Source organism: Malania oleifera, chromosome 12 (genome assembly GCF_029873635.1).
Source record: "Malania oleifera isolate guangnan ecotype guangnan chromosome 12, ASM2987363v1, whole genome shotgun sequence".
Classification (NCBI taxonomy): Eukaryota; Viridiplantae; Streptophyta; class Magnoliopsida; order Santalales; family Ximeniaceae; genus Malania; species Malania oleifera.
The window spans coordinates 45,066,634-45,138,722 of NC_080428.1; the positions used below are offsets into that span (position 1 = coordinate 45,066,634).

Here is a 72,089-nt window from a genome sequence, read left to right on the forward strand (position 1 = left end):
AACCGTAGAGGATAGGGATCTAAGGACTTCTATCATTTTTTCATTCTTGCATTCTAATTCTTTAATTTTCAACTCGTTTTCTTTTTTAGCAAGAGTTTTAGCTTCTAATTCTTTCATTGCAGCATCATACTTATTTTCAATTTTCTTGATCCTTGAATCCTTTTCTGTTTCAGCATTCTTAAGGGATTCTAATTCTTTCATTATACCTTCATTCTTATTCTTCAATGAAGCATTTTGTTTATTTACTTTGATCAGTATTTTATGTACTTTGAATAGATCATTTTGTAGTTCTTCATAAGGTGGCTTACCCTCATCATTGGATTCATTTGAAGAATTACTATAAGAATTATCTAAAGATTTGGCTGAAGAGTTTTCCTCATCGTCCCAAGCCATAAAGCACATGTAAGCAACCTCTTGGTCACTTGATTCAATTTTAGAACTACTTGTACTCATCATGTCCCAAGTAGTGGCTTTCATGGCCTTTTTCTTTTTCTTCTTAGACTCTTTCTTAAGTAGAGGACATTCCAATTTTAAATGTCCAGCTTTGTTGCAATTATAGCATGTAGGAGTTTTACTTTTAGATTTATTTTTGCTGATTTCTTCTCCTTCTTCATCTGATTCAGAGTCTTGGTTTCTTCTTTTAAATTTGTTTCTCCTTCTTAGTATCCTTGCTAGCTTTTTAGATATGAAGGCTACTTCATCTTCATCTATTTCTTCTTCATTACTAGAGTTTGAGGCTTTGAAGGCTATATATTCTTGGGCTTTGGTTTTTTCATTCTTTTCATTCATTGTCATTTCAAATGTAAGGAGAGAACCTATAAGTTAATCTAAGGAAGTGGTTTTCAAATTTCTTCCTTCGGTTATGGCAGTGGCTTTTGGCTCCCATATGGTTGGTAGCCTTTTAAGAAATTTCCTTATCATTTCATAAGTAGTGTAGGTTTTTCCTAGTGCATTTAGGGAATTGATTATGTGAGTGAACCTAGTAAACATATTAGTTATGGATTCATCCGGGTTCATCTTAAAGGCTTCATATTCACTTGTGAGCATATCGATCCTATTATCCCTAACGTCTATAGTGCCTTCATATGTTACTTCTAGTTTGTCGCATATCTCCTCAGTTGATTTGCAAGCCATTATTCTATTGAATTCATTGGCATCTAAAACACAATATAGAGCATTCATGGCACTAAGGTTTATTTGCAACATTTTTTATAATCTCTTTCAGTCATGTCTTTCTTTTCCTTAGATATTTGTTTTCCATCTACTAATGTGGTAGGAATTAGATCACCATCCGTGACAACCTCTCAAGCTTTCGATTCCATGGTTTGAAGGTATATTTGCCTTCTCTTTTTCCAAAATGTATAGTTGTGTCCACAAATGATTGGTGGCCTAATTCAAGATTGTCCATCTTCAAAGGAAGCTATGCCTAAGTTAGTCATTTAGATCTTTTTATAGCTTCTAGTTAAGAGTTGATATAACCCCTCTCTGATACCAGAAATTAGGAATAGCTTCCCAAGAGAGAGAGGGGGGGGGAGGTGAATTGGACTTTTAAAAACTTTCTCTTTAGTTCTTTTAAAGTCCTCAACTTATTTTATTTCTTTTAACCAATTTGTGACTTGTTTGTTTAATTTGTTAAACACTTAAGAACTTAATTTCTTTATTTAATCCTTAACCATACAAACATCCAATCATTCAACCAAACCAATCAACTATAATTAGAAAGCAAACAATCAAGCCAATACACAACAGTTATGTAATATAAAAACTCAAGATGGTTGTTTGTTTATATTAGCCAAATTTGAACCAAGCCTTGTATAAATGAATTTGCTTCTTCAATATGATGTGCAATATAAAATTCAATCACTCTTTCCAAATATTTAGAATTCAAATAAACTCTTAGTTAATTTCTCTTTGGGATGTTTAACCAAGTAATGTACTCTCGTATGGTTTCCGTAAGATATGGTTTAACCAACGTAATCCCTTTCAGTTTCCGCAACCCAAATCAAAATAAAACTTTAAGTTTACTTGTTTCCCAAATATACGTAGTATATATGATTTTCAATTTAAACCATCAACGCAATTTAAATATGTACTGAAAATAAAGAGTAGGGAAAGAAAGAGTGAGATGGAGATTTTTACTAGGTTCGGCTTATACCCAGCCTACGTCCTCGCCTTTGGTAAACCACCAAAGGATTCACTAAACCTGTTCCTTTAACGAGTGGAACAAACCTTTACAACACTCCTTGGGTAAGGCTAGAGCCCGCCTTCTCCAAATGATATCCCCTCGTCCGGTCACTCCTTAATTAGGTTAGAGTCCGCCTCTCTAATCAATATCCCCTTACTTAGCCAACGATCCAAACAACCCTTGGAATCGTCAATCTACAAGATAAATATCAAATAGATGCGTACAAAGAACTTGCTCCTCAAAGAGCTGGTTAGTACACCAATTACAGCACAACTAATATATTTTAAAGTAAATCACAATATGGAATATAACTTAAAGCTCAAGGAAGTATATCACCAATTAATTCTTTCAATGATTGAAAGATTTATAATTTGTAGCACAATTCCGGTGGAAGAAGATCAACAAAATCTCAGTTGAATTCACGCACAATATGTGAGCTTGAGAGCAAGAGAGAGCCTTGAGAATTTGAGAGTAATTTGAAAGAGACTTTGAATTTTTTTAGAATTTGAATTCTTGGTGCATTGATTCAATGATCTTTGAGGCTTATTTATAGACTTTAAAAAGTGTATAACTTGATACCCAAGTGGTTTGAAGTATTCCCCAAGTTTCCATAAGTTTTGAGCCACAAACAACCACATTTAAAAATTTGACCGTTATGAGAAAATTCATAACAGCCGCGTGACAGATTATTGTCCATTTTGGGCAGTCGTCTGCCCAGTTAAAAAAAAGGGGCAGAAAGGGGGCAGTCGTCTCTCCAAACCCACGCAGATGCCTCAAAGTGCACTGCCAGTTGACTGTCCAGTTCTTGACAGTCGCCTGTCACGCTCTCAACTTCGAGCACCGTTCAGTCATTTGGTCATAACTTTTTCTGTGTAACTCCAAATTTAATGATCTTGGTGTCAAATGAAATCTGAGAGAAAATACTAAAACTTTTATGTTGAATACATTTTAAAATAAGGATTGTTTGATGGATAAAAATGCACATCAATGCAAATGTAGAAAAATTGACAGCATTTGAGAAATCCTCTTTTTAGTGTTTTTCATTCCAAAACTGATTCTAACCTTTTTAAAACAATTTTGACCTTATAAAAATATTTTCCAAGTATGTTCAAAGGTATCTAGGTCCAAGATATTAACCTAAGAGCTCCATGCATCCATATTAAAATTCTTTGAAGTACTTACATGAAATTTCGTAGACTCTTTCAAATTTTCAATCATTGAATTCCTTGAGGTCTTTATACTTGTTTTATCTATATTTGAGCTTTCCATGTTGATCACTTTGGGTTTTATTCGTGAAACTTTTTCTTTAATATCAATGCTTTCATGATCTTCAAGTTTTAATCTTTAAATCCATGCTTCAAGCTTGATATAATCATCATTATGTGAGGTACAAGTTTTCATGAACTCTTTAACCTTACATTCTTCATTGAGTCCTGAAAATACTTCACTTAACATAGCATATTAAGATCCACTTGTTTGTTAGCATCAAAATAGGATATTAAACCTTGTAAGGCCAACAAATTGAATTGAAGAAGTAAGTGCTTGTGTGGATTACCTAATCAATAAGAATATAAGAAGTCTTTAAAAGATTGTAAAAAGTCAAGAACTCATAAAAAAGACTCTAAGGAATTTTAAATAACTCAATTCACCCTCCTCTTGGGACTACACCTTAGGTTTCAAATTGAATGCTTAATAATAAAGTTAATTAAACCTCAAGATCAAACCAGTTTTTCATAAGATGATATGAGTGTAAGCATGTGGATCTTGAAGATGATCTTGACGATTGCCCAGACTTGATGTGAATATGTTGAAAGTAGGCAAAGCTTAGCAAAAGGTGTGCAAAAGTTGTTCCAATTTGGTGCTAAAGTGTTAACCTAGGGTTTCAAGTTGGTATATATAAGTATTCTTGCCCTTTAATCAATTTTCGATCGTTGCATCATTTAATTAAAAAAATTTCATCCATTTCTACGTTGAAGCACTGTTCCGCGCCACAAATTCGTCGACAAATGTTTGTACTAGTTGACGAATTTCCTTCAGTCGCTCGTCGACGAGAACAGGGGATGCGTTGACGATTGGGCTGTCTAAGATTTTTGTGGTCTTGGTATTTTCTCTTCAATGAGACTAAGAATTAGTCGACGAGTGGCCTTCATGCATTCGTCGATGAGATTAAGGGAATTGTCGACGAGCTGCCTGTTATTCGCCCTGATCCAACCTAGGTCAGTGTATATGAATATGTCATGAAAAAACATGCAACCTAAGGTCAATCTATACGTCATTTTGAGATTCGCATCATATCTTATGAGTTATGCAAATACAATCAAATTTAATGCAAATTATAGCTGAAATTTTGGATTACCTTTATCTTTTTGTTCTTCGGCTTCCATGGATTGAGTCAAGTGGTATGTACTTCGTGTTCCTCGTGGCTTCCATAGTGTAGTTTACCATCCATGCATGCTAAGTCATGATCCTGTTCAAAATCTCAATGAATAGGTAAAATATCAAGTGATTTGTCATTATCAAAACAAGATCAAACTCATAAGGTCAATAATCTCCCCCTTTTGATGATGACAAATACACGAGAAAAAATGGGTTAAGCCTAACAAGACTCCCACTAAGATAATGCATGATTTATAATATAGCAATGTATTCTAGATATGTTGTAGAGTATAATATATGAAGCAGTTTACACAATTTAATCTCTCCAAATTTTCTTACTTAAAATATGCTCAAAAACACTCGTTTCCATTTCTCTCCCTGTTGCTCTAAAAATTATTTTTGCTCTAAAAAATATATCTCCCTCTTTTGATCTCAATTTTTTTTTTTTTTTTTTTGCTCTAGTGAATATCTCTCCCCCTTTTGACATCAATCAAAAAGGTATACAAACAATATACGAGAATAAATATTTCTCCCCTTTATTAAAAAATTTATATCTCCCCCTTTCTAAAAATATAGCTATTTTGTTAAAGCAATTTTCATGTTGAACCTACAACATTTAGGCCGGCAAGCAATTCAGTTCATTAAAGTCCAAAAATCATGTGCATATCAACATGTATCATATATCCATAAAACATTTAGCATGCAATTCTCTATAAATAGCAATTACTTAATTTTGAAATTAAATTGCTCTCCCTCAATTATGTATTCTAATATATCTTCAGGCAACTTCTCTACTGTGTATCATGCCTAATTCACGTCTAATTTGGATAAACCTATCCTCCGGAAATGGTTTCGTGAATAGAAAGAGGTAAAATCTAAGTGGCCCATCATATCTTCATTTTCTAGAATTTCAATATAATAATCCAAACTTCAATCTCATCAATACAGCTTCAAGAATACAATAAATGCCAGAATTCTTACAACCAAAACAATGAGAAAGAGAAGCTATTAACAAAATTATGCACAACTTTATTGCTCAGATGCACCCTTGTTGAATGGAATGCAAATGAACAGCCAAAACTGCAGTGCACGAGGGAGCAAATTTGTACATTAGGAGGTCACAACTAAGCTTCCAAAGTCCACCATCATCACTAGGGATTTTCGTCCAGGTCGATTCCATAGAGATCATGGGTAAAGGGGGTGGAAGAATCGATCTCTGACTGGATTGCTGTTGAATTGTGTGTTTGGCTCCCACTGGAACTCTCAGTGTGCATTTGTTTATGGAAGTCTCTCATGGCCTTGAACCTTAAATCTTCGGTGGGGGTGTTGGGTTCTAGGATTACATCTGGAACAGGCATTTGTCCTTCAAGCATGGCCACCACCTCGGACATAATAGGCCGAAGGGATGGAGTTGCATTTGTGCACAGTAGAGCGACTCTAACCACCCTTTCAACCTCTTCTTTGTCAAATTCAGACTCCAACTTCTTATCAACAAGTTCAATTAAGTTTCCACTTTGTTGCACATGACAGGCCTGCAATTCAATGAACATTAGCATTCTGATTAATTTAAATTAACAGGAAAAAAAAAAAAGGAATTGCCTGAATCTTCGATTCCGACAATGCACATGGCCACAGTGTTTGTTCAACTGTTGCATCATAATTGAAGTGCACCAACACATCAACCAGAAAAGGGAGGCATAAAATATATACAATAATTCAAATTTTATTAGAAAATTCCCACGTACCCAGTCTAATAGACAAATGCTATTATGGCTTGGCATGTAACTGTTGTTGTTCTTTCCAGAAATAATTTCCAAAACCACTACTCCATAACTGTAGACATCTGCCTTGTAGGTTAAGTAACCCCACAGTGCATATTCCGGTGCCATGTATCCTCTGCAGGTCAAGAATGTGACGTTCTGTAATTTTACATTCAAACATTGCTTTATTCTAATTAATGTCATGGCCATTGAACTATCTTAAAGAACATAGAACAAACATAGAGGGTCACCCATTCACAAGAGGGGACAGTGACTCACATTGTTCCAGCCACTCGAGTGCTAATATGGCTCTTCTCCCCTTCATCAAGCCTAGCCAATCCGAAATCAGAGATTTTAGGGTTCAGGTCTTGATCAAGCAGCACATTAGTGGCCTTAATGTCTCTGTGAACAATCTTGATTACTGATTCTTCATGGAGAAAAGCTAAGCCCTTGGCAATCCCAACGCAGACTTTAAGTCTCGTTGGCCAGTCCAGTACCAATTGATCGCTTTCTGGACCTATTCATAATCCAACTCTCAACACTGCTATCTTCATTTTTAACTTTGTAGAATCAAGTGTGTGCATGTTCTGATTAATTACATGACAATAAACTTACCAAACAGAGCATTAGCAAGGCTATTGTTTTCCATGTACTCATACACCAATAATAACTGATCCCCCTCGATGCAACACCCGTGAAGCTTCACAAGATTTGGGTGCTGCAAACAAGAAATCATGCCTATCTCATTCATAAACTCGCGATTTCCTTGCCTTGATTTTGAGGATAGCTGCTTTACTGCAATGGTGGTACCATCGGATAATAGACCCTGCACCTCAGTGTCAATTCAGAACTCTGATTAAAAATATAAACAAAATGATGCAAGACCCTGGTTCGCTAAAGTACCTTGAAAACAGGGCCAAATCCACCTTCCCCAATTTTGTTTGTGGTATCAAAATCATTTGTGGCATCTTTAATTTGTTTCATGGTAAAAGATCCCATCTGCAAATCTAGTCTCTTAGAATCTGTCAAAATAGGAAACAGAGGAATGTAGACCCTTATAAATAATGGATTTAGTATGCAATTTTAAATCCAATCACCAACCCCACCCCCCTCTCCCAAAATCTCCACAGGGAAAAAAAAAAAAAAACCCAAATCAAAAAGTGCACACAAAAAGGGAGATCTGCTTTGAAATAGTAAACTTGATTATAGATTACATTCATAAAAAGGTCCATGCATTGGATGGACATTGGAAGGAAAATAAATTAAGATGTTCGATATGTTTTAAATGGTAAAATTCAGGAAGGCTGACACACAATCACTCCACAGAGGATAGATACATCTTCATATCAAAACGGGATCCTTTGATTAGTAGCATAGTCACAAGAATAGAAGGGAAAACAAAGAGGAAGAAGGAAGCATAAAAGGGGGTGTGAGTTAGGGGCAACAAGATAGTGTAGGCTTTTTCTCCATCTGAATATCTGACAATAATAATAATAATATCATAATATTTCAAAAATATCACTCGTAACATTTATATATCTCTTTTTCTTTTTTCTTTTTTTTCTTTTTTTGGAAAAAGAGGGTGGCACCTCCTATCTTTATTAGCAAACACCTCACTTATGGTGGAGGAATACCGTGGTTCTAACCTTGAGACTTGGGGAAAACAAAATCAAACCCCAAGAATCTAAAACTGACTTAACCAACTTATTCAAAACCAATAAACCAATGACCAACAATCAAACAAATAATTAAGAACTAAACAACTATAAGTGGAAAACAAATAAAACTCCGGAAGATCTTGAGGAATAAACCAACCACTCCAATCTTCACAAACACTGGCACAAAGCATCACGAGCGCAAGGAAGGAAATCCTAACAAATCCAATCGAATCATTCCCCTGACTTGCTGTGGAAGCTCATCCTGGCAACTATATGATCGAGATATACCAGATTCACCCTGCTTGGCAAAGAAATCCGCAATTTGATTCGCCTCCCTGTAAACATGCTCCACTTTGTAATGTATGTCTCTCAATGCTAACACAAGTTCTTCCCACAATTCTCATAAGTTTCAAGCCGAATCCTTCCAAGAATTAGTCCACTGAACCAATAAAGCAGAGTCACAGGCAATCTCCACTTGATCGAATTCGAGATCTTTGCACAGATTAATCCCTATAATAATCGCTTTCAATTCAGCCATATTATTGGTTCCATAACCCAATAATGAGGAAAATTTTGATTTAAATAATCCTCTTTCATCTCTTCTCAGACCTCCGCCACCACAATTACTTGGGTTACCTCTACAGCTTCCATCCACATTCAACATAACCCAACCTATCCCAGGTTTACACCATCTGACTACACGAGGAAGACGAACCCTCATATTTTTAACTTGAATATCCAAAGCACGAAGGACTGCAATATCCATGCAAGAAGTAGGTGCACATTTAGTTAACTTATCTAAAATGGATCTCGGCCAATATTTAATATCAAGCCACATAGTTCTCACCGAATCATGAATTGATTCCATCCTCACTTTACATCGATGATTCCAAAGTCTCCAAATGATGAGACTAGGTATGAGACCTACCAAAATGCCTAATTGTGAGGCCCGTCTTGCACAACTAAACCAGAAATTAACTCTGACTTTCCATGTATTCGTTGCCATACAACTAACATCCAACGCCACTGCTGCTTGATTCCATAGCTCCTGAGCAAAAGATCCCGTGCAAAACACATGGTCTAGAGATTCAATCTTGGCATTTGAACAACACTCACACCAAGAGGTCATCTAAACACCTACTTCTTGAATACGAGTATGAACCATAAGACAAGCGAACCAAGACTTCCACATACAAATTGACACCTGTTTTGGCAACATAGGATGCCAGATCCATTTTGAAACTAAAAATTCCTCTTTACGCTTCCTTATAATTTCCCAAGCACTTGCTGTGGTAAATTTCTCATCTGTTGAAGGTTCCCAAATTGCTGTATCTGGACCCTCCTTGCAAGAAATAGCAGAGTTCATTACTTCCTCAGCCTGTTCTTCACCCAACAGATCCACTAATAAATCCACATTCCACCCATCTCTATCCCAACAATCTCATGTTCGTAGCTTATGGTTTCTAATTTCCTGAACCTTAGCACAAAGGGGACCGAAGGCTAACCATCGATCAAACTAGAAAGAGACCAACCCTTCTTTAATTTGAACACGAACATGCTCTACTACTTTAGGTATCACACGAGCAATCGATCTCCAAATTTGGCTCCTTTATCTGGCTTTATTTCTCTCAAGTGGTGTCTATTATTAAAATACTTGGCTTTAAAGAATTGAGTCCACAGATTATCCATAGTTAACAGTCTCCAAACAAACTTTATATGCAATGATTTTTTAACTTCCTCAAAATCCCTAATACCCAAACCACCCTCACAAACAAACTTACATATAGTAGGCTAGGAACACCATTTCCTTTTTCTTTTATCATTTACTCCACTCCAAAAAAAAATCGATAACATAGAATTTAACTTTGTGAAGACAATATCAGGAATGTCAATTATTGCCAATTGATGAACCACCATTGATGATAATACATGCTTAATTAAAACTAAGCGGCCCCCTTGAGATAAAAGCTTAAATTTCCAACTCGCTATCTTTTTCCTCAATTAAGCAACTAGAGGCTCTAAACTATGGACCGTAAGACGACCCGATACCAAAGGAACACCCAAGTATGTAGCAGCGAACCCTCCTTCCGCAAAGCTAGTCATCCTTAACAAGGATCGCTTCCGAGCATAAGCAATTCTCTTTGACAAAAAAATACTTGACTTGTCTTTATTTATCATTTGGCCAGACCAATCTTCATATCTCTTAAGTATCTTAATAAGCATTCGAATGGAACTTCTCTTACGATTGGCAAAAATAACAATTTCATCCGCATAGAGTAGGTGAGATACCAAAAGCGCCCCACGAGGATGATAGCAAGCCCCTATCTTATTCTCCATAAATTTTTTCTTTAGAAGCCGAGAAAGAACTTCCTGTAAAATAATAAACAGATAAGGAGATAGAGGGTCTGCTTGGCGAAGCCCTCAAGAAGGTTTAAAGAAACCTTTATAAGTGTCATTCATCATAATGGAGAACCAAGGAGAGGAAACACATTCCGCCACTAAACCACAGAATCTCTGGGAGAATCCAAAGCTTTTCAGAAGCAAGTTTAAAAAATCCTAATCGACCCTATCATATAACATTTATAAATCTCATTCAATGCATTAGGTATGAACTTGCAATGCTTTCACTCATACAAAAATAAGTTTAAGAATACCAACAAAATTTCAAATCATGCTTGATTTTAGGAGCTCCTTTCCAAGGAAAGATGCAGAACGTAAAATATTTTCCACATAATTTCTAGAAAAATTCATATTTTTGCTTCAATAACAATAAAAGGGCATCCCCAGGCCACAGGGCTCCCCACTTTGTAAGGGTAGGGAGAGGGTCATCACAGTGTATGCAGCCTTACCATTGCTTTTATGCAAAGAGGCTCTTTCTTTGGACTCAAACCCATGATCAACTGGTGACAAAGAAACAACCTTATTGTTGATCCAAGGCCTGCCCTCAGCTCCAATAATAATCTTCCACGAATATTTATGAAACCATTTTTTTAATGAGAAAAATCACTAAATAAATATCATAAGTCATAACATCAGGATTCCCATAAAGAAAATTAGGTTTTAAAAATCCATTTAAGCATTCTTTGGGGTTTCAAATTACTAGCTCACTGAAAATTACTGAAACTTCATACAGTCTACAAAAATGTAATCAAGAAAAAAGAAACAAAACATCATGTAGTGCGCAGCTGCTTCCTGGTTCACAATACACAGTTCCTATAATTAAATATGAAAGAAAATGCTGAGTTTTCAAAATCGTTTTAAAAGTTAGATCTAGTATTACTACGAAATGCATCGACCAACATTGAGATATACATAGGTTTTGCAATCATCTTTGAATTTGATATGATCCTTACCTTTTTCTGTTCTACCTCTCAAACAGCCTTTCCACCAAAGGATACTCAATATTAAGAAAATAAGGCCTAAGACCACAGATCCAATAATGATATAAGCAGTTCCCTTCTTCCCGCCTTGTGAACAAGATTTGAAATCTGCAAACATGAAAAAATTCATTAACAAGAAAATTTTCACACTGACATTTTCTTTTTTTGGTTTGATCCAGATTTTTTTGGGAGATTTCTTATTCTCCCTCCTTGTAAATTCTTTCCCTATTAATGAAATTTATTTTTCTATAAAAAAAAAAGAAAAAATAAAAATAGATGACCTCAATAAAATATTGTTATCAACAAAAAATGTTTCTATGACGCATGTAGAAGTACTAATTCTTACACAAATCAGGGACATATTGGATTTACTATATGAACTTGAGAGATATGCTCGATGGATGACCTCAGTCTAATATTGTTCTCACCAGAAAAGTTTCCTTGAAGCACATAATAGTACTAGTTTTTACACATGTAATTGATGTAAAAATACTAGTTCTCACGTACGCAAAAAGCGCAAACTCTCTCCCTCTCTTTCTCAAACATTTTGTGTGTGCACATACTCATGTATGAATGTTCGCATGTGGCATGTCCATCTTCCAATATCCTGCATGTATGTATGTGCATGCACATGTGTTGTTTATGCAAACTTCACCACGAAAAAACTCAAAATGGACCCCAGGTATTAATATATTAACTGGCATCTTTTTACACAAGCAATGCAATGGCGGAAGGAAATTTGAATATTTGGCCCTATTAGTTGATTCATAAGTTTAGTTTGCTTCGAGTGTTAAAAGGGTTTTGGTTTCTCTTCAAATTTTTGTAAGTTAGTGGCTGAATGTATTCGGGCTCCTTGGTTTTCCATTTTGATGAATGGCTTTTACAAAGGATTCTTCAAACCTACCAGAGGCTTAAGGCAGGGAGACCCATTATCGCCTTATCTTTTTTATTGTCATGGAGGAGGTTTTATCTCGAATTCTGCAAAAAAACTTCGAGGGGCGTATTGGCTGTTTTTCTCACCCTTTGGGGGCTTCTTTGATTTCACATTTACTCTATGCAGATGAAATTTTGATTTTTCTTAATGGGGAGATACAATCCATGCGGCGTCTTATTAAAAATTTGGGTATCTTTGCGAAGTGGTTTGGCCAAATGATCAGCAAAGAAAAAACAGCTATCTTCTTTTCAAAGAAAATTCCAATGTGGCGGAGGCGGAGTCTGATAACATTAACGAGATTTGTGGAGGGTGTTTTCCCGATCACTTACTTAGGTGTCCCGCTTGTTTCTGGGCGCTTTACGATTAGATCCTTGGAGCCATTGGTTCAAAAAATAAAAAGTAAGGTGGCGGGGTGGAAGCTAAAGCTGCTCTCGCAAGGTGGTCGTCTAATTCTTTTAAAGCATGTTCTCACTTGTATGGCAACTCATTTGTTGGCGGTATTAGACATTCCAAAGGCAGTCCACAAGAAGATGAATTCTATCCTCTCAACTTTCTTTTGGGGTGAGATAAATCGAAAGCCGAAAATGAAGTGGTGCTCATGGTCTAAACTATGCAAGCCCACTAGTGAGGGTGGAATAGGTGTTCGTGATTTTGGTGAAATTCGAAAATCTCTACATATGAAATTTGCATGGAGGTTCATGACTTTAGACAATCTTTGGACAAAATTCTTTCGTGCTATATATGTGAAACAAGGACATATCTCCATGGTGGTTTCTAAAGACTCAAGTTCTAGGTTTTGGAAATCACCAAAACCAATCATGCAGGTCTTACCTCAGGTGACGGAGAAAGTGAAGCTGAAGGTAAAGAATGGCAAGGGTTCATTTTGGTTTGATAATTGGTTGGCCAGTGGCCCGCTTTGTTTGCAATTTAACAATATTCCAGACCCTCTGCTGAATATTAAAGATGTGTGGGTGGATGGTGCCTTGGATAGGCAGCACTTAATGGAGTTGGTTGGTTGGTAATGACAAAGCCGAAGAAGTCATACAGAATATTGCTTGTGTGAGGCCAGGTGAGGATATTCTAATTTGGAAACTCAATGATAAAGGAAGCTTCATGTCGTCAAGTGCTTGGGATTTAATTAGAGTCAAAGGGCCACATGTAAGGGATATGGATTGGTTGTGGCACAATCTCTTGCCAAAAAAGGTCAGCATATGTGCTTGGAAAGCTCGTTTTGACAGATTGCTGGTGGATGAGAAAGTTCAATCATTGGGTATTGCTCTTGCTTCTCAATGTAACTATTGCGAGCTGGGGCAAACAGAAACCTTGAATCATGTCCTTTGCTCAAGCGAGATTGCTGTGAAGGTTTGAGATTTTGCCGCTACAGCCTTGGGGGTTCCTTGTACGAATGCAGTTTCTTGGATTTGTTGTGTTCAACAATGGTTGACTTATGCTAAGAAATCGACTCAAAGGGGTGTAATCATTGGTATCTTGACAAGTTTAATAACTTGGAGACTTTGGGTGTGTCGATGTAGAGTCCAAATAGAAGGTGCTAAGGAATCGGCCGAAGGAGTTGGGTTGGCAATCAAGGTATGGCTTAGGAGGATTTCAGAGAATATGTGATCAAGCGGATCTCTTTCCAATCAGGATAGCAAAGTTTTAAGTGCTATTGAGATTCCAATTATCACTCCAAAGGGATGGACTCCTTGTGTTGTTAGGTGGGGGAACCCTCGGGTTGGGTCCGTATAGTTGAACGTAAATGGTAGTTGTCGTGAAAACTCAGGGACATGTGGAGGGGATGGTGTGATTCGAGATTGTAGTGGGGCTTTCTTGGGTGCTTATTCTTCCTTCTTTGGCTATGGCTCTAATAATAAAGCCGAACTTAGAGCCCTGACGGAGGGAGTGTAGATGTGCAAAGAAATGGGTTATATGAATGTGGAGATTGAATGTGATTCTAAGGTAGTGGTCGATTGGGTTCGTTCTTGGAGATACATGGTATGGTATTTGTGGGATTTTTGGGAAGAGCTTCTTGAGGCTCTTTCCATGATTAATTTCACCATTGCTCACCAATTCAGAGAAGGAAATAAGGTTGCAGACTTATTGGCTCGTCAGGGAGAGGAAGGCACCACTATGAGATATCTGGAGTTTGCTTCTTTACCCCGTCTAGTTAGAGGCATGATACGCCTTCAAAAAATTGGTCTTCCTAATTTAAGAGTCTAATGTGTTGTTTTGACTTCATTTCGTTTTGTTATGTTTTGTTTTTATTTGTTTGTAGCTTGATTTACTAGAACCACGGTATTTCTTTGCCATAAGTGAAGGATTTTCTAATAAAGAAAGGAGGTGCCGCCCTCTTTTACCCAAAAAAAAAAAGTTTAGTTTGCTTTTAAAGCAAAAAACCTATTAGCCAACCAAGTAATAACATAATTCACCAAGCACAGAGCAACTTTGTTTTAGTCCATCAATGCCCAAATATTTTGAAAGGAAATGCTCAATGTTCATAGAAAACCTAAAGCCAATATGCGGTCGGGTTGCAAAAGTTGTCATCAAGTTGCACTACTGCACCAACCCATCCTGCACTATTGCACCCACACTGCTGGCAGTAGAAAAACATTGGCAACACAAGAAAATAAAATGATGGTCCCCCATAGCTGGTTGCAGGCAGTTTAGTCCCATATCAATGTTGAAAGTTGGAACCACTTGAGCTATTGGTGATTTTTAAGCACTGTGGACCATAAATCAAGTTGTGCTAGGATTGGTGGACTATAGTATCCCGACTTCAAGTGCAGACCCCAAAACAACATGCATGGAAGATACGACCGAGCCTTGGCATGATGCATATAGTACCCTTAAAAATAGTAATGAAACAAAGAAGGATAAAATGTTTTTATTACTCACTGGAATAAACCGAAATAGCTGATATGAGAGGACCATAAACTCCGCTAATAGGTATTCGTGTTGTCCCTTTGCCACCCCAATAAAACCGGATCTCCAAGATATTATTTGTCACAGTTGCATTAAATTCTTTTACTGTAGGCTTCTGAGCACCATGAGCTGCATCTTCAATATTAAAATCCTTCCACACTAATTTTTCCTGTGACGAAGAGTCCAATTAAATATTGTTTATAGATTAAATAATATATTTCCACCGACATCATTAATTACCTGGATATAAATATCAAAAAAACGCCTCCCAAGGCTTCTATATGTTTGGTCATTTGAGAATAGTATCTCCGCAAAGTGCAGATTTACAGAATAATTCCCATTTTCTAAGCAGTAACGAAAATAGGTAAGTGAAATAGGAGAAAGGCGTGCAGTAGCATATGGTTCAGATAAATTTGTTGGCAGCAGAGATTCGGTATAACGTGTATTCTGGTTATCATTATCATCCATGAAGTCTCCAGTGCTACTAAAGCCCCAGTAATTATTACTTAAAAAATATCTCGCAGTACCACCTTCAACCTCTGAATCTCCTTCATATACAACCTTTCCTCTAGTTTCTTCGACAGTTACATCATCTCCCCCACAATTAACATGTAAAGAGCACCCATCTGCAATAAAAGGAATAAAATAAAGAAAAGGTAAATTTAACAAGTTTATCTAATGCAATTGGGAAAATAGGTAAAATATCTAAACCTGCTTCAAGATAGGTTGGTCAGATTCCAGAACCAATAAAAAATTGTGCAGTACACGGCTAATGAGATGCTTATTTACAACCTTATATTCTAAAATACTATTCAGTATCTGCATAAATAAAATTTTCTAAATACACCTTAAATAACATGACAAGGTTCCACTACAATTTTTTTATTTATTCTCGGCTTGAAAAAATGTTCAGCCAGAATTTAACTATATTGAGAAACCTGACAAATTACTACTTTTTTTTAAGCGAAAACATGCCAAATCAATTTTTTAGAGAATAGTCCACATCTACATGATCCTTATATTCAAATTTAAATAGTGAAATGATATATCAAATTAGGGACATATGATGGCACCTGTTCAATCTGGAAGTTCATAATTTCCATCATTTAGGCATTAAGAAGGCCATTTTAGAGTCAAATTTTGAGGTAATATAGCACCAGATTCTGGAATTTAAAAGTTTACGAAATCCATTTTTGTTTTGGTTTAAAATCTGTACCATTTTTCCTAGTTGAGTATTTCCCAAACATGCATATTGAGTACATTAGTAGGCGTTTGATGTCTAAAAACTGACAGCCAGCCAACAGGTGACACATGGACCCCTTGCTATGTATGCAAGCCGTGCAAAGTCAAGCAGGCTCCCCTTGCAGACTCTACTTACAATGTAGCAATTAGGATGTGTTCAAGTTGGTTAACTCTCCTGCTGCATATGGCCTCCAGGCTGAAGGCATCTTTCCAGCTAATGTACTCTTTAGGCTACTACACGAACACCTGCCCGCCATAGTTTCGACCACTTACATGCCAATTTCAAAGATTCATCATTAGTCACACTAGCCTGGACTCGGCATCTTACAAGGAGTACTGCAAACAAACTTAGTGACAAACTAATACTATATATACCTAAGACCCAAACTCTAATAGGAAAGACTACCCCTTAAATGAGCCTTTTGGAGATCTTGCAAGGATAGAGCCCCCACGAGAAGGGTTTTCTTCCCTTGGGAGGGCATCTGAGGGGGTCAGCTTTCATGTACCCCGCCCCCCCGGTCCAAAACAAGAGAGATTTTTGAGAGGGAGCATGAAGGCTCAACACCTCTCTTGAAGCCCTTCCTGGAAGGGTGCCCCCAACAAAAAGCCTCTTTAGGGGTTGCCCCTTAGTCTAATCAGCAGACTTCACTCAAACCACTATTTCCCCTCATCATTTGCTTCTCTTTGTGAGTCTGTGGCATCTGAGCATGGCCCCTAGAGGGGCCTCAACAGAAAAAACCTGGGGAACAAAGGGGAAATTGAACCCAGGTCTCCCCAAAGGAGAGCCAGGAGATGAACCACCCCTCCCTCATACTGACTGATAAATATCAATGAATAGGCCCATTAAATGACTGTAGAATATGAACAGTTGAACCATTTGTAGGCTAGTTATTTGCTGCTCATTAAATAAAATAACACCAGAAGCAGTAACATTATTGATCATTCATTCTGCTATAACAGCCTCATCATGGAGGGTAATGTAACAACTACATAGTAGCAGAAGTCATGAAAATTAATCCTGTGGAGGAATTGTTACGCTTGGGAACAGCTAACTATATAGTAGCTCCATAGAACACATGAAGGGGGATCAGAAAGTCATTTTACCAGTCTCTCTCTCCTTAGAACAGAGACTGGACACAAAAAGGAATCAAGACATTCATTTTGATTCATCTGCCATTACCAGTCCAGACTCTCTCAGGACACACACAGACCCCAAGACCCAAGTTGATAGCCCCTAAGGTATAGCTTTGACTAGCACTTATGGATTCTTTATCTTCTCTCACCGCAATCCTCATATTCCCAATAGTCAGCTTGACCCATGATGGATCATCCATCTACGTTGGGTCAGCCCTCATGTCAGCACAATCAGAACCCAGCATCAACAGTAGGATCAAGATATTTGATAATAATAAATTCGAGGATTTCTAAATTAAAGAAAAAAGGAAAATCTAAAATGCAAGTGTAACTAAAAATAAATTTAAAGGCAATTCACAAATTCATACTCAAAAAAAAAGAAAAACCTTACATTGTGGACAGTTGACATTCTTCGAGCAAGGAAGAATTCCTTTCCTAGCACAAAATTAATACAACAAAAAATTAACATCAAATGACATTTGATAAGCAAGAGATCAGTATCCTCTTATGAAACTTCCTTATCATTTAATTGTTAACCATAAAAGATATTAAAAGAACTTCAGGAAGCATCTTACAGGTCATTCTCTTTTGAACTTCGAAACAAGTTTATATTTAGATTCCTAATAAAATTCAAAAAAGGTATATTTTGTCAGTATAGTCAATCCCCATATACTATTCTGAAAGATAGAAGAGAAAAAAAGAATATAAAAAGTATTCTAACATGTTTTCTTGACAAGTAGGTTGCTCAGGACCTTGCCACGTGAAGTTATTGTAGGAAAGATCACTGCATGCAAGCGTGAAAGAACAGGATGTCATTTTCTCGATGGTAGTTTTCCAAAGGAACAGTACAAACATATTTTAAAATTTTTTTATCATAGAATAGCACAACATTTGGTAAAAAAAAAATCAAGAGAAAAGAAAGAAAAAGGTTTAACCAGGGCTTTGTTAATGGAGATGTATAAATAGAGTTTAGACAGGGAAGCTTTAACTACTAAACTTCATTTGAGAAATTCAAGCATTAATTTGTGCTATAAAACTAAATAAGGAAGTTTGATAATAATAAGACAAGAAGCTACCAAGCAGAAAGCTTATTATGCTAAAAAGTAATGTTTATTTTATTCCTAGAAAACTGTGTAAAGGGGGCCAAATAAATCATTTCTCCAGTCAGGTTAACTTATCAATTGTATTTTGAGTATTTTGGAGACAAAATATCACAACATTACAGATAATGTACACACCACATTTTAAACCCTTGTCAACACTGGTTTAGGAGGCCCATTTTGGTTGCCAACATTTTGGTGACTGTTTACAAATAAAAGTATAGACAACCAAACCATTGATTTCCTAACGTATTTTAGAAAACAAAGTTGCGACATTATTTTAGTTTTGAAAAGGCAAAATAAAGAAAAGCCTTTCTGAAAAGAGATTAGGTTCAGGAGTACTTTAGTGAATAGGGGCGGTAATTCCTTAAAATTCCTTTTGTTGGAATTCAAAGAACTAATACCCTATAACACCCATTCTACAAATGGTTACTATACGTATCTTGTGTGCGTGTGCGTATCTCCCTTTTTAATTTTCTAAAACAAATGGTTGAAACATGAAAATATTTGAAAAAAACAAGTTGCAGTATTAAGCGGTCGACCGTCTACAGAGGCTGGCCAACTACCCCTTCGCAACCTTCTTCTCTTTTGCTTATTCATTTAAAAAATCTTCCAGCCCTTAACCCTTTGAAAAGGCTTTCATAGGATCCATACAGAGGACTAAACCTCATGAAAATCCTATTACTTAATGCCTATTTAAAATGAACATAAAATCATGCAAAAAAAATGAAAATACAGAAAAGAAGAAAGAAAGATTTTTTGTTTTTTTTTTGGGTATTGCTCGATCTACAAAGTAGACTATCTACATATCATCAAAAAAGGAATCAAGTCATCTATAATTCCCAAAATACATTTTTAACTTCAATTTAAAAAAAAAAAAAAAACATTTTTTGGGTTATTTTATGAAAACTCTTGAATTTGAATGATTTGGTCTCTTTGGGAGGAAAACCATAAAACCTAAACACCAGTTTTACTTTTTAGAAAAGAGACTTTTAATCCATTCAATAGCAACATCATGAATGGTTCATTAAAAAGTTAAATTTTCTAAAATGGAAGTTTTGGTTTCTGTGGAAGGAAAATCATAAAATTGAACTTGAAAAAGTGTACATTTTTGGTGGGAGAACCACATACCTGCCTTGAAATGTTGTTTAGAAAAGACTTGAAGAACATCCAAAAGTCACATCATGGATTTATGACTTCAAGTATATTTGAAAACTTTGCAAAAACATGAAAGCTTTTGTGAAAACTTCATATTGATTCATTTCTTGATGAAATTTTGGTTTTTTTACGGAGAAACCATGAAAACCTCTTGTAAACTAGCATTCAAATTTAACCAAATGTACTCTACTGAGTGTAGAGACCCCAAAAACACTTGAAATCCCAAAGAAAATTAAGCAAAAGTGCCAAAGATTGCACTCTCGGAATTTGGCAGCCATTTGCTTGCAGAGGGCGATTGACCGCTTAGTAGCCAATGACTACTTTTTCAAATAAACCAAGGGGTAGTTGACTGCCTTTAGTAGACCGGCTGACCACTTGTCGAAAAGCGTCCATAAAACATGCCATTTTTTTACCTTTGGACATTCTTTTTTCTATGCAATTAATATTAAAAATTTCCTTCCACTCTTAACATGCATTATTGACATGAATTAATGGAGAAATCATGAAACGTCAAATATAAACATTCAAAGAAATATCAACATGCCTCAACATACAAAAATTCATAAAATAAGTGCAAATGAATAAAGTAGAGGGTTAAACATTGACTTTATTGAAGAATAATCCTCTGTAGATCAAGTGGAGGATTCCCTCACTTCAATTAACTCCCCAAATACCAAAACGAAGGAAGAGATATGTTACTTTCTCTCCTTTTTCCTTGCAACAAAATTCCACTTTGACCCGACAAAAACTCTTGTAAATCCTCTCCTTGCCTCCACTTGGACGTGTCCTTTTCTCTCTCCTAAGAGGTTCTTTTATAAACCTCCAATAAAATGGAGGGAAAGACCTTAAATTTTACTTTTAAATTTTCGAATTCAAAATTAACTACCAATAACTACCAACCACCAACTGCCAATGTCGTTGTTTGAAATGTGGCATCATTAGGACACATGGCATGTCCAACTTCCCCAGCCAATCACAGCAGGATAACACAAAATTTCAAATTTTGTTGAGACCGGTTGACCACCTGAATGAGCTGGTCGACCACCTATTGGTGGCCCCAAGCAACAAAGGTTGAGGGAAAGAGGTCGGTCGATCACCTAGTGAAAAATTTTGTGATATCTTAATAAGCTATTGTTTGTTTGGTCAAAAACTGACTATCGACGACCCTACAATTTATTAATTTCTCTTTGTGAAAGTAAGCCTGAAAATTTGGGAAATTGCACATATTGTGGGTCCAATAAGCAATTTAGTCGAATTTAAAGCCCAAAATTTCAAAATTTGGCACATTAGGGGGCAGCCCGGTGCACAAAGCTCCCGCGTATGTGGGGTCCAAGGAAGATAGTTTTGGACCTAGATTGTTGAAAAGGATACAAAATTTGACCAAACCCTGACTTGGCCAAATAAGGGTTCTCTGCATTTCAAATCGGAAAGAGATTTTATAAGGGAAAATGCAAGGGCCAAGACCGAGCAATGCCCCCTCACACCATTTGCTGCTCTGTTAATGGGTTGAACTCTCCTAATAGCTTTTAGGGGATTTTGGGAGCTGTTGGATCCTCCTTGATTTCCATTGAGAGGTTCTATTCCTTCTCGTCCCCATTGCCTATAAATAGAGCCCTTGAGGCACTTGGTGTAGCAATTCAGGTGAACTGAATAAGAGAAAATGATATATATATCGTAAGGTTGCTAGAAGGAACTAATCTTGGACAATTGGTCTCCAAACTCTTTGAAATACTGATTTTTGTGTTGGGTTTTCTTGAATGTTTAATCTCATTCTTTCTAGAATAATATTTTCTAAACAATGCACTCATTATGTCAGCTTACTGTCCTTATGAACATGATTACGATTAACCTTGATTTATGTGAATAGGAGCATGCTAAGGTTTTGTTTGATTATGTACTTTTTTTCATTATTTATATTTATTCATGCCATGTGGATTACAACTATGTTAAGATTCATTTTTTTTTTATCTTCTCAGAAACAAGTAGAAGAAAATAAAAGAGAGAGAACTATCCAAGAGGAAGTGAATATCACTTGGTGTACTTAGCTTACAACTTTGAGATGTATATATAGCTATACAAGAGAGTGAGGTTATCCTAACATTTCGATGTGAGACTAAAAAACTATACACTATGTTCAATACTCCCCCTCAAGCTGAAACGAAGATGTTGACAAGTCGAAGCTTGGAGATAGCAGTCTGTAATAAACCTAGACCAACAAACTTGGTGAAGACATCAGCAACCTGGCCTTTGGAAGAGATAAAGTGGGGAGAGATAATCCTGGAACAAACTTTTTTCTTGATGAAGTGAATATCCACCTCAATATGCTTGGTCCTCTCATGGAGAACTGAATCAGAAGAGAGAGATATAGCAGACTTGTTGTCACAAAACAACAAAGAAGAGTCTATCACAGGAAAGCCAATCTTAAATAGGAGAGAGCATAGCCACAGGATCTCACAGGTACCTTGTGCCGTAGCACGGTACTCAGCCTCAGCAGAAGAACATGAAACCACCGCCTGCCTTTTACTCTTCCAAGAAAGAAGATGATCACCCTTGAAAGTACAAATACCTAAGGTAGATCGTCTGTCAATCTTGGACCCAACATAGTCGGCATCACTAAACGCAGAAAGACCTGGTTGTATTCTAGATGAATAGAATATCTCAGCCTCAGGTTTTCTGTCGATGGTTTTTCAGGGGTCCCAATAAAACAGACGATGGTTTTGTGTCTATGTTGGGTGTTTGGGGTTTATATCGAGAATTGAGATATTAAATGGGTCTTTTAGTGTTATAAATGCACCAGACATGTTAAGATATAAAAATTCTAAATTCATTTCGATTATATCTTCAGGATGGATCCCAAGGATAATAATACGAACGCCAGAGGAAGCAGTAACGAGGGGATGTCAAATGAGGACAACAATGGTTCTACCTTAGAGATTCGGGACTTTGCCCAGCAGTTCATGACTGAGGTCACGTGGAACTCCAAGGGGCAAGACTGTCCCACCACTAAGCTGGGATGTACCATTGATCAGTTCGCCCGCATTAATCCTCCCACATTCGCAGGAAGCGTCGACCTAATCATTACGGAGAATTGGGTGCGGGAAATTGAAAAGATCTTGGCAGTACTGTGATGCACATAGGAGTAGAAAGTACTCTATGCCACGTTTAAGCTGATTAGAGAGGCTGAGCGGTGGTGGTTGGTTGTTAGGCTACTAGAGGAACAGAGGTCGGTACCTGCAGCACTGAGTTGGGATCGGTTTAGAGAGATTTTCTTCAACCGGTATTTTCCCACCACTACTAGAGATGCAAAGGCGGAGGAGTTCCTAAATCTAACTCAAGGACAGCTGACTGTCCAGCAGTACGCCATCAGGTTTGTGGAGCTGTCACGCTTCACTCCATATATGGTACCTGATGAGTATAGAAAGACGCGGAGGTTCGAGAGGGGCTTGAGACAAGAAATCTTCGAGCACGTAGTGGTATTATAGGTACAGGACTTCTTAGCGCTGGTGGATAAAGCTACCGTGGCAGAGACGAGTCGACAGAGAGGTGTAGAGGTTCATAACCCAAATAAGAGGGTCATGCCTTTTGGTTCTCACATAGATTCGACGCAGGGTCCTTGGAGGAGGTATGAAAATGGTGGAGGCTAGAAACGTGAGATGGGTAGCGGGGCATTTCAAGGTACCCCACCATACCCTATTTGCCCTACATGTGACAAGAGGCATCCGGGGGAGTGCTGGAAGAGAATGAATGTCTGCTTCAGGTGCGGTAAACCCAACCACGTCGCTCGTAATTGCCATGGGTCGGCGGGCAATGCACTTGCACCTCAGCAATACTAGGGAGGTAATTAGGCACCGCGCGGGAACTATCAAAGGGGCACTGTCCAAGGGTGGGTGTATTCTCTGACTCTGAGCGACGCAGAGAATGCAGGAGACGTGGTGACAGGTAACATTTGTATGTTTTTAAATAAAGCTATTGTGTTGTTTGATTCAAGAGCCACGCACTCGTTTGTATCTCTAGGGTATGTCAAATAATGTGGGGTAGAAACACAGTACTTAGATGACGATATATGAATAGTTACACCAATAGGGACAGCCGTAGCATGTAGAAAAGTGGTTAGAAATTGCCTAGTGGATATTCAGGGAAGAGTATTGCCTGCTAGCGTAATTGTATTTGATATGCATGGATTTGACGTCATTTTGGGGATGGACTAACTAGCATCCAACTATGCGAGTATTGACAGCCACCGGAAAGAGGTAGTGTTTAGACCTCGTGGGGAGCAAGAGTTTAAATTAGCTGGGTCGTGTGTATGCTCTACACCACAGATTCTTTCAGCTATACAGACAAAAAGGCTACTTCTAGAGGGATGCCAAGGATACCTAGCATTTGTGAAAGAGGCACCAAAGGGAGAGCTAAAGCTGGAGGATATTCCCGTAGTAAGGGAGTTCTCAGATGTTTTTCCGAAGGACTTACCAAGATTGCTTCCTGATCATGAAGTGGAGTTTGCCATTAATTTTCTTTCAGGTAAGGCGTCGATCTCCAAGGTTCCATATAGAATGGTGCCAGCCGAACTAAAAGAGTTGAAGGAGCAACTACATGGACTACTAGACAGAGGATTTATCAGATCGAGCGTGTCACCCTGGGAAGCACCAGTATTGTTTGTGAAAAAAAAAGACAAGTCGATGAGGATGATAATTGACTACCAGGAGATAAATAAGGTAACGATAAAGAGCAAGTACCTGTTACCCCGTATTGACGATCTATTTGACCAGCTTCAGGGCACACAGGTCTTCTCCAAGATCAATCTTCGATTCAGGTATCATCAGGTGAGAGTTAAAACAGAGGATGTACCAAAGACTGCGTTCCGAACCAGGTATGGCCACTATGAATTTCTGTTTATGCCATTTAGATTGACAAATACTCCTGTAGCATTTATGGACTTGATGAATAAGGTCTTCTACCAGCATCTAGATCAGTTTGTAGTGGTGTTCATTGATGACATACTAGTCTATTCAAGGAGTCTCGAGGAGCATGAGACACATTTGAGGCTAGTACTTCAGGTACTCAGAGAAAGGAAGTTATATGCTAAATTCAAGAAATGCGAATTCTGGTTGGAACAAGTTGCATTTTTAGGACACGTAGTATCTAGGGAAGGTGTTTCAGTGGACCCAAACAAGATAGAGGCGGTAATTGATTGGGCAAAACCGAAAAGTGTGCATGAGGTCAGAAGTTTCTTGGGTCTGGCAAGATACCATCGCCGATTCATAGAGGGATTTTCTAGACTGTCCGGTCCTATGACATGGCTAACGAGGAAGGATGTAAAGTTTGAGTAAACTGGTGAATGCGAGCAGAGCTTTCAGGAATTGAAATAGCGATTGGTCACTGCTCCAGTTTTGACCATCCCATCAGGTGATGGTGGATTTGTGATTTACAGTGATGCGTCTCAGAATGGACTCGGTTGTGTTCTGATGCAGAAGGAAAAGGTCATTGCGTACGCTTCTCAACAGCTCAAGGAATACAAAAATAACTATCCCATGCATTACATGGAATTAGCAGCAATAGTGTATGCACTAAAAATTTGGAGGCACTACATGTATGGTGAAAGATATGAAATCTTTATAGACCACAAGAGTCTCAAATACTTTTTCACGCAAAAAATATTAAACATGAGACAGAGAAGGTGATTAGAGCTAATAAAGGACTACAACTGTACCATTAGTTCTCACTCAGGAAAAGCTAATGTGGTAGTTGATGCACTGAGTCGGTAGTTAGTGAACGTGTTAGTATTAGCAGTGATAGTTCAGCATCAGATCAGGATAGACCGGGAACGGCTTGGTGCGGAGATAATAGAAGGAAATCACCAGGCATTCATTGCTAGTCTAGTAATTCAATCGACCTTACTAGAAAGGATTAGGACAACTCAGATAAGAGATGCAGAACTAGTGAAGATAACGGATAAAGTGCAGAGTGGGTTGGGGGTAGATTTCAATGTCTCAAACGACGGGGTGTTGAGGTTTCAAGCCAGGATATGTGTACCAAATGACACAAAGATTAAACGAACCATTCTGGAAGAGGCACATCACTTTCTCTATACAGTGCATCCAGAGAGTACTAAGATGTACAAGGATCTTCAAGAATCATTCTGGTGGAATAACATGAAGAGAGAGATTGCCCGAATTGTAGAACAATGCTTGACGTGTCATTAGGTGAAGGCCGAGCATCAGAGGCCAGTAGGACCGTTGCAACCACTTCCCATTCCTGAGTGGAAGGGGGAACACATTTTCATGGACTTCGTCACGAGTTTACCATCAGCACTTCATGGACAAATCGCTATCTGGGTGATTGTTGACCGATTGACGAAGACTGTTCACTTCGTCTCGATTAAAATAAGCTATTCCATGAACCTACTGGCAGAGTTATATGTTCAAGAGATAGTAAGGCTGCACAGTATACCAGTGTCCATTGTTTCAGACAGGGACCCCCGTTCACCTTCCAATTTTGGAAAACTCTGCAGAGAGCTTTAGGAACTCAACTTACTTTCAGCACAACGTTTCACCGTTAAACAAATGGACAATTAGAAAGGACGATTCAGATTTTAGAGGATATGTTGATGACGTGTGTGCTGGATTTCAGAGGTGGTTGGCTTCAGTATTTACCGCTAGTGGAGTTCTACAATAATTGCTATCAGGCTAGTATCAAGATGGCACCATATAAGGCATTGTACAGTCCAAAGTGCCGATCTCCGTTGTATTGGAATGAGGTTGGCGAGTGGCAAATGTTGGGACCAGAGATCATTCAGCTGACTTCTAGAAAGATCAAACTCATCAGGGATCGAATTAAAACAGCTCAGAGTCGACAGAAGAGCTATGCTGATACACACTAACGAGAGTCGGAGTTTGCGGCAAGGGATAAGATATTCCTAAGGATTGCTCCGATGAAGGGAGTGATGAGGTTTGGAAAGAAGGGTAAGCTAAGCTCAAGGTACATCGGACCATTCGAGATTCTGGAAAGGGTTGGTCTGGTTGCGTACAGGATAGCATTACCCCCAGCATTGTCAAGAATGCATGATGCCTTCCATGTGTCGATGTTAAGGAAGTACATCCCAGATCCCTCACAAATGATCAGTTATGAATTCTTGGAAATCAATGATACATTATCCTACGAGAAAGTGCCAATTCATATTTTGAACCGTAAGGAATAGAAACTGCGTACTAAGAATATCCCACTAGTGAAAGTGCTTTGGCGTAATCACGCAGTGGAGGAAGCTTCATGGGAGTTGGAAGAGGAAATACGTCGGAAGTACCCAAAGCTATTTAGCGAGAACCAACCTTAGGCAGGTAGGTACAATGGTTCAGGTAAGTATGACAGTATAGATGAGTGTTTGGTTTTGTGTATAGGTTTGTTTAGTTATCTGTTTATTTCTAGTTTTAATATATGGATGGTCTTTGGGAGAGTTTTTAATAGTTATAATAATCTCCTAGAGGCATTGTATATAACCACAGTATTCCTCTGCCATAAGTGAGAGTAATTAATAAATTTGGGATGGAATTGCTATATGGGTGGCCACCGGCTCTTCCTAGAGTTGGTTCAGCAAATCAGTGATAATCCAGTGATTGTAGTGAAAGTCAGCTGGCAAATTTTGAGGACGAAATTTTTATAAGGAGGGGAGGATGTAGGAACCTGAACCAAGGAAATAAAAGGAAAAAAGAAAAGAAAAGAGAAAGGGAAAGAAAAAAGGAAATCAATTAGGCATAGGACCAAACAGTCGACGATTTCAAAAAGCTTAGGAAAACCGTCGACGGTTTCAACTACCGAGAGGTTTCTAAAGAAAAATTTGGTTGACCAAACCGTCAACGGTTTCAAGAAAACCGTCGATGGTATCATGCAGGCCAGCTTGCCTATAAATAGAAGTGAGCTCATTTTTTTTAGAAAAAAAAAATAATTTCTCTCTCTCTCTCTTAGGATTTTTTGGTTTTCTCTCTCTAAGGCTCTTCTGGGCTTCCTTGTGTTCTCCAATCCTCTCTCCCTCCTCCCGGCTCATAGGTCCTCAATCCTCAACATATTTGAACGGCTAGGGTTTTGAGGTTTCTAAAGGTTTTAAGCAGATTTTTCAGGAACAGGTAAGGGGATTAGGTTATGTCAGCTTTTTTGAAATATAAAGCGATTAAACTGTTGTTTATGATTTTATAAATGGTATATGTGTTTTGCTGGACGAATCAGACTTATGAAAATGGTAGTTTTGAGTATTATACGTATTTGGGGAAAACTAAAGTGAATGGGTTGATCATCTCCTTTTTCCTGTAAAACATATAGTTTGAGTTAAATTAAACCCTAGAAATAATCATACCCTTTTTTTTAGCAAATTCTATATTCCCCGGGCATTTTATTATATTATAATTTATCAGTCAAAATGGTGTGGCATGAGAACGAGTATTATAGTATGATTAAGTATGATAGTTTAATCAGATGATTTAATCAGTATATGTTATGACAGATTTATACAATTATGATATAATGAAATGGCGGCTATATGCCAGTTATGATATACTGAAATGACAACTATATGTCGGTTCTGATATACTGAAATGGCGGCTATATGCCGGTTGTAATATACTAAAATGGAAGCTATATGCCGGTTGTGATATACTGAAATGGCAGCTATATGTCGAGATACAATAATGGCATGTTTTACACTGATAAATGGAAATGAAATTTTTTTACAGTTTTTATTTACGTAAATTGCGATATATGGTTTAAGAACCCTGAGAGATTAAATGTAATGTGAGTACGGTATCGTAGCTAAAATTAGGAGGGAGTGCAACCACACTGGTATGAAATTGTGGTAGTGGATAGTTGATTTGGCCTGATTACAGTACTACTCCAATAGGCTTTGCCAAAGGACCCCTCTCGAAGGACATTCCGGGGGACCCTACCGAAGTACATTCCGGGACAGGGTAGGCAAATCGTACTTGTTGATCAGTTCGTTTGAATTAGCATTAGGTCGGCTAGCCAACCAAATGCTAAGTCCAGCCTTCGGGGCAGCACAACCCAGCATGGGGTGGAAGCATGTTGTTAGTTCAGTGGCCCAAGAGGTTGGTTCTTCTATGCATATATTTGTGAATTTACAAGAAATGGGCTATATTGAGCCGAATTATGTTATACAAGAAAATATACATATTTTCAGTTATACAGGTGAGTATAGTTTTCAAATGTCATTTCCTATTTTTAGTTAAATAAATGGGAATATTATGTTCACACTAAAACTAATGTTAGCCACACATTGATGATAATCTGATCCTCCTTACTGAGAAGTGTCTCACCCCAATATCCATCTAATGTTTAAGGTCCTACAAGGAACCGAACCTAGCGTACTTCGAGCTAGGATTACACTGTCAGTAGTGGTTGTTAGTGCTGGTGAGACACCAGGTGTTGTGTTTTGTTATTTTGGGGTTGTAATATAATGGCAAGGAACTTTGTTATTGTGTTTGGCATAATTAGAACTCTGGTAATATGTTTTTTAGATGGTTTGTCTTCCGCTGCATATTTATGTTTTCATTTATGGACAGGAACGCCCAAGACCCCAGTTTGGGGGCGGGTTGCGTATTTATGGTATCAAAGATTATTGCAAAGATTTATGCATCTTTTCCAACATGGCACCCTAGGCCCCACGTGGCAGGTTCGAGGCGTCACAAATTCCCTGCATGCTGAACTGAAACCGTCGACGGTTACTATAACCTTCTTTCTTGTTCTTCGCTTCATGATGCTATCCCAGTGCATTCGTTCCACTAAAATATGAGCCACATCCCCAACAAGATAGCAGAAAGCCGCCATTACAGTACTGAAACAGTGGATTAAGTAGTTGTTTGGACCTAGAAATTGTGTTATTTGCTGAACTGAAATTCACAGCAGCCATCTCTTTGTTATTTTCGGATCCAATAAGTTACTTGAGTCAAAGAAGGTTGCTAAACGCTATCCTAAAATCTCTATCTTTATTTCTTAATTTCTTGTTCTATTTCTACACCTATTTGCATCAAATTGGTATCAGAGCAAGTTTGATATTGTGGGTTCATGGCTGCAAGGGGTAGAAGAGGGATCATAAAGGTAGATACATGACTATCGAGATGTTCGAAGAGGTGCAGGAACAAGTTAGACTTCTTAATCAGCTTTGTTACACAATCTATGGGTAATGAAGGCCATCAAAATGATGGTGATAATGAATACAATTTTCTTAAAGGAGCAAGAAATGAAATAAATGAGCAATCTGAGGCTGAAATTAACAGTCCTTGTGATGATACAAGTTCTAAAAGTGAAAGGCTTGCATAAAAAAATGAAAGTTTTCCAAGATGGGAAGATTGCATGGTACGTGCTCAACAAAATTCCAAATAGCGTAGTGTACAAGTAAATATTTCAGAATTTGATGGTGATGTGGAAGTTGAAGAATTCTGGAGTTGGGTTGATAGCATTGAGAGTTATTTTTGAATGGGAAGATGTGCCAAAAGAGGGGAAAGTGAAGCTTGCGGGAGCAAAGCTTAAGGGCAAGGTCTTAATTTCAATTTCAACTCAAACTTCGAAGCTCCAAAAGCACGGAAATTCCAATTTCAAACTGAAAAAAATAACGGAAATCAATAGTAAAGCATGGAATTCTTTGTAAAACTTTAGAAATGGTTAACACACATAATAATGTAAGTTTTAGAACTAATATATTGTAAGTTAAATACATCTATGTTGTGTATAAGGTGGAAAAGTCGTAATATAGTATGTGTATCAAACATATTTGTAAGATAATGTACATTAAACATATTCAGTTAATACAAATGAAATTCATAAATCATTTAAATATTATTTATTATACAAATAATGACAATTTAGACATGAATGGTTAACTAAAATGTTGTTGTAAGTTTATTTTTTCATATAATTTCAAAAGCACTCGTAATAATATTTTGTTTCAATAAAAATAAATAGAATAATTTAAGAGAGAAATTTCACTTCACTCCCAAATCTCTCATTTGAATTCCAAGGAAATTTCATTGCATTGTTCAAATTTCAAAAAGTTTCACTAAAATTTTGAGATTTCGATAAATTTCAGATGATTCGTTGAGATTTCGAAAAAAATTATGCAAGACGGAAATAAACTGCCATTTCAATTATGAGGGTGATGGAAACCGGAAATTTCTATGGAAATTTTGACAATTTCGTGGAAATTTAAGACCATGCTCAGGGGATCTGCTTCTACTTTGTGGTATCATTATCAAATGATGGTGAGAACAAGGGGGGAAGGAAAATCAAAAGATGGGATAAGATGAAAAGATAAGCTGAAGGCTCAATTCATACCCTTGTATTATGGGCAAACCTTGTACTAAAGGATTCAAAACTTGAGGCAGCATGTGAAGTCAGTCAAAGAGCACGCCCAAAAGTTTCATAAGCTTTCATTGAGGTGCAATCTTGCTGAAACCGACACTCAAAGGGTTGGTCACTATGTGAATGGTCTAAAAATAACCATACAAGACCAAGTAAGCTTGCAATGTCCTTATAAGGCCAGTGATGCCTATCAGCTTGCACTTAAAAGTTGAGTCACAAGTTACTTGCAACATGCCTAGGAAGCTTGGGAGAGAAGGCAGCAGTGGTCGATCAACTAGTAAGGTGAGTGGCAGCACTAGAAGTGGTCAGACAGCAGTCCTTACATGTGCTAACCAACCAACCAGCAACAATAGTGGGAAAGTAGCCCAAGTAAACAAGGGGAAAGCAGTGGTGAAATGCCACAGATGCTTCAAGCTTGGGCACAAGTCCAATGAGTGTCCAAAAAGGGCTGAACACAGAGTTGATCTTGCTGAGGATCCAGAGGCTGATGGTGAAGAGAATTTTGCAATATTTGAGGACCAAGAGCAAAAACTGGAAGCTGAAAAGGATGTGGCGGAAGAAGGGATTGAGGGTGATGTCCATGGTGAGGGTTTAGTGATTCGAAGGCCATTACTTTCCCCTCCAACCAGCAGTGAGAATTGGCTACATAAAGAATATCACCCAACCTAAATGTACAACTGATGGAAAGCTTGAGAATCTGATTTCTCAAGAGATGGTAGACAAGCTGGGATTTAAAACTGAGACATCCACAACCATACAGATTCTGTGGTTCAACAACAAATTGGCTTCTTCTTTAAGATGCCTCATTAATTTCTCAATTGGTTTCTTTAAAAAATATGTTCATGGCGATGTGGCTCCCATGGATGCATGTCATATTCTTCTTGGGCGTCCTTGGCAATATGACTGGGGTACAATCCATGATGGTATCAAGAATACTTTCAGTTTTTTGTGAACGGTGGCGAAAGAAGAAGCTTGTGCTGAAAGCAACGAAGGATGATGATTTTAAGAGGCAAGAAAATGATTGTTCACTTGCTCTCTTAAAAAAAAGGAATTTTGCTCTAGAAAGTAAGGAAAGTTGGCTGATTTACATCCTCTTTCAAAAGGAAGGGAAGCTGCAGTTGGAGTTTCCAAATGATGTCGAGGAGATTCTTAATGAGTTCATAGATGTGATTGCAGAAGAGTTATCCGATGGACTCCTTCCCATGAGGAATATACAACATCAAATTTATCTTTTACCAAGTGCTACATTACCTAATTTGCCCCACTATTAAATAAGCCCAAAGGAGCACGAAGAGCTTCAAAAGAAGGTTAGGGAACTTCTTAGAAAGGGATTTATTCAAAAAAGCCTGTCCTTGTTCTGTACCAGTTTTGCTCACTTCTAGGAAGGAGGGGACTTGGAGAATGTGTGTGGACAGTAGGGTTATGAGCTGCAGTATAAAGATGGATTTCAAACTAGGATGTGGCGAAAAGGGCAATCAAGGTGCAGGAAATTAAATGAGAAAATGATAATCACTTCAAATTTCTTGTCATGTGGAAAGGAAGGCCTGACCATGAAAAGTACTAGATAAGCAAACAGGAGCATATGCTTAATAATGCCAAGATGTGTGAACCAACTCTACAAGGAAGCTGCTAATCAACATAGGCAGTTCAAGGAGTATCAGGTTAGTAACTAGGTGATGGTTTTCCTTTGGTAAGAGAGATTTCTGTGTTTACCACAAGTTGAAAAGTCAAAAGGTTGAGCCATGCAAAGTTTTGCGCAAATTTGGTGAAAATTCCTATGAAGATGAACTCCCTCATGGCTTGGATATATCACCAATTTTTAATGTTACTGACTTGTACCCATTTCATGGTGATACACAAAGTGTTGAGCGCAAGAACTCTACCAAAATCACTTCTAGCAAGGCAGCAAAAATTGAGGCTGTCATACATGTGCTAGAGGTGAAGGGCTGGAATTTATTTCAGATTCTCGGTAAAATGGGCTGGCAGACCTGATTATGAGGTTTATGGATCAACAAGGAGGAATTCATGAAGATGGCCTTGACATTGCGCTAGGTAGCCAAGATGACAACTCAGAAGGAGACGAGGTCTAAGGAGGAATGATGCAATCAGCAGTATTTATTTGACTTTCTGCTTATATCAAGTGTTGCTATTTATGCGTATTGGGTGCAAGGGATATTTCTGTAATTTTTAAAATTTGAGGTTCACTTTGGTCAAATTAGCTTTGGAGTTTTTTTGCAACATTCAGGGTGTAAATTTTTTTTGATGCAATTTATTTTTTATGGACCTTTAGAAGATAAGTGGCTTTTAGAGGGGGTTGTGCAAAATATTAGTTGGCTTCTCTTGGAAGCCTTAGCCCTAATATAAAAAGGAGTCTTTAGCCTCTTTTCCAGGGGGTTTTTTGGAATTTTATATTTGAGAAGATTTCTCTCCAGATCTCAGCTCGAGACTAACTAGGGTTTGAAGATTTGGAGGCTTGGGTTTTGTTGAGTCGACCTTGCGGTGCCTACCAATCCCTCCATTGCTGCTAAAGGCACAAGAGGCTAGCAGAAAGCTGCTGTTACAGTTCTGAAACATTGCCAAGAAAGGTACCAATTTGAGGATTAAGTTGCTGTTGTGCCTAGAAATTGTCTTATTTGCTGAACTGATATTCACAGCAACCATCCCTTTGTTATTTTACGAATTCAGTAAGTTACTTGAGTCAAAGAAGGTTGCTAAAACTTTATCCTGAAATCTCAGTCTTTATTTCTGAATTTCTTGTTCTATTTCTGCACCTATCTGCATCATCATCCATGCATCCTCTCATAACCTTTATTACCCTTTTCAATGTGTCCATTCAAATCAGCTCTAATGAATTTCTCAGTCCCTCATATCCCTTGTATAATACTATCCATATCTTCCCAAATTGTGTCTTTAGATTTTCAGCTAAGCCTATCTGAGGAACATAAACACTAATGACATATAATCTCTTTGTTGTTTTTTTTTTGTCCCACATTGGTAGAATACTTCCACCTTAGTATAAAAGGTTGTTTTGAATTTTTTATATTATTTGTCCCACATTGGAGAGAAGTGTTTTTTAGACTTGAGGTTGAAGCTATATAAAGAGCTCAACTCTTCCTTTGTAAAACCTCCTCAAAGTTGTACTTTGTCAAGAAGTAGTGGATTGATCATCGGCGCCCGAGGACGTAGGTAATTCTATACTGAACCTCGTAAATTTCTTGTCTTGTTCTTTTTATTGCTTTATTATTAGTTTCTGCATTACTTTAATTTCTTATATATATTCAATAGCAATAGTTGTAGTATTGGTGTTTGGCACAAGTGGGGTGCCCGGCACAACAATTGGTATCAGAGCTAGGTTGAATAGTGTTGATACGGAAGTGTTCCTCTGTTAGGATCCTTGATTCCACGTTTGATGCCTAAGAAAGACCTTGTCTAAGCAAGTGCTCAGAGACCATTTCGGCTCAGTCGCTCCTTGGAGGTCGGCCTGGTCAAAGTGAAATTTCATAGGATAAAACAGAGTAGACACAGTTGGTACGTACTATTCATCCTAGGCCTTTTGCTTTGTTGGTTGCTATTGAATATATAGAAGATGGCAGAAACTAATGCAGCAGTAGAAGAAACTCTGTCCACACGAACTCCAACCCCTTCGGCTTCGACATCATCATCGAAGACGATAGCTAATGCTCGATTTGAGGTGGAGAAATTTGATGGTACCAATAATTTTGGTATGTGGCAATGTGAGGTGATGGACATCTTGTATCAACAAGAACTAGATATTGCTTTGGATGATAAACCAGTAGATATGGGTGACAGAGATTGGGAAAAGATCAATCGTCAGGCATGTGGTACGATTCGTCTGTGTCTCGCCAAAAATCAGAAATATTGTGTCATGAGGGAGACATCTGCAAAGAAATTGTGGAAGACATTGGAAGATACATTTATGACCAAGAGTCTGGAAAATCGGCTCTATTTGAAAAAGAAATTGTTTCGCTTCCAGTATCAACCAGGTATTTCGATTAATGACCACATAAATGTTTTCAATAAAATTTTGACCGATTTGTTAAATTTCGATGAAAAGGTGAAAGATGAGGATAAAGCCATATTGTTACTGAATTCTCTCCCTGATGAGTATGAACATTTCACCACCACTTTATTGTATGGGAAAGATAAAGTTACTTATGATGCTGTTTGTACTGCATTGATTAGTACTGAATGTAGAAAGAAGGATCAGAGGGTCCATAAGGAAACAGCGGAAGCACTAACAATAAGGGGACGTTCTCAGAGTCGTATGCCTGGAAGGAAGAGTAAATCTCATGGGAGGAGTAAATCTCGTGGGAGACCTGCTAAAGATGAATGCGCCTTTTGTCGTGAGAGAAGGCATTGGAAGAAAGATTGCCCTAAATTACAGCAGAAGAATAAGGGCAAAGTACATTCTAATGCCAATATAGCCAATGATGATGGAAGTGAGTCAGATTTCTCTTGTTGGAACATCTTCGTCACATTATATTGGTGAGTGGATTTTGGATTCTGGTTGTTCCTATCACATGTGTCTCAATAGGGAATAGTTTTCTAATTTTGAAGAATTAGATGGTGGGGTTGTTTTTATGGGAAATGATAATACTTGTAAAACAACTGGAATAGGATTAATACAGTTGAAATGTCAAGATGGAACTATTAAGACCTTGACTGATGTTATGTATGTTCCAAGCCAAAAGAAGAATCTAATTTCATTGGGTGCCTTAGAATCTAAAGGGTTTACTATCACTTTGAATGATGGAACCTTAAAGATTAAATCAGGTGCGCTGGTGGTGATGAAAGGAATAAGGAAAAATAACTTGTATTATTTACAAGGTAGTACAGTTATTGGCTCAGCAGCTATTGTTTCTAAGAAAGATGCAGGTTCAAATACAACCAAGTTATGGCATATGTGATTAGCACATGCAGGAGAAAAATCTTTGCAACAATTAGCTAAGCAAGGTTTGTTAAAAGGTGCAAAGGTGTGCAAACTTGAATTTTGTGAGCATTGCATTCTGGGAAAACAAACTAGAGTGAAATTTGGCACAGCAGTCCACCAGACTGAAGGTATTTTAGACTACATCCATACAAATGTATGGGGGCCCACAAAAACGGCTTCGTTGGGTATGCATTATTTTGTCACTTTTGTTGATGATTTTTCTAGAAGAATTTGGGTGTATTCTATGAAGCATAAAAATGAAGTGTGTGATATTTTTCTTAAGTGGAAAAAATTAGTTGAAACTCAAACTGGCAAAAAGATTAAACGGCTCAGATCAGATAATGGTGGTGAATACACGAGTGACCCGTTTATGAAGGTATGTCAGGATGAAGGTATTGCTTGACACTTCACAGTTCGAAATACACCACAGCAGAATGGGGTGGCAGAGCGTATGAATCGGAATTTGCTGGAGAAAATTCGATGTATGTTGTCTAATGCTGGGTTAGACAAAAGGTTTTGAGCTGAGGCTGTTAAATATGCGTGTCATCTCATCAATCGTCTACCATCATCTGCAATAGGGGGGAAAAACACCTTATGAGGTATGGTTTGGAAAGCCTGCTAGTGATTATGATTCTTTACATGTATTTGGTACTATGGCTTATTATCATGTTAAAGAATCTAAGTTGGATCCAAGAGTCAAGAAAGCAATATTCTTGGGGATAAGCGCAGGAGTCAAAGGATACCGTCTTTGGTATCTAGAGACGAAAAAAATGATTTTAAGTAGAGATGTAACTTTTGATGAACTTGCGATGATGAAGAAAACAATACGCAAGGAGTCAAGAGTTGAAGAGAATACCAGTGGTACTCAACAACAGGTGGAGGTTGAGACAATTTTAGGAAATCCAGTGAGAAATAAGACTACACAAGGTAACTCTCCAGTTACGGTGGATAATAGTGTACAAGAAGAGGAGATTTCAATTCGAGAATCTTCACAGCAACAAGAATCAATTGTTTCTCAAAAACCAAGACGAGAAATTCGAAAACCTGCTCGGTATACTGATATGGTGGCCTATGCACTTCTAGTTGTAGATGATAATGTTCCTTACACTTTCAAAGAAGCAATGAGGAACTCTGAATCAGACAAGTGGAAAAAAGCAATGGATGAAGAAATGTAGTCTCTTCATCAGAATCAGACTTGGGAGCTAGCCCAGCTGCCCAAGGGTAAGAAAGCAATTGGTTGTAAATGGGTTTATGTAAAGAAAGAAAGATTTCCAGATGCAAATAATGTTCGATTCAAAGCTAGATTGGTAGCTAAGGGCTACGCACAAAAGGAAGGCATTTATTATAATTAGGTATTTTCTCCAGTTGTTAAACATTCTTCCATTCGAATTTTGTTGGCTTTGGTAGCACAATTTGATCTTGAACTAGTTCAACTTGATGTAAAAAATGCATTTTTACATGGTGATTTGGAAGAGGAAATCTATATGACTCAGCCAGATGGATTTCAGGTTGCTGGAATAGAAAATTGGGTATGTAAACTGGGTAAATCGTTGTATGGTTTAAAACAATCTCCAAGACAGTGGTACAAATGATTTCATCAGTTTATGATGGGTCAGAAGTACATCAGAAATAAACATGATCATTGTGTTTATTTTCGCAGACTACAAAATGGATCTTTTATATATTTACTCTTGTATGTTGATGATATGTTGATAGCTTCAAAGAATAGGGAAGAAATCAACAAGTTGAAAAGTCAGTTAAATCAAGAGTTTGAGATGAAAGATCTTGGTGAAGCAAAGAAGATACTTGGCATGGAGATTTGCAGAGACAGAATGAGAGGAAGAGTTAGTTTGTCTCAGAAACAATATTTGAAGAAGGTAGTACAGAGTTTTGGCATGTCTGAACAATCAAAACCAGTAAGCACTCCTCTTGCTCCTCATTTCAAACTTAGTGCAGCTTTATCTCCTAAATCAGATGAGAAACGTAAGTATATGTCATAGGTTCCTTATGCAAGTGTTGTTGGTAGTTTGATGTATGCAATGGTTTGTACTAGACCTGATATTTCACAAGCTGTTAGTATGGTGAGCAGGTATATGCATGATCCGGGTAAAGGACATTGGCAAGCTGTGAAATGGATTTTGAGATATATTATGAATACGATTGATGTTGGTATAGTATTTGAGAAAAATAATTCTATTGATCAACGTGTTATTGGATATGTGCATTCGGATTTTGCAGGTGATTTGGATAAACGTCAATCAACTACTGGATATATTTTTACATTTGCTAATGGTCCAGTGAGTTGGAGGTCTACCTTACAGTCTACCATTACTTTGTCTACAACAGAAGCAGAGGACATGGCAACTTCAGAGGCTGTTAAGGAAGCTATTTGATTGCAGGTTTTACTTGAAAATTTGGGAGTTGTTCAGAAGCATGTGGTTGTATTCTGTGATAGCCAAAGTGCTATTCACTTGGTAAAGAACCAAGTCTACCATGCACAAACGAAGCACATCGACGTTTGGTTTCATTTTATGCGGCATATTATTGATGGAGGCAAGATACTTCTTCAGAAGATTGCTACAACTGAAAATCCCGCAGATATGTTGACAAAGATTGTGACAACAATCAAGTTCAAACATTGTTTGGACTTGATCAATATCCTGCAAATCTAAGTATTTTTGGAAGGCGCTGATGATGTGGAACTCCAGAAAATGTTGGTGACTGAAAAATTTGTTGAATTTATCGTCAAGGTGGAGATTTGTTGTTTTTTTTCGTCCCACATTGGTAGAATACTTCCACCTTAGTATAAAAGGTTGTTTTGAATTTTTTATATTATTTGTCCCACATTGGAGAGAAGTGCTTTTTAGACTTGAGGTTGAAGCTATATAAAGAGCTCAACTCTTCATTTGTAAAATCTCCTCAAAGTTGTACTTTACCAAGAAGTAGTGGATTGATCATCGGCGCCCGAGGACGTAGGTAATTCTATACCGAATCTCGTAAATTTCTTGTCTTGTTCTTTTTATTGTTTTATTATTAGTTTCTGCATTACTTTAATTTCTTATATATATTCAATAACAATAGTTGTAGTATTGGTGTTTGGCACAAGTGGGGTGCCTGTCACAACACTCTTGACCTAAGACCATCTTGATTTTTATACTCAGTGGGCCATGATTCCTGCAACACTATCTTTCAAGTCTTTGTACATCAATTTTTTCTTCTAGTCATTGTGTCCACTATCTCCATGCTTTTACTTGTAAGTGTCCCTATATTCAAGTTGCTAATCTAATCCTAGTATCTTGAACTAACTTCTTGTCTTCCCACATCCATAATGATACAAGAAGTTTCACATATTTGACATCGTACTCGGGTGCCAACATGGTATATCACTTTAGGGCAATAACTTAGCCCACCCTGGCCCACTTTTCTCTACACCCAGGTAGTATAAATGCAACGCATCACTTATAGGAGATGCCTAACAAATAATATTTAGGGATTCATATCATAGAGATCTGACAAGTTTAACACTAGTTGTTAGCTACCTAATGCAACCCTCCTCCTTTACCTCGGCTTGGGAACAACTATGTGTGAAAAGATTAGGCATTAATTTGATCATAGTCGGAGTATAAAACGGCATAGAGCCCAAAAAAGCCCAAATGCATAAATGTTGTGGCAAAAATTCCCAAGGCCTATGAACTTGGAATGGGAAAAAGGGCATTAAGCTCGAAAATAGACCCAAAGCAAATAAGCATAACCAAGTGAGTAGCCAAAATTTATCGAAGGCAACAAGCCAAATGAAAAAAAGGGCATTGAGACTGGAAAAAGTCTCAAAATGTAAAAAGATTAAATTTAGCATTAGGGCATTGAGCCCTGTAAAATCCCCACATACATTTAGCTAAAATGGGAAAAATTACAAAGGAAAATAAGCTTGAGAAAGATGAAGGGTGCAGAAATCGGTCAAGCCTAAAGGCAACCAGAGGCCAATAGGCCATTGATATGGTCAAAATAACCTTCCAATACAATACTATCACCATAATAGCCTATGATCTTCATAACTAAATCTAAAATGGAGTGTGGGTGGCATACAATATTCCCATGATCCAAATTGTTGTTTCGTTTACAAATAAAAAATATTCTAATCGAATGGCATTCCCAAGAATCACATTCCTAGGTTGCCTAGGGAATATTTTGTTGGGTTTGCATTGTCGGATTCCAAGAATATACCACAAGATGCTCATGTTAGCTTTCGGTTAAAACAGGAATCATGGCAGACATCTAAGAAGATTACAATTATACCCTTTACCTGTGCATAAACAACATGGGAAGAATGATCATAGTTTTAGCAAAAAAAACCTGCTAAATAATATGTACCAAATTGAATCCATGTACAAGAAATTTCAATCTCATAAATAAAAATTTCAACATAATGATCCAGTTAACTGAAATAATGGGGGCAATATATTCTTAAAATTCCAACCATTATGTTATATTGTTATAACATAGTAATGTTACTTTCATTTTTGATAGGTTTCTACTTTTGTTATTATAATAATTAGTACTATAAATATAATAATAGTGTTTTATTTTTTTATTAAACATTTTATTATTATAAATATAATAATAGCATGTAATAACACTATAGTATGAGTGAATTAATGTTCAACCAGCCAAAATAGTAGGGGCAATTTAGTCAAAAAAATAAGATTCCCACGAAACTAACCATGGGGGAGCTTGAGAATCAGATTCCTATGCTTTGTAGAAATCCTTCATTCCCAGAGAATGAAAGTTACAATCCAGCACCAAAACAAGCATGGGAATGAGTTTCCAAGATATCCCATCTCCAAGAATGTTGAAAGATGCCACACACCAAAAGACTAATTTTTTTAATTTTGATACACTCCCTCATATCAAGAACTAGCCAGTGCATGATCTTCCATTTAAAAGCATCGTCGGCTTTAAGGAAAGGGACTCTCTCTTTTGGAATTCTCAGAGACTCCTCATATTCTATATGCATCAAAGCTAACTTGAGCATTGGAAAGGTCCCCAGTGGCCATTCCAAGCTTCCAAAGTGTTTTTCTTTTTTTTCAATTGCACAAATAGCATGTGGTTGCTAATCAGCTCTTGATTCAAGGATCAGAGCTCAGCTTGAACCAATTTTTGCATCAACAAAATGGAACAAAAACGTTTCTGCATTTGCAACTATAAGCCTTCCCCTAGGCCTCCAACAAAATCAGTGACCCAACAAAGGGCTAGAAAGCACATTTACCTGTTTAGAGTTACATGGGTATTCTATTACTTTTACTATTTTATTTGTATATCATAAATAAGAAGAAAACAACTGGTCCTAGCATTGCACTTGCACATTACCATCACATTGGTTCTTCATTTTCTTTTTATTTCTCTGTTATTATTTCATTTTTATGAACTAGAAGAGAAACAAAATATAGAATATAAACAGACAAGTATACACATGTATATATGCATGCATATATATATACGTGTGTGTGTGTGTATGTATGCATGTACATGAATAATAAATAAAAGAGCCAAGAACCATTCACATTTTTTTTAACTTTGACTAGCTTTTTAACAAGACATGTTGAGTTTTAAAGCATAATAAAATTTATAGCTGATCTCCCAGTTTTAGTAGAATACAAAGGCATTTCTTCACAGAAAGGCAATAGTGAGCATTGGAGAGTTCTAAACTAAACAATGATAACACAACCAACAGAGCACATTAACATAAGAAAACATGCATGTAAAGATATGCGCACACACAAAAGCAATGCTAAGGGGGGAAAAGAGCTTCACAAAGAAAAATAACTTACATACTTCCTCCTTTTATCAATATTGAGTCAGGCACATTTCCAGTCAGCTGGTTTGCACTTAAAAAGCTAGTCAAAGTAACATGTATTATCTTATGTCAGGCCACAATTGCAAATGAAATAAGATCATTCCAAGTTTGCATTTATTGACAAATTTTATGGAGAAGTGGACAACGAAAAGCAAATAATCATGAAAAATTGTTGACTGCTAGATGAAAAATTGTGGGAAAACAATTTTTTCCCCAAAAATACTTTAAATAAAAAAGTAAAACGCAAAGAAAGAAAGAAGAAAAACAAATTTGCAAATTTACAATGAATCTCATGAGACAGAACCATTTTAAATTGTAGATATAAACTTACATGTAATTCAAACGCCTTGCTCTTATGTTATTTGGGATTTCCCCAACTAACTTGTTGAAACTGACATCTCTGTCCAAATCACGATACAGATATTTTAGAGAAAAAAAGGAAGAATTAATAAGTGGAAATTTGTATACGCAAACAGAATAACCTTCACGGTAATTTACTTGATCACATATTACCACCAAAAAAAAAATGTAGAGGACTAATAAAAATTCAGCAACATTTATTTTCAAATCACAAGAATTAAACATCCTTTACTTACAGCATTAGCAGCTCATCCATTTCCCATATGTATGCAGGTATTTCTCCATAAATGCTACAGTTCCTCAAAACCCTAAATCAATAAATTGAATCACTTCAAACAAAAGAGAATAAAACAGCACATATATGCATGTCTTCACAAATTTCCAAAACAATAAGAAGTCAGACATACAATCTTTTTAGGCCTTCGATGTTGTTCAGCATAGGAAAACCCCAAGTTGTTCCGTTAATGTCACTAATCCTCCTTCACATGAACATGACACCACAAAAGAAAGCAGTAACATATTAATTAATAAATGAATCACTTGATGGTTACACTGTAGATTTGAGGAGGATTTAAAACTTACAACTCAGTTAACTTGTCCAAAAGAGATATGTTTGATGGAATGGGTCCTTCCAGTCCACTTGCATGCATTTCTCTTAAATAAAGCAATATTGAATTAAAATTATTATCCAAAATGAACATAATCAGAGTTCAAATTGAATATCCATCTCTCTTTCTCTCTCTATATATATATTGGAAGGTGAGAATCTTACAATCTTGTGAGTTGCTTCCAGTTCTGTATAAATCCAGGTATTGCTCCATTGAAGTTGTTATCATTTATCCGACTGCATTATATTAAAAGCATGAAAACTGACACTAATAATAATCAGAGTTGGTGTCCTTTACAAAAGAAGAATATCTTGAATACTCACAAATCTGTTAAATTCTTAAGCCCAGCAAGTTTCTCTGGCAATTTTCCAGTCAACTGGTTGGAGGACAGCATCCTGCAATCAAAATAAGCACAAAACAAAAAACAAAATTTGATACTTATCATCCTTCAAGCATACATTAAGTCATTTACAGTAAAAGGAGTTTCAAAGGTAAAGGAAAAAGCTAATGATGTGCCTCACAAAGTAGATAAGTTCATTAGATTCCCAATCTCAGAAGGAACACTGCCAGAAAATTGGTTTGCTTCCAGTGACCTGCTCAAATTCTTCACAAAATTACTAAGAGAGCAGAACCAGACTAAACTACAACAGACTTTCAGAAATACACATAGGAAAATGGGGGAAAAAAAATACAAAATCATTGATGGGAGGTAATAAAACACTAAGCTTCTTCAGTTTCAAGAAAGAAGTAAAGTTGGGATAAAAGTTGCTCCCATGGTCACTTACTTTTTACAATGACCTCAATTTCAGAAATTAAATCATTACATCACCCTTAAAATATAATTAGATATACCAAAATCAAGACATACAGGTATGTGAGATTTTTAATATCTCCCAGTACTTTCGGGATTTCGCCTGATAAGTTGTTTGCAAGAAGAGAGCTGCATTGACACTTCTTTTGTTAGTTTTATAAAAATAAGGAAAATCTTATTGCTATACTTGTTCAGAGAAAAGTTAAAATTAAAAAGTGGAGGCGCGCATAAATCCAAAGGTACCCCTTGACTCTTATGAATATGACACTCCACCCCTGAGTTTCTAACAATCACCAAAGAAGCCCTTACATTACATTTTATGGACAAAAGCAACCCTATGTTAGTTGACCATTAGTCCACAGTTAGTTAACCATAAAATATGGTTTGCATATTAATAAAATTATTTTTATCCTTTCATTCAATTAACAATATATATATATATATAATCCCTATAATAAATTAAGGTCAAGGTGCTTCCTTTGCTGTCTTTTACATTTTGCGTTTTTTTTTTTTTTTTGTTTTTTCTGGGGGTTCTCAGATTTCATTAAGGAGATATCTTCCCTCCTGATTATATATTCCTTCTCTATTTAATGAATTTATGAGTATTCACAAAAATATGAAAAGAATATTACTCGTAGAATAACATGTTCTTTTAAAGAAAAAAACTATTGCTATTTATGATTTCTTTTTTAAGGGGAAGCTACCTAAAATGTTCAACCATGGAAATCACTAATATCCATTTCCATCACTAAATAATAATAATAATAATAATAAGATTCAAAAAAAAAAAACATCTTTACATAAAATGTGCATATTCTATTACCATAACAAATTAAAATTTAAGTACAATGATAAATACTCACTAAAATATTGAAAATATATATATATTGCTCTTCAATATCTTGCATATTCTTAGGATTTAAAAAAAAAAAAAATACTACAAAATGAGTCACTAGTCGTTAAGATGAAATACTAATGAAAGAAATAATGAAATCAAATTAAGAAAATATTGTCAAAAAAAGGAGAGGAGGATGTAAGAACAGTGAGCATGTGAACCAAACAAATTTCAAAAAACGTCTTATATTAGAAATAGGGTAGTGTAAACTGTAAACCAAAAAAATCCAGAATTAGAATATATTCGGAATTGGTTACACTTAGGGTGTATATATTGCCCTGCTGTATGAAAGGCAGCACCTCCATGCAACTTGCTATTTGTACATCTTCCTTTCCTTTCTCTTATGATGATTACTTAATATTTCATTTATAATAATTTCTTAGTTCTACTTCATTGTTTTTTTAAAATTTATATCCAGTATTTGATCCTACCTAGCAGTGGCTTGTTTTGAAACATGGTTTAAATAAAAAAATAAATTAGTATTTTTTTTTTTTAAATCCTAATTGGAATATACTAGTTATTGAAGAGCAATACCTTTTTCGTAAAGGTTTTTTTTTTAATTTTAATAATTTTCCACTTTTTTCTTGTAATGGCAATGGATGTTAGTTGATGGATTTATATGGTTGATAGTGAAATATGGACATCTTAGGTAGCTCCACCTATCAAAAAAATCTTAGTCAGCAATAAGTTTGGGTAGTTGTCAAAAACTTGGCAGTGAAGTGTCATATTCAGAAAACTCTTGACATTGTCTTTGGGTTTAAACCCAGGACCCCACCCCCCACAAAAAAAAAAAAAAAAGCTTACATTGAAGTCAACTGCATTGAAGCCCATTCACTTGGTATTGTACCATTGAGGGTATTGTAAGCAAAATCACTACAAATGAGAATTACATAGAATTAAACTTGTTATTTCAATATGAATTTTATTCATTTATAGTGGATTGCATAGAAGTTGGTTTAAAGCAAAAAATTAAAATTCAAGATGGTGCTGCAGCATTTAAAATGATTCTTACATCTCTTGGAGGTGAGAAAGTTTCACCAGTTCAGGAGGAAGCACACCAGGTAGACTATAACCCTTGATAACACTACAAACATCAAATAAATCAAATAATGAGCATTGAGGCTAGACACAGTTGCTAACATAAACTACTGCTGCTGCTGCTGCTGCTACTACTACTACTAATAATAATAATAATAATAAGAAGAAGAAGAAGAATAGCAGCAGCAGCAGTAATGTTTATAATGCATATTTCTACACCAAGTGAAGTCAGGATGCAGACCGATACTTAAAAACAAAGTCTGCAACAGTAATATTCGATAAGGATGCAGAATTATTGTTAAGGAATCAACTACAGAAATTAATTTCTCTTCAACAGTTAGCGAAACAGACTCCTGAACAGCATAGTTTTTCATATTTATGCATGACTTCAATGTTTTTATACTTTCAAATACACACACAAAGGACAGGGCAACTAGACCAAGAGACATCAGGAATAAGCCAGAGCAAGGAAATTATTTATTTTTTCCTTACTCATTCATATATTTTACTTGCAAAGTATTAATTGCAATGTACTCAATTATTATTATGGGAAGGAATAATTCTATTTAACTTTCTCATATATGCACGGCAGAATATTCAATTTCCATGAGAAAGAAGGAACTCGGTAGGCCTATTAAATGCAAGCATTAAAAATAGAATAGAAGAAAAGAAAGAAATTTAAAATGGTATTCATTCACCAAATCATTAGCAACATGGTCTATGAACCATCATACAGCAAATCTGACCACAAAGTGTGACTAATTTGTATAACTGTCAATAGCTATTTGTCCACCCCAACATGCAAAAAAATAACTATTCTTAAGCCTAAGAAATACGGCATGTTTACAATCCTAAGGCTATTAATGGCTCATCGGGCATGCTTCACAGGAGCAAGAGCAACTTTGCAACTACTTGAGCATCATAAGGTAAATGATTCATAATTGAGATATTTTGCATGGAACAGAACCACCATCATGAAATGTAATATGACATTAGAATGGAATCTCAAAACATAGAAGAAACAATAAATCCAAATGAGGATATTCTCTACAAGGCGTTCACCAATGTATTGTGAACCCCCAATGTAGAAATTGCTAAAATAAGAATCTGTGGAATACTACTTTCAGATATTCATAGAAGTTGTCATATCCACACAATATAATCATTATGGACAAACAAAATTACCTTAAAGTATGCATTAGTTTGAGGAAACTGTATCATGGGGGAATATGACTAACAAACTCATATGTGGACAAGAACATGAATGATTGCGAGTTTGAGGGAGCATATGCATCTTTTGACTAATATACTTGATAAGACAAGAAAGAAAATTAGAAATGAGGATGATAACGGAGGGGAAACTGGATGGCTTTTTGTTCACTATGGCTCCACTTGTGCTCTATTTGGTTGTACAAAAATTATCTTTCAACGGAAAATAGGAAAATCATTTTCCAAGAAATTTAGCTTCTATAGATTTTTTCAAAAGAAAATTACTCTCTCTCTTAGAAGAAAATATGCTATTTTAGTAACTATCTGATGCGAGTGGGGGTATTTTTGTCTTTCACTTCTTTTTATTATTAATATATGATAGGATAGACCTAGAGTTGTACATATGCTCCTTGCCACCTAAATTTTCTTTCCTTTGAATTATCAAAACATTGATAACATACATCCGGAGATAGAGCCTTAAAAGGCATGTCTCTCTTCCTTTATTTTTCTCTTCTTCTTTACTCCGTCTCTAACTTTACAAGGCTTTCATTGAAGTAGTTTTCTACTCTTAGATGGAAGATATTTTTTGTTCGAAAACATTGTTCTCTTTTATGTGCAGCACCAAACAAAGAAAAATTGAAAATCTATTTTCTGAGAAATATTTTCCCCCAGCCACACAGAGCCTCTATTCACATACATACATCATAAAAGAAGAAAATTTATTAAAGAGAACATGAAATACAAAAAGGTGTTGAATAATTTAATAGCAGCAAATGTGTTTTATTTTCTGCCTAGTTTGTAGGAGTTAGTTAGCATGATGTTAGTGGTGCCTAAAAGTTGTTTAGCATGATGTTAGTGGGGCCTAGGAGTTGTTTAGCATGATGTTAGTGGTAGCATGATGTTAGTGGTGCCTATTTTTGTGCTTGTACGTTTGTTTTTTGCCTATATAATGGTCATTTCCTTATCAATGAAGTAGTAGAGTTTTCAATCCAACTTTGTTTCCCCTTGTTTTTAAATTTATCGTTTTCTTCTTCCATTTTACATCAGTGGTATCAAAGCCAAGTTAAAGTTCCACAATGGCTTCTGAAATTTTTGTGCAGCCAGCCATTCCACGCTTTGATGGTCACTATGACCATTGGAGCATGCTCATGGAAAATTTTTTGAGGTCCAAAGAATATTGGATAGTTGTTGTTTCTGGAGTAGCAGAACCAACAGCAGGTGTTCTGCTGACAGATGCACAGAAGATGGAGCTTGCAGGGCAGAAGTTGGAGGATCTCAAAGCAAAGAATTATCTCTTCCAGGCAATTGATCGTTCCATCCTGGAAACCATTCTTTGTAAAGAAACTTTCAAGCAGATCTGAGACTCTATGAAGAAGAAGTATGAGGGGACAGTAAAGGCAAAGAGGGCACAGCTGCAAGCACTTCGAGGTGATTTCGAAACTTTACACATGAAGTCTAAAGAATCGGTGACAGATTACTTCTCCAGGACGATGGCAATCGCAAATAAGATGAGAATCCATGGCGAGCAAATGGCAGATGTCACTATCATTGAGAAGATTCTTCGTTTGATGACAACAAAATTCAACTATGTTGTTTGTTCGATTGATGAATCTAAAGACACTGACAGCATGTCCATTGATGAATTGCAGAGCTCTTTGTTGGTTCATGAGTAGAAAATGAATCGGCAAGACAAGGAGGAGTAAACGTTACAAGCCTCGGCATCCTAAGGAGGAGGTCATGGACGAGGAAGAGGTAGAGGCAGAGGTGGCAATGATGGTAGACACTCAAATCAGAAATTTGAAGATTCTGATTCTCAAGGGAGAGGAAAAGGTCATGACAACAACAACAATCATTCAACGCCTTCCAAGTCAAAGTCAGCAGACAAATCAAGAGTTGAATGCAACAGGTGTCACAAGTTTGGCCACTACAAGTCAGAGTGTCGTACTAATCTAAGGAGAGATGGTGGAAAGCAGTCCAATTTTGCTCAGAAGGAAGAAGAAGTGTCTTTGTTGATGGCTTATCACATGAAGGAGGAAACCCACAAGAAATTCTTGTAATACTTAGACACTGGCTGCAGCAACCATATGAGTGGAGAGAAGTATGTATTCTCTGAATTGGATGAAGCTTTTCGTGATGTTGTGAAGTTCAGTGATGGCTCTACAGTCTCTGTTATGGGAAAGGGAAATGTAGCAATTCAAACCAACAAAAATTCTATTCAAACTATTTCTAATGTTTTCTTTGTTCCAGATTTGAGGACAAACTTACTCAGTGTTGGTCAGCTACAAGAAAAGGGATATGGAATCTCTATCAAAAATGGAGTCTGCAGAATTGAAGATGAGAAGTTGGGCTTGATAGCTCAAGTCAACATGACAGTCAACTGAATGTTTCCATTGTATCTCCATGACACCGCTCACTCATGTCTTTCTGAAAGATTGGGAGAGAAGGAATGGCTATGGCATATTCTCTATGGGCATCTTAGCTTTGGTGGGTTGAAGACTTTACAACAGAAGAATATGGTGACAAGTCTTCCTCAAATTACAGCTCCTTCTGAAGTTTGTGAAGAATGCGTTGTTAGCAAACAACACCGTAATCAATTCCCACAAGGGAAATCATGGAGGGTGAAGGCTGCACTGGAACTTGTTCATTCTGACATTTGCGAGCCAATAACTCCATGCTCTAATGGAGGTAAGAGATATATACTTACTTTCATTGATGATTTTAATCGTAAAACCTGGGTTTATTTTTTGCAAGAGAAGTCTAAAGCCTTTCTAGCCTTTAAAAGCTATAAAGTGCTGGTTGAGAAAGAAGTTGGTAGTCCCATAAAAATTCTTCGCACAAATCGTGGTGGAGAATATAACTCACATGAATTTGCAAGTTTCTGTGAGACTCATGGAACCAAGAGGCAACTTACAGCAGCTTATACGCCCCAACAAAATGGCGTTTGTGAAAGGAAGAATCGTACTATTCCAAATATGGTGCGAAGTCTTTTAATAAGGAGTTGTATGAGCTTCTGACCTGAAACAGTTAACTGGAGCATTCATATATTGAATAAAAGTCCCACACTTGTTGTTCAAAATAAGACACCTGAGGAAGCATGGAGCGGACGGGAACCAACTTTTGATCACTTCATAATTTTTGGGTGCGTTGCATATGCCCATATTCCAGATCAGAGGAGGAAGAAGCTAGATGACAAGGGAGAAAAATGTATTTTTCTTGGTGTTAGTGATCAGCCAAAAGCTTATACGATTTACAATCCTAACACTAAGAAAATACTTATCAGTCAAGACGTTGTTTTTGATGAAGATCAAATTTGGGAATGGAGCAAAAATGTGGTTGGAGAGCCAATTCCAACTAGTTTTGATGGAGAAGATGGTGATGAAGCAAACCAGCCGCAGTAACACCTTGTTCCAGTAATCGATGCATTTGAGAATCCTCAAAATGAAACTCCTGCAGCCTTTGAAGTCACTCCAACAGCACCAGAAGCAGTAGCTGAATCACGAACTCACCGTGTTCGAAGGAAGCCAGCATGGATGTCAGATTATGAGGTAACCAGAATTGATCAATCTAAAGACCAAATCACTCATTTTGCTCTATTTTCAGATTGTGATCCTACAGTGTTTGAAAGTGTTGTCAAAGAATCAAAATGGCGGAAGGCTATGGATGCTGAAATTGCGGCCATCGAAAAGAATGACACTTGGGAGTTATCTGATCTTCCAGAAGGGCACAAAACAATTGGCGTGAAGTGGGTTTACAAGACAAAGCTGAAGGAGAATGGTGAAGTCGATAAGTACAAGGCACGCTTGGTGGCCAAGGGCTATAAGCAAGAGCGCGGTGTTGATTATAAAGAAGTTTTTACTCTAGTTGTAAGTCATGACACAATCAGATTGGTGATTGCATTCTCAGAACTCATGGCCTATCTTTCAACTGGACGTGAAGTTGGTGTTCCTCCATGGAGATTTGAAGGAGCTGGTATTTATCAATCAACCTCCTAGTTATGTGAAATCTGGAAATGAGCATAAAGTGTATAGACTAAAGAAGACTCTATATGGATTCAAACAAGCTCCACGGGCTTGGTATAATCGTATAGAAACTTATTTTTTGAAGGAAGGATTTCAAAAATGTCCTTATGAACATACACTTTTCATAAAAGTTGAGGATGGAGGGAAAATGCTCATTGTTTGCTTATATGTAGATGATCTAATCTATACTGGAAGTAATACAGTCATGTTTGAAAGCTTTAAGAAGTCCATGATGGCTGAATTTGAAATGTCTGATCTTGGCATGATGCATTACTTTCTTGGCATAGAAGTGTTGCAGTCTTCTAGTGGCATTCTTAAATATGTGGGAGAAATCTTGGACAGGTTTCAGATGAAGGATTGTAATCTTGTGAATACACCATCTGAGTTTGGTTTGAAGCTAAACAAAGATAATGGAGGAAAGAAATTTAACAATACTCTTTACAAGCATATTGTGGATAGTTAATGTATTTGACTGCAACAAAGCCTGATATAATGCATGTTGTAAGTGTCATTAGTAGATACATGGAGTGTCCAACAAAGATTCATATTTTGGTTGTAAAAAGAATTCTTAGGTACTTGCAAGGTACTAAGGAGTTTTGGCTGTTCTTCAAAAGGGGAGAAAAGTCAAATTTGTTTGACTTTGCAGATAGTGATTCTGTAGGAGATTCTGATGATCGAAAAAGCACATCTGGGTATGTTTTCATGTTGGGAACAGGAGCTGTTTCATGGTCATCAAAGAAGCAGCCAATCGTCACATTGTCAACCACTGAAGCTGAATTTGTTGCAGCAACAACTTGTGCTTGTCAAGCTATTTGGCTGAAGAAGATTCTTGAAGAGCTGCAGTTCAAAGAAGATGGGCCTAATCTCATTTACTGTGACAACAGTCCAGCAATAAAGCTCTCAAAGAATCCTGTTCTACATGGTCGAAGCAAGCATATAGATGTGAAGTATCATTTCTTGAGAGATCTTACAAATGATGGAGTTATTAATCTGGTTTACTGCAAAAGTGAAGACCAGATTGCTGATATTCTAACAAAGCCTCTAAAATTTCCAGCTTTTCAGAAGCTCGGGGAGTTACTTTGTGTTTACAGTTCAAAGGACTTTATCTGAGGGATGATGCTTTAAAAGTTTGAGGCTTATTAAACTAATGTTATGTATGGAACATCAGTTTAAGGGACAGTTTGTTGAATAAATTACTAGCAGCAAATATGTTTTATTTTTTGCCTAGTTTGTAGGAGTTAGTTAGCATGATGTTAGTGGTGCCTAGAAGTTTTTTAGCATGATGTTAGTGGAGCCTAGGAGTTGTTTAGCATGATGTTAGTATTAGCATGATGTTAGTGGTGCCTATTTTTGTGCTTGTAACCATTTGTTTTTATTATGGTCATTTCCTTATCAATGAAGTAGTAGAGTTTTCAATACAACTTTGTTTCCCCTTGTTTTTAAATTTATCATTTTCTTCTTCCATTTTACATCAAAAGGAGCATAAGAAATCCTCCCTAGAAGACAAACAAACGAAAAACAAAAATATCAATTCTCCCCCTTCCCCGCCCCCCCCCCCCCCCCCCCCCAAAAATCTAATACCGCAAATGGTGCCAGTTAATCCTATAAACCTTTTGCGGTTCAATGAAAGGCAATGAGGGAGCAGCATGTTTCTAATTTGAAGAGCAGAGGCACAGCTGACTCAAAAGAACTGCAATAGAGGACCATTGAAGAAACCTGAACCCCTGTTCTCTGGTATAAATGAAACTATAAGGCAATCACTATCTTTTTAGAGTTCAGGCAGAAAAATGTTGGGGAAACTCCATTGCAACTAATTTTTTGGATTTTTTGACCTATTTCAAGAGCATGTTTCTATCATACTCTTTCATTGGCTCCAGTTGCTCTTATATTTTCTGGAATTCCATTATTTATGTTGGTCTTCTGCATGCCATTAACTGTCACTCCTAAGATACCTTCTTGTCTTTTACCCTCCACTACTAGAACAAGTTTATGTTGGGGTTAGATAATTTTTTACTGTAGCTGTATCAACCACCATATGGTAGATTTGGTTCCTAATGCCATTGCTCCTATTCTAAAATTTATAATTATTCTTCAAAGGTTTCTGCAAATATTTTCCAATATGCATATTCCTTTAATTCAAATTTTCTAATATATTTAGAAAGATATTAAATACATAATACCACGCTAATCACCAACACTGACCCTTAATCTATCAAGTTCAAACAAATGTCCCCTTCACAAAACATAATGAATACCATTTTTCTCATTATTATACTTAAAACAATAAAGAGTAAAAGAATCTAATAAGAATGAAAGAATCGTCTGCACAGCCTGCTGATAAAGTTCCTAATTTAAATGATGACCAGGATGGGGAATGCAACAGTCAAATGGCAGGAAAACAAGTTTTATATATATATATATATATTGCAGATAGGTTTAGATAGAATCAAAAGTTTCAACTTGATATATTAAGTTCAGGTTCTTTTCAAGACATGCTCCATGATGATGGCTCCCTCTGAATAACAATTTAAGAAACCATTCAGAGCAAGTCCTAGGATCTGGATTCTGGTGACATGGAATTATACACAACATGAAGGAACAGAAGATTTAATGCAAAATTGTAGCAATAAGATGAGGTGAGCATACATCTTTCTGACATGACAAATTCTGCTGTTGTTCTGAGAGTAACAAACACAATCTACGCTGCTTTCAGAAAAACTTGCAAGATTTGGTGTCACTCCAACCAGTTCAAGTTTGCAAGAATCACCATCAAACGCCGAATGTGTTGCACCCATTGTGCTTGTAATTTGTAGAAGAGTATCCACTAAATGACATCAAAGAAAAGAAAATTATCACACGATAAACCTACACTGTGGGATGTGAACTATAACAAACAATTGCGTGCATATCAGCAGTTGGAAATTTGGACCATCAATATTTTTTTATTTTTTTTTATTTTTTTAGGACCATCAATTTACAAAGTAGGTAATGAGTTTAAAAAATTAAAACCAGTTGACAAGTTAATTGTGATGTTGAACACTAATGTCACAAAAAATTAAAAAAAAGCTTATTCATCTTTGAAAACTAAGCTCCTTTTTTATCATGTCCAAGTGCAATAATCCAATAATACAAAACCTTCATTGTTGTTGTCAAGATTTAGCCAGCAAACATTACAGATTTAATGCGACTAGCTTATGAGTAGTAATTCCTCCCAGAGATCTAACTTGCTTCATCATCAGCAATTTTAGAGCCTTGAGGTTCAAGCTATCTAATGGGAGAATAATTTACCAGTAAGCCACTGCAACCAGCTACTCCTAATCTTCATAAAGTTCGTTTTAAATGCACAGTTTCGAAGCATAATTAAAACATTTCCATATACACATATAATTACGAGGATGTTATAGGAATGAGATGGTAAAAAGAAATTGGGAAATAGTCTATTGTTCAATGCCCATCACAGTTAGAATTATGACTGAAGATTTACAGGGAACGGTAGATAATAAACTGTCATCAATCTTCCAAACAAATTTCACCAAAAAAGGCATCTGTAACAACAGAAATTGCTTTCAGTTTCATGATTGATTTTGAAAGCAGGACAAGAAAAGCATATCATGTCAAGAAGAGTTGAAAAAGAATTCTCATTCCCCATCTAAAATTGGACAAATATTTTGGGAATTTAACAAGTTATTTAAGAAATAATATGAATACAGCAATTCAAGAACAATATTTTCTCGCCATCCAGGTCTCCTCTCAATTTTCTTTTTTATTTTTTTCTCTACGACATCTTGTCTATCAATTAGCTAAAATATCCAGCAGAAACAATTTTTTTAAAATGCATGTAAATGCAAGGGAAATAAGAAAATAATGAACATCTTATGTTAAAATTTTAATTTACGGTCTTTTCTCACATTTTCTCAGCAGCCAAGAGGATATACAGTAACTATATATGGTGGATCAGTACGTGAAAAAAGAACCAATGAATGTTAATTTAACGCTTAGTTTCCGTAAAGAACAAGAGCAGAAATAGATTAGAAGAAACTATTGTTTGCATGTTTTCGCTTGCGTCTTGGAACGCAGAGACTGATTATATAGTTCAATCCAAACAAACCCAAAACCAGTCTCAACCAATACTTCAACCCGCCATCTTATACATAGCTTTCTCAGCAACCAAACAGAGTGAGAAGTCTACTTGCTTACCTTCTTCTTGCGGCACCTTCGGCTCTACGAATCTCAACGACCCAAAACAGCCAAACGCAAGAATCAAGAGAGCAGCGAGCTTCTCTGCGAGCATGATGAAGGTACGGAAAAACACTCTGCTTCAACGAAAAAACAGAAGAAAGTGTTTCGGATTCAGCTCACAGTAATCACTCTAAAAGGAAAGCGAAGCCAAAAAAAAGAAACCAAACTGTTTGCCGTAACATTTGAAATTTATAATATTAATGCAGACGTTGAAATGGGTCGAAAATTGGAGATGGGACCATTGGGACGGATGGGTGTCACGGTGGACTATTCGTTCGCTTGACCATACCCAAAAATTTTCCTGACAGAGAGCTCTGACTCTGAGGTGAGGTGAGATGTGAAGCTGATCATTTTGGCTTCTTGCAATAATGCATTCAGACTTAGAACAGCGATTTCGTGTCGAGGAAAAACTCGCAAGTCGTAGGTGGGAACATTCGGGAGAGGACGTAGATTCAGGACAAATAACAGTTTCTCGGAAAATGACACTTTTTACTAACGTTGAATCCTACCCTGTTAGGAAAAATACTAGCTTCCTCCACCTTGAAGTTGGTTATGTAAGCACGGATCCAAGAACGCATTTCTTCTGATTAAAAATTGTACAGGAACGCAATCATATGCGTGAATGATTATTTTATAAGCGCAAAGGTTATATTATAAATATATATATATATATATATATATATGGGCATTTATATAAAATTTAATATAGTTTTATATTATATTTTATATAAATTTATAAAATTTAATTCATTATCAGAACTTTATGCTTCTAAACATGTGATTAATGCTTTTTTCCTCTATTTTTTTGGCAATATATTCCATATGACCAAAATGTCGTTGAAAATGAAAGGGCATAGCCATATCACAAAAAGTTCATCTCCAATAACAAAAATTATACCTTCTTTAAGTGGATTATAATGCTCTAACTGAAAAATATAAAATACGTATTTTTACTTTTATATTTTATTTTTTAGGATTGAGGATGAATTTTTAGTCGTTATTATACTATTTTTTTATTAATGTCAAGCGCAAAGAAAATAAAATAATTAATTTATTAAAAATTGTATTTAGTTACTAGATAAAAATAACGAAAAAATTTGAAGTACCCTAGAAATACTAGGAAATTGGGAGGTTTTCAAAATTTTGAGAAAAAAAATAATATTTTCTAGTCAAACATTTCATAGAAAGTCCGACCTCTATTCATATATATTTTAAAGTAACTTTAGCAAGTGAGAACAAGTTGGCGGACAATAATGACTTTTACTTTGTAAAAAAAGTGTTTTTGCGTCAAAATAGGAGAGTATTAATATACAATTATTTGACAAAATAATAAAACTTGTAATTCATGCTCCACAAAAGTAAGCACAGAGAATCGGTAATTTTTATGCTTCGTATTAAGGATTTAAAAAAAATAAAGGTTATCTCATCTCACAAGCAACAAAGTTGATTCCTTTAATAGCTCTAATGACAATACCAAATGCTCATATAACAAAGATGAAGATTATAATTTTAAAAAGAAAAAAATTCTTACCCGTGATAATCTAAAAATAAGAGAAAAGTACAAGTGAATTGTAAAATTGAGGAGTCATCTAAGATTTTTTTTTTTTTTCAAGAAGAGGATTTTTTATGATTTGCTTTGGTTAGTTTATTCACCGAGGAATAGTTATAATGTCATTGAGTTCTTTTGTAATGTTGTCATTGAATTCATTTGCTTTAATTCTTTGTTTAATTTCATTATAGTTCTTGCTAGCTATTCATCGCTTGAACATACTTGGTATTGAGTTAAAATAATTTATAGTTGGAATATTGAATGAATGCCTTTGACAATCAATTTTCGTGATCATGGGATACTAGCATCTATATGTGCAAAAAATGTGCAAGAGTAAGGTCGGCTACTCGTATGAATATAACTTGTTCGAATAGAAGTTTCGAATCCTTATTTGACTACCTATGAATTTTGAATTAAATTTTAAAATAAGGAAAATTTTGATCGACTAGAAAAAAAAAAGTACAAAATAGTGATTATTCAAGGGGTATAATAGAATCTCAAGGAGGTTAGCCTTGAGAAAGTAAATGTAGGTCGAACTATCGAACCACTATAAACTTCTTTGCAATCTCTCTTTTCTACTCTGCTTCTACTTAAATTGTTCTTTAATTGTATATTTTCTTGGAATACATAATTTGCCTTAATTTTTTGAAATCAAACACTTTTATTTTTGAATCTCAATTCACGCCCCCCTTGGATGTATCCCAAATTTAGATTGGAACATAAGAAACAAAAATATATATATAAAGCATATATGAATACATTTCTGAATGTAGGATGAGCTCCCCTACACAGCATTTCTACCTACAAGCCCTTTCACACACTAAAAGGCGGTTAAGGGGTGGACATGAAAAAACGTAAAATCAAATCAAATCAAAATGTAAAATTGAACCAATTGAACCGAAAAATCAATTAATCATTTTTTTTGTTCAATTTTGGTTCAAAATTTTTAATTTTTTTTGTCACGTCCCGAACCCGAAAATGGAACTCAGGGGTAAAAATGTAATCTAACATGTCCATGTATCATATAAACCATCCACAGACAGTACAAAGGAGGGGGGTCCGACCCCGTGGGGTTCCTAGGCACCCTAAACACATCAAAACACAACCATATATGCTGCGGAAAAAGGTCATTCTATATATATATGCAGTACCATATCAGAGTCTATACAAGAGTAAAAACAAGGCTCTATCAGAAACGTACAAACGGGTGCCCAAATACATCTCAAAATGGCAACCCACCAAAATACAATCCTAGCACTTACCCAATCGCTAATCACAGTATACTGGTCACTATGCTCCCTATACCAGGACGCTAGTTCCGGTTACTTGAAGGACCTGTAAAAATGTACGTACAGTAGGGGTGAGACATCTCTCAGTAAGGAAGAACACAGGTTATATCGGTGTGTGACACTTGAGTGTTATCATGATGCAACATACACGCAGTTAAATGCAGTCCAGTACTAATTTTACACAGTACATACACGCATACGCACGCCTACAATCTACCCGGTGTCATCACACCCCTCGACCCGAAGCCGGCCTGCGACAATCCGATGTTGGCCAGTAGCCAACTAGCGAAGCACGGCGCCACCAGCACATGGCAAGTCCCAAACTCCCATGGCATTGTATCGACGCTAGCTGGTGGATCCACACCCTTCAGTGATCAGCCGGTATAGGCTCACACCCTCGGATATAGAGTTAGACACTCTTGCCTACGTGGCAGGCAATAAACACACGCCCTCGGATATAGAGTTGGACACTCTCAGTACTTGAAACAAATTCGGAACTACGTTCCTACTAGCAATTTAACCAATCACACACACATGCATACTCATATAACCAAACAAATCACACTCATTTGGTAATCTAAAATCATGGTTTTCCAAACATATACAGTTTAAAACAAGTCAAGGCACGGTCATCCCTATAACACAGTATAAATCAACATATACGTTCGGTTTTTAACAAAACCAGGGATGCAGCCCGTCACCCCCTTTTTTCCAAAACTATAATCATGAAAACCCCATAGTTTTTCCCGTTAGATCTCTCCCAAATGAGTAGCTAAAACATACACAGGAGCGTGAACCACAGCTCTGCCGAGTACGATTTCAAAAATAACCGATATAAACACAATTCCCCTTACCTTTTCCCCGAATAGCAAATCCCGAACTCTAAGGCCCCTAAATAGCGAACCGAGTTCGAAAACCTACAATCAACAATACAGAATATACTCACAAGACTGTTTCTTACAAAACTACCGAATCATAACTGAAAACCGAGTCTTACCTCGATTTTACGCTAAAACCCAAAAATCTCCGAAACGGGATTCCGATCCGTAGAACTTGTAGAGAATCCCTCCACGATCCTTGTGGTAACTTCAGATTAACAATTCTCGCAACGAACAACGAAAAATCTATAGAGATAGAGAGTAAGGAGAGTTCTAAAGAAAGAGAGAGATAGGATTTAGTTTTCTTAGTTGAGAAGTAATGAAAACTTCTATTTATAGCCCTTTGACCCTGCCACTTCTCGTTGACGAATTGCGTTCTTGTTGACAAGGCTCTATAGTCTTCTCGTTGATGAGACTAAGACCTTGTCGACAAGTCTGGGATCTCTGATTTTTCCAAAACCCCTTGGCTTCTCCTCGTCGACGAGGCTTACATGGGCTTCATCGACGAACTCTGGCTTCATCGACAAATCCTACTAAATTCCCAATTTGCCTCTCTCTTATTTATTTAAACCCATATATTAGGGTTCGAGTTCTTACAATCTCCCCTCCTTACAAAAATTTCATCCTCAAAATTTGCCATCTCTCATCCACAAACTCATACATACAATTGAATACATACACGTAACTCCATAGAAAACTGGCGACTACTACAGCGTAGCCCCATCATACACATACACATACATACCCTCACTTATGGTGGAGGAATACCATGGTTACATATACAACTGTCTCAGGAGTTTACAATACACACACTCCCAACGACTAACCACCTATCCCAACCCAAAGTAGAATAACATGCAAGTGCTAAAAACAACTGTGGATACTTCCGGCGTATTTCCATTTCCAGTTCCCAAGAAGCTTCCTCAACCTCGTGGTTCTGCCACAATACCTTCACTAACGGTATCTCTTTGGCACAAAACTTATGAACTTTACGGTCCAGAACCTGAACAGGTATCTCCTCATACGCTAAAGTATCCCTAATTTCCTACTCATCATAGCTGATAACATGTGATGGATCCAGCACGTACCTTCTCAACATGGATACGTGAAACACATCATAGACCCTCGAGAGTGCTGGGGGTAGTGCAATCCTGTAGGCTACCGGACCCACTCGCTCAAGTACCTCGAATGGTCTGATATATCTCGGGCTCAGTTTGCCCTTCCTCCCAAATCTTATCACCCATTTCATCGGAGCAATATGCAGAAATACCTTACCCCCTACCTCGAACTCTAAATCACGGCGGCAAACATCTGTGCAACTCTTCTGCCGACTCTGAGCCAATCTAATCCTCTCCCAGATCAAACCCACCTTCTTAGAAGCCTGCTGCACGAGTTCAGGTCCTAACACTTGACATTCACCCCCCTCATCCCAATACAAAGGAGATCGACACCTTTGACCATACAAAGCCTCAAATTGTGCCATCCCAATACTAGCCAACTCTACTAGTGGCATAAACTGAATCCAACTACCACTGAAGTCTAACACACAAGCTCGCAACATATCCTCCAAGTTCTGTATCATCCTCTCCAACTGTCCATCAATCTGGGGGTGAAACGTTGTACTAAAAGTAAGTTTCGTCCCTAGTGCCTCCTACAAACTCGTCCAAAATCGAGAAGTAAACCTCGGATCCCGATATGACACAATGGACACCAATACCCCGTGCATTCTAACAATCTCATGTACATACAACTCTGCTAGCCTACTTAAAGGATAGCCAACCTTCATCGGTATGAAATAAGCAGATTTCGTTAATCTATCCATGATTACCCAAATAGCATTCTGCCCGTGAAGTGCTGGCGGCAATCCCATCACAAAATCCATGGAAATATGCTCCCATTTCCACACCGGAATAGGCAAAGGCTGCAACAACCCTACCGGCTCTAATGTTCAGCTTTCACCTACTAACATGTTAGATACTGCTCCACGAACTGAGTGATCTGCCTTTTCATACCAGACCACCAGAAGGACTCGTGCAAATCCTAATACATCTTCGTACTACCCGGATTTACCGTATACAAAGAACAATGCGCTTCCTCTAGAATTGTCCTTCTGATCTCATTGTCGTTCGGAACGCATAACCTGGTCCCAAACCTCAACACACCTCCCTCAGAAATGTTAAACTCTGTAGCCAGTCCCTATTGTACCTTTTCCATAACCTTTGCTAACTCTGCATCACTAGCCTGCGCGGCTTTTATATGCTCAAATAAAGTCAGCTAGACCACCAAACTAGCAAAGAAAGCCTGATGATCCTCGGATACCAACTCTATACCCGAGCTTTCCAAATCCCGTCTAATGTGACACTGAGTTACAACAGCAGATACAACCGCAAGCCCTGACTCAACGCATCAGCCACTACATTAGCTTTTCCCGGGTGGTAACTAATCGTGCAATCGTAGTCCTTAATCAACTCAAGCCACCGTCTTTGCCTCGTATTCAACTCCTTCTGCGTGAAGAAATACTTGAGGCTCTTATGGTCAGTGAAGATCTCACACTACACACCATACAAATAGTGTCACCAAATCTTCAGTGCATATTCAACAGCAACCAACTCCAAATCGTGCGTAGGGTAATTCTTCTCATATTCCTTCAGTTGTCAAGAAGCATACGCTACTACTTTACCCTGCTACATAAGCACACATCCCAGACCTTTCAAAGACGCATTGTTATAAATCACAAACCCACCATCCCCTGAAGGAATGGTCAAAACCCGAGCAGTAACCAACTGGTGCTTCAACTCCTGAAACCACTGCTCGCAATCACTGGTCCACTCAAACTGCACCCCCTTCCTGGTTAATCGAGTCAGAGGTCCAGACAGTTTAGAAAAACCTTCCACAAACCAACGATAATAACCCGCTAATCCTAAAAAACTCTGAACCTCCTACATATTCTTCGGCCTCACCCAGTCAACTACAGCTCCAATCTTGCTAGGATCAACTGATATACTATCACCAGTCACCACATGGCCTAAGAATGCAATCTGACTCAACCAGAATTCACCTTTATTCAGTTTAGCATACAACTTCTTCTCCCGCAAAGTCTATAATACTAACCTCAAATGGTCCTCATACTCTTTTGAACTCCTTGAGTATACCAAAATGTCGTTAATGAATATCACCACGAACCGATCCAAGTACTCATGGAAAACCCTATTCATCAAATCCATGAACACCGTTGGAGCATTCGTCAACCCAAAAGGCATGACTAAGAACTCGTAGTGGCCATATCTGGTTCGAAAAGCAGTCTTCTCTACATCCTCAGCTCTAACCCTCACCTAATGATATCCTGACCACAAGTCGATCTTTGAAAAGACCCGCGTCCCCTGCAACTGGTCAAAGAGATCATCGATACGAGGTAAAGGATAGCGATTCTTCACAATTACCTTATTAATCTCATGGTAATCAATGCACATCCGCATCGACCCGTCCTTCTTCTTCACAAACAATAATGGAGCTCCCCAGCGTGAAACACTAGGTCGAATGAATCCCCTGTCCAGTAATTCCTGCAACTGCTCATTCAACTTTCGAAGTTCTGTAGGAGCTATCCGGTACGAAGCTTTAGAGATCGGTGCCTTACCAGGCAGCAACTCTATCGCAAACTCCACCTCACAATCCGGAGGTAAACCCGGTAAATCATCTGGAAACACATCCGGGAACTCGCTGACCACCCGAATATCCTCGAGTCTCAACTCATCCCACGAAGGTTCCTTCACACAAGCTAGGTAGCCCTAACACCCGTCCAAGAGTAACCTCTTCGCCTGCAATGTTGATAGTATCTATGGCGCTGAACGCACACATGATCCCAAAAATTCGTACTCCTGCTCCTTAGGAGGTCTGAAAACTACCACCTTCCTGCGATAGTCGATCACAGCATAACTAGAGAACAACCAATCCATCCCTAGAATAACATCGAACCCCGACATGTCGTATACAACGAGATTTGCTAGTAGCAGCTTCCCCTAAACTACTACTGGGCAATCTACCAACATCTTACCACAAAAAGATACACTCCTAGATAGCGTAGTAACAAATAACACCTCGTTCATGTCTCGGGTCTCAACCCCACACCGTCCAACAAAATTCACAAATATAAAGGAATGGGTTGCACCCGAATCAAACAAAACAGAAGCCTCATTTGAAAGCAATAATAAGGTACATGTCACTACGTTCCCTACATGCTCAGCATTCGCTGGAGTAAGAGACTATACTCTGGCCAGAGTTGTATTCGTCTAAACGGTTCCCTGAGGTATCTGATTGCTCCCCTGGTTCACACTAGATGTAGGCACGTCTCGCCTCGATGCATGACAATCGCGAGCCATGTGACCTGATTGGCCATAGTTGTAGCAGTTACCCTCGAAAGACCGGCACTCACCCTCGTGCCGTCTGTGGCATCCGATACAACGATCCCTAGTTTGGCTTCCCTGGGAACTCTGGTGCTCTGTATTCTGACGGTAACTCGAACCCTTGCTCCTTTTCTTCCACGATCCATGACGAGATCCTGACTGAGAACCAGAAGGTACTATCCTCTTCCTCGATTCCTGATCCACCTCGTCTCTCGAATACCGGTCTCAATTACCGTGGCTTTATCTACCAACACCGAGAACTCGCAGATCTGAAGCATACCCGCCAGTTTGTGGATATCCTTTCTCAAGCCCTTCTCAAACCTCTAAATCTTCACATACTCACTCGATATCAGACACAGCGCAAATCGGGACAGCTCTATATACCGAGCCGCATACCCCTGCACCGTCATACTCCCCTGAGTCAGAGTAGAAAACTCATCCGCCTTCACATCACATACAGAAGCTGGGAAGTATTTGTTGAAGAACACCTTCTTGAAACGACTCCATGACATCTCCTCAGGACCGCCCCTCTGCTTCTCCAGCAGATTCACTGCAATCTACCATCGACCCACCTCCCCAGATAGCTGGAAGGTAGCATAGCGGACTCGCTACCAATCCATGCAGTGGAGGACCTCCAAGATCCTCACAATCTTCTCCACCCAGTCCTTTGCTATCGTTGGGTTAGGTTCTCCAGAGAACGTCGGAGGATGCATGCATGTGAACCTCTCAATGGTGCACCCTACAGCAATAGGAGAGCACTTGCATCTCCTCACACTCCATCCAATCTCCCACAATACCTGCCTTGTCTAACCTCGAGGCACAGAAAGGGACTCATCACTCGTGGTCTCCTCGGAGTCACTTCCCTGGTCATTATCCTTAAGCTCCATTCTGCAGCACAATAGGAGTATATCAACATCCCTACAACACATATAGTTAAGACAATGATCTATAACTAATCGTGTTAACTACTCCCTGCCAAGTCTAAGTCTGTCATATCACACTGACATGAAAGTCATCAATGATCTGCCCTGCTTTTACTAGAATCGTCATTCCAAGAAAAACACAGAATACCGTCGACAAATCTCAGTTTAGCAACCGAACAACCTTTAACCAACTCTACCCATAACAAACATCCTATACTCTGGTATGTACTCACAGCTAAGCCTAACCAAGTTTACAAGATCAAATAACCTGGTAGCCTCTCATACCAAGTTGTCACGCTCGAAACCCGGAAATGGGACCTAGGGGTGAAAATGTAATCTAACATGTCCATGTATCATATAAACCATCCATAGACAGTACAAAGGATGAGGGTCCGACCCCGTGGGGTTCCTAGACACCCTAAACACATCCAAACACAACCATATACGCAGCGGAAAAAGGTCATTCTATATATATATATATATATGTAGTACCATACCAGAGTCTACACAAGAGCAAAAACAAGGCTCTATCAGAAATGTACAAATGAGTGCCCAAATACATCTCAAAATGGCAACCCACCAAAATACAGTCCTAGCACTTACCCAAGCGCTAATCGTAGTACACTGGCCACTACGCTCCCTACACTAGGACGCTAGTTCCGGTTACTCGAAGGACCCATAAAAATGTACGTACAATAGGGGTGAGACACCTCTCAGTAAAAAAGAACATAGGTTATATCAGTGTGTGGCATTTTAGTGTTATCATGATGTAACATACACACAGTTAAATGCAGCCCAGTACTAATTTTACATAGTGCATACACGCACACACACGCATACGCACGCCCACGATCTACCCGGTGTCGTCACACCCCTTGACAAGAAGTCGGTCCACGAAAATCTGGCATTGGCCTGTAGCCAACCCGCGAAGCACGGCTCCACCGACACATGACTAGTCCCAGACTCCCATGGTTTCGTACCGGCGCTAATTGGTGGATCCACACCCTTTAATGATTAGCCGGTATAGGCTCATGCCCTCGGATATAAAGCCGAACACTTTTGCCTAAGTGGCAAACGATAAACACATGCCCTTAGATATAGAGTTGGACACTCTCAATACCTGGAACAAATTCGGAACCCCGTTCCTACAAGCAATTTAACCAATCACACACACATGCATGCTCATATAACCAAACATACCACACTCATTTGGTAATCTAAAATTATGGTTTTCCAAACATATACAGTTTAAAACAAGTCAAGGCACAACCATCCCTATAAGACAGTATAAATCAACATAAACGTTCGTTTTCAACAAAACCAAGGATGCAACTCGTCGCCCCTTTTTTCCAAAAATTGTAATCATTAAAAACCCATAGTTTTTCCCATTAGACCCCCCCCCAAATGAGTAGCCAAAACATATACAGGACCGTGAACCATTGTTCTAATGAGTTTGATTTCAAAAATAACAGATAAAAACACAATTCCCCTTATCTTTTCCCCGAATAGCAAATCCCGAACTCTAAGGCCCCTAAACAGCGAACCGAGTTCCAAAACCTACAATCAACAATACAGAATATTCTCACAAGACTGTTTCTTACAAAACTACTTGATCAGAACTGAAAATCGAGCCTTACCTTGATTTTACACCAAAACCCAAAAATCTCCAAAACGGGGTTCCGATCCGTAGAACTTGTAGAGAATTCTTCCACAATCCTCGTGGTAACTTCAAATTTACGATTCTTGAGAAGAATGAAGAAGAAATCTAGAGAGATAGAGAGTAGGGAGAGTTCTAGAGAGAGAGAAAAAGAGATAGGATTTAGTTTTCTTTGTTGAGAAGTAATGAAAACTTCTATTTATAGCCCTTTGACTCAGCCACTTCTCATTGATGAATTGCGTCCTCGTCAACAAGGCTCTATAGTCTTCTCATCAACAAGACCAAGACCTCATCGACGAGTCTGGGATCTCCGGTTTTTCCGAAACCTCTCGGCTTCTCCTCGTCGACAAGCCTCTGAACTTTGTCGATGAGGCTTACATAGGCTTTGTTGACAAACTCTGGCTTCATCGACGAATCCTGCTAAATTCCCAATTTGCCCCTCTCTTATTTATTGAAACCTATATATCAGGGTTCGGGTTCTTACATTTTCCGTTAATGATTCGGCTTTGGTTCAGTCCATACAATAGTTGCAGTTAACTAATCGAATTGGTGTATTATAAATATATAAAAATTATTATGCAATTATATATTATATCATATTTTAATAATTATTATAATTTGAATAAAAGTTTTGTTTTTTAATAACAATTTAAAACTTAGGTTGGCTACTTTTATGCTATTTTTTAAAATTAGAACTTGGACTACGGAATTTATTTATGATTGATTCATGGGTGGATGTTTTTTTAGCTTATGTAGGGTACTAATTTAAAATTTATAAATTTAAGACCTCTTATTTATGATGAGATTCTGTGGAGATCTGAAAAATTTTGTTTAAAATTTTTTGACACCACTTGTAATAACCTGAATATTTCATATTATAATAATCACTGATATAGACAGTGGAAGACCTCAAATGCAAATTACCAGAGTACTAAACTATCCCAATATAACAATATCAATCACATTATCACAATAAAGATCTGAACTCATTACAACATAAATAAAATAATATAATTCTAAATACGACCTTCTATCCCACCCACGCTTCACTGGGCTACTCTAATCACTGTTATACTCCACAAGGCATCTGAAAAATATTGGATAATCATGGGGTGAGTCACCTCTCAGTAAAACAAAAAAGATTACCATCAGTGTGAGTAACATGAGTTTTAGTGTAATACACATATCTATCAATTTATCAACTTTAATTGAGAAATCATGTAAATTTATACTCACACCTATATATTTAGAAAATACATACTTTTCTCAAAGACATGCTTTTGGCTTAATAAATTTCTCTGTGTTCATAAATTCACATATATACATAAAGGAACCTCCCTAAATGGATAATCATATAACATCATGTATTAACCTCAAATGATCAGGTTGTGTGATCTGAAGACTAGACTTAACCATGGCTAGCCTACCACCAAGCTAAGTCAAAACTATCGTCTAAAGTACGATTTGTCTACCCAACTGGTCCGGACTCTAGGGGGCACTCTACTCTACTCTGGCCAAATCAACTGTCTTATACCAACACTCTCAGAATAGTGTGGTTGCACTACTATATCACTGTAGCTACGGTACCAAGCAATTTGTAAATCTCTAGTCCCTTAAGGTTCTTAAACCATATAATGCAATTTATAGAAATAATCCAGCAGTATGATCTCATTTTCACAATTCGGTATAAAACCGTCATACTATAATTCTGTATAAAAATGTAAATCTTTGTATAATGTTGTACATCTTTGTCTGTATATAACTGTATATCACAATATAAAAATTGTACATCTCTGTCTGTATATAACTGTGTATCTCTGAATAAAATCGTCATATTATAACTCTGAATAAAACCATAACTTTGTCTATATAATACCATGAAAACCAACAGGCTCATTTATACAATAATAGTCATTCTTATGCCACAGGATTTGATTAATAAATCATAATATAATAACTGTCTGGGAAAAATATATTTTGCTGAAAACATGGGTAGTGTTAGCTTTGGTGCAATCCCAAGAGTAGGGGTGAATTGGTATTTAAAAATTCTTCCTAAGTTTAACTAATCCAGCAGGAAGTATTTCACAAACCTAGGGTCTTTCTACGTATTTATAATCCCAAACAAATATTCAAATAATAAACATAAACATACAGGTGCAGAATGTAAATTGTGGAACATAAAATCAACACCAGATATGATATCGAGGTTCGTCCAATACTGCCTACGTCCCCGCCTTGGCACACCCACACAAGGATTACACCATAAGCTCACTTAACGGGTGGAGTGACACCATTTACAACCAGGTCAATTAATGAGGTTGACTTCAACCTACGCCTTACCAGGATGGTACACCTAACTTTCCTAACCGAGTCTAAGTCAATCCGGGACTATTCAACATGACTAGTCTCCCTCTTCAGGCCCACACCTGGAATACAACGAATATGAAAATTTTGTATACAAGGAAATCCTTCTTACACAAGCAGATATGTGCCACTACGCACAATATAATCAATCCACTACCAAAAGATAGGATTTGATAAGCTTAGTATAGTCTTAATGTCTACTCTCAAAGATTAATGCAAATATGATAATCAGTACGTGAGAGTGCAAGTGATAGGATCTTTGTGTCAAAATAATAGTCTCAATCACAATGCAGCAACAAAGATCACAAGCACACTTCAAATATCCTCAACAAATATTTTTCTCACAATAATTCACAAGAGATATTTGAAGTTGATTTGTAAAATAGTGTTTATCTTCAAGAACACTTTCAAATACCTTCAACAAATATTTTTCTCAAAATAAACCACATAAGATAATTGAAATCGGTTTGTAAAAATTATTTGATCTTTGTGAGAAGATGATATTATCAAGCAAAAGGTACAATAACAAAGATCTTCACAAGCAAATATCCCAAAAGTATTTTTCTCAAAAATATGCACATGGGATATTTGAAAATGGTTCGTAAAGAATTATTTCACACAAAAAAAAAAACAATACGAACTCTTGAGTATTGCAATGATGATGCAAAACTCACAAACTCTACGAAGTTTTCCTACGAAAGACTTATTAATGAAATCTCCTAGAACTAACGAGAGTGTAAGCTTAACTAGAAACTCATAATAATACTCTTACTTAGTAAGGTTTGCAATGAGGATGAGTAAGAATGAAGAAATGAAGCTTGAATATGAGAAATAGAGCTTTTGAAAATCAGATAAAATTTGTTAATTGTTTTGAAAATGAGGGGATATATATTGAGTTCCCCAAAATTATAACCGTTCAGGACATGTGGGGTATTATTAGGATTGTTTTAAAACATTTTAGCATAATTAACCCTATTTAAAAAATTTAACTGTAGTAAAAAAAATTTCAACCTGAGAGCACCGGTCGACCGGACTTAGGGTTTGGTTGACCAAGTGACGAATTTCAGTCGACCAGGAGAAATTTGAACTGAGAGTTCGGTCGACCAAACTAAGGGTCCCAAAGGTGATTTTTTCATTTTTGCGCGGTTTAGTCAAGTGATTTTGAAATAGGTAGTTCGGTCGACCAGGCAGTTGGGGCTTCTCTTAAGGATGTTCAGTCGACCAGAGCGTTGAAGTTCATTTTCTGGTCATTTGATCGAAAATTCAATATGTTGACCCAAGGAAGTTCGGTCGACCAAGGCTTGTATATATTCTTCTGGTCGGTCGACTGAGCGGTCAACATGTTGACCCGGTGGAGGTTCGATTGACCAAAGGTTTCTGCATGTAGAAGTTCGGTCGACCGAACATGCCCTTTTTGTGCATTTCAGTCTTTTCCTTCTTATAAAATTACCCTTATTCACATGATAATAAATACTAAGATTATAGAGGTCATTTTCATGCAATATTGTGAGTCCTATGGTCGATCTAAGGCCTTTAAGCATATATCCTAAAAATCTGGCGTCGGTCGACCAATCCTAAGGTCCATCTATGGTCTTGAACTTATCTATCCTACCATGTGGGTAAGACATTAATTATTATAAACCATTTTCCTATGTTACTATTATAGACCCAAAATGATAAATATAAATTACAATGAATAAACATTTTGAGTCTTCGTCTTCTTTAAGACCATATGCGTGCACCATATGATACTTCCGATTGGTCCTGCACACAAACTCATCAACCATGAAATATCAGAGTATTTGTCATAATCAAAACGGGATATGACCTATAAGGTCAACAAGTATGATTAATTTTACCTATTTAATTTAAGTCCATTATATTCCAAGAAAACTCGATATACTCAAATCCCTACAATTTAACTTAATTAAAAAATATTTCCAAAAATTTGATATAATCAAATCCCTATAGTTTAACTTAACTCAGACATATTTTTAAAATAAAATCTGAACATAGATATAACTAATTTCACGTACTCAATTTAAATCGGTGATATTTTAAATAACATAAATCTAATGAAATTCACGTACTCTAATTTAATCGAGAATATTTTAAAAGTAAACTTGACATAATCTATTCCCCTTACCTTAGCCCTGAAGTGATGCCTACAACATCCCAACAACGAATCCACTCCAATTAAAACATTCAAGAGCGCAGCTCGGACCCATATATGGTGTTTTTTTTTCGATTTGACTTATCGACGGAGAGAAATTGAAGAGAGAGGAAGAGAGAGAGTTTGACGAGAGGAGAGAGAGAGAGAGAGAGAGAGAGAGAGAGAGAGAGTACGGTCACAATTGAATTCCCCTTTGAAATTCAATTAGGAAGCTTAAAAAACAAGCTTCCTTATGTTAGCTTATTATATTATTATTATATATTATTACATTAGATTTATATATATATATATATATATATACTTACAAATAAGTATTATCTTATTATTATAATATTATTTATCTATTTTATTATTTTTCTATTTAACTAATTAATATTTTACTTTTAATTTTAATATTTATTTATTATTATTATTTTTTATTTTTTTGGATTACACTTACACACATATTATTTTTGGGATTGTTACATTCTCTTCTTCTTATAAAAATTTCGTCCTCAAAATTTTTTGACTATAACCCCAAATAAAATCCATTATTAACCCAATAAGTCTTGAGTTAATCGCGTAAACAACTCTATTAAAAACTGATAACTAACATGAACTGATGGATTTGACATCCTAGTCTAAAAACTCTTGCTTCAACACTAATACTCAACAACTTTAATCCTCATTTCCAGTTCCCAAATATCTAACACCGACATAACTTTTCTCTCTCTTAACAGATAATACATTCTGAATCCTTCTTTAAAAATGGTACCTACAAAATTTAGTAACCAAATTACAATACGGTTAGGATCCCTAGTAACCAGCCCCTTATCATCCTCTAACTCCAAAATAAAATTTCTTCTGAATAAAGAGGTATTTAAGGCTTTTATCATCTGAATACAGTTCAAATTTGTTTCCATATAGGTATGAACGCTATAATTTTAATGCAAACATAATAGCAGCTAATTCTAGGTCATGGGTTGAATAATTGTGCTTTTAAGGCTTTAAGTGTTATGATCCATAGGCAACCACATTTTCCTTTTGCATTAATACACATCTCAATCCATTCAAGGAAGCATCTATAAATACAACATAACGATCCTCTTTATTTGGAAGAGTTACTGTTAGAACTATTGTTAATCAATGTTTTAATTATTGAAACTTTCATTCTCATTCTTCACTCTACACAAATTTCTTTCCTTTCCTTGTCAACTAAATCAGTGGCACCAACATTCTTTAAAAATTCCACACAAACCTACAATAATACCCTGCCAAACCCAAGAAGCTATGGATTTAAGCCACATTTTTAGGGTTTCCCAACTCAATACAAGATCATCATTAGAAGAATCAATAGATAACCATTTTTTTTTTATTATGACATGACCCAAAAATTTCGTACTAGTTGTCTGGAACTCACATTCCCCATTTAGCATATAACTGATGCTCCCATAATGTTTGTAAAATTAATCACAAATGTTGTTCATGCTCTTCTTGAGTCTTTGAATATATCAAAAATCATCTATAAAAACTATAATAAATTGATCCAAGTATGGTTGAATAACTTGATTCATCATATCCATGAAAATGCAAGGTGCATTGGTAACCCCAAATGGTAACACAAGAAACTTATAGTGATCATACTATGTACTAAATTCCGTCTTTGGGATGTTTAATTCCCAAATCTTAATTGGT

General features: G+C 37.0%; 1 protein-coding gene across 5 annotated transcripts; it reads right to left on the reverse strand.

The window, feature by feature from the left end:
* Positions 1–5,430: 5,430 nt before the first annotated feature.
* On the reverse strand, positions 5,431–55,511 carry LOC131144850 (probable LRR receptor-like serine/threonine-protein kinase RFK1). Of its 5 annotated transcripts, none has more exons than XM_058093751.1 (25): positions 55,472–55,511; positions 55,141–55,256; positions 53,590–53,767; positions 45,690–45,761; positions 45,482–45,550; positions 43,840–43,911; positions 43,493–43,564; positions 43,295–43,366; positions 43,136–43,207; positions 42,946–43,017; positions 42,771–42,842; positions 42,600–42,671; positions 42,335–42,403; positions 41,978–42,043; positions 18,310–18,372; positions 18,164–18,208; positions 17,980–18,023; positions 15,453–15,838; positions 15,186–15,381; positions 11,333–11,467; positions 7,225–7,343; positions 6,937–7,147; positions 6,601–6,838; positions 6,307–6,457; positions 5,431–6,093 (listed from the first exon to the last, which is right to left on the reverse strand). In XM_058093751.1, the coding sequence occupies exons 2-25, from the start codon at positions 55,232–55,234 to the stop codon at positions 5,713–5,715; spliced, it is 3,021 nt and encodes a 1,006-aa protein (XP_057949734.1). In that variant the 5' UTR covers positions 55,235–55,256; positions 55,472–55,511; the 3' UTR covers positions 5,431–5,712. The 5 variants fall into 5 exon arrangements, with proteins under 5 accessions (XP_057949734.1, XP_057949735.1, XP_057949736.1 ...); XM_058093752.1 differs by lacking the exon at positions 55,472–55,511 and adding an exon at positions 55,363–55,433; XM_058093753.1 differs by lacking the exons at positions 43,840–43,911; positions 55,472–55,511 and having other exon boundaries at positions 55,141–55,313.
* Between the last annotated feature and the right edge of the window lie 16,578 nt (positions 55,512–72,089).

Coding starts and splice junctions, on each gene's coding strand:
- LOC131144850 (XM_058093751.1), bottom strand. CDS start 55,234: ATGCTCGCAGAGAAGCTCGCTGCTCTCTTGATTCTTGCGTTTGGCTGT. Junction 7,344..11,332: donor GAGAGGTAGAACAGAAAAAG/GTAAGGATCATA, acceptor CTATTTTGACAG/ATTCTAAGAGACTAGATTTG. Junction 6,839..6,936: donor CCTTGCTAATGCTCTGTTTG/GTAAGTTTATTG, acceptor GATTATGAATAG/GTCCAGAAAGCGATCAATTG.